Source organism: Trachypithecus francoisi, unplaced genomic scaffold (assembly GCF_009764315.1).
Source record: "Trachypithecus francoisi isolate TF-2019V2 unplaced genomic scaffold, Tfra_2.0 Contig00770, whole genome shotgun sequence".
NCBI lineage: Eukaryota > Metazoa > Chordata > Mammalia > Primates > Cercopithecidae > Trachypithecus > Trachypithecus francoisi.
In genome coordinates this window covers 1-61,733 of record NW_022680886.1, presented here as the reverse complement: position 1 = coordinate 61,733, position 61,733 = coordinate 1, and the positions used below count along the sequence as shown (strand labels likewise).

The 61,733-nt window shown below is 51.1% G+C and overlaps 2 pseudogenes; one reads left to right on the top strand and one right to left on the bottom strand.

Moving 5' to 3' along the window:
• Nucleotides 1–20,451: 20,451 nt before the first annotated feature.
• Nucleotides 20,452–35,780, top strand: LOC117088568 (annotated as a pseudogene).
• Nucleotides 35,781–37,012: 1,232 nt separating this feature from the next.
• Nucleotides 37,013–59,682, bottom strand: LOC117088558 (annotated as a pseudogene).
• Between the last annotated feature and the right edge of the window lie 2,051 nt (nucleotides 59,683–61,733).

The following is a 61,733-nucleotide window of genomic DNA, read 5'->3' as shown; positions in this document are numbered from 1 at the left end:
TTGCCCAGGCTGGAGCGCAGTGGCAGGATCTTGGCTTACTGCAAGCTCCACCTGCTGGGTTCACTCCATTCTCCTACCTCACCCTCCCAAGCAGCTGGGACTATAGGCGCCTGAAACCACGCCCAGCTAATTTTTTGTATTTTTTGTAGAAACAGGATTTCACTGTGCTAGCCAGGATGGTCTCCATCTCCTGACTTCGTGATCTGCCCGCCTCGGCCTTCCAGAGTGCTGGGGATTACAGGTGTGAGCCACTGCGCCTGGCCGACAGAGGATATATTTTTGAGCTCTACATTTCAGAGTTCTTTTCTCTAGCCCTGGCCTGGGTCCCAAACAGGGAACTTAATTCGCTGTATCACTGAAGTATACTCTTGCTTTGATACCATTGGTATGTTGTCCTAGAGATTTGCTGTGGCTGCCAGGAGTGTTTCATAGTTAAGAACTGATGCAACCTCTCTTTTGTCAGTGTATGAGTCTATAACCCATCTTGTTTCCTTTAGTATTATCTCCCTGGAACTGGAAGGTCAGAGATGAAGTTTTCTTAGATTCTAAGTCTCAGGCTTTGCTATCTACCTTCGTCTGTCTCCTATGTCACTTACTGTTTTTTTTTTTCCCCCCTGTTTTTCATTTTAACGTTTTTATTGGATAGGTGTCTATTATTGCCGACTACCTCAAAACATTTTTGGATATTGACAGGATATAAGTATGAATAATATGTAAAAGATAACTTATTCTAGTTCTTTTGAGCAGAGGATTTGGTTTTGATATGTGGCCCTATTAAAGCTTTTGTTAAGTCCAAGTACTTTGTGAACTTCAGTTCCCTTACCTGTAAAATGGAGTTAGTTGTTAGTGATACCTGTTCTGCCTAACTCAGGAGATTGTTTTGAGGATCAAATGAAATTGTGAATGTAATGGAAATTTGAAAATTTTAAATGAAATATTGTATTACCTAAGATTTTTTTTTAAGTGCCGTATTAAGAATGGAATGAATCTGGATTTTCCTTTGAAATCCCAAATGTTTAATGTACAGAGAAGTAGTAGTGTGTCTGTTGGGGAGCTTCATTAGGATTGTTTTCTATCTTTAAATGGCCAGTATTGTTTCATATTTTAGCATTTTTGGGGACCATCAAAATTTGTGTTTCAGTTATTAATATTTTAAAAAGTTATTGAATGTGCATGATTTAATCTTTAACAATCTCTTCAATTATTTACATTCCCATGTAAAAAATGAAGTAATGAACGTCCATGTAAATAACATTCCCATGCTTTAATGAAGCATAATTTCTTGACATTGCAGTTTCTAAGTGCCCTGTCTTGAGGTTGGAAAGCTAAAGGGCAGTCAGAGGTCAAGGTCAGCAAAGCATCACCTTTGACATTTGAAATCCAGCAGCAGGTATCACAGTGAACCCCATTCCAGCATCCAGGAAGTTTCTCTGCCCTGCCTGTCCTCCAGCCACCTCAGAATCTGTGTCTGCAGTGTTGGTCCTGCTTTCCTGTCTCTCCTCTGCCTTTTCTTTCTCTTCACCAACTTCTACCAAGGGCCTCTGATGTCCCAGACAGTGGCAGTGGGAGTACAAAGGCTAATAAACCTGGCCCTGGTCCTCAAAGAATTTATGTTTTCTGTGCAGATATTAAGTTACACTGTCATACATAGTGTTGACAAACATTGATACAGATTTCCTGTGAAGTGCAGAAGCACCATCCTAGAAGAGGAGATGCAGAGGCAGCACTGGTGACTCACACATGGAGAGCTGGAGTTCTTGGTCTAGTGGGATAAACCGACGTGGACATCATTTCAGTGCAGCGGAGTGAGTGCTGGGATGGGCTCCCTTGGGGCATCTGGGGCTGGGTTTGTCTGGTGTTTAGTCTCCTGCCTAGTACTTAGAGTTTATCAGTAAGATGAGCATTGGGAGGTTTCTAAGTGAAAGGAAAGGCAACCACTTACCTGAAACCTAAAATTTGTAGGTGTTCTAGGCCATTTATAATTCACTGAATCTGTTTTGTCAGAGCAAGTCTATCATCTCTTTTGGATGGAGTGTGACCAGCCCTGCCTTGCGATGTAAGGAAATCAGGAAACGCTTGTCACGTGTCAACACCGTGCCAGACACTCTTCTAGGGATTTCCACATAAATCACTGTATTCATTTCTGTTGCTGCTTTACCACATTTCCACAAATTTCATGGCTTAAAACAATTGAAATTGTATCATCTCACAGTTCTGTGGGGCAGAAGTCTGACATGGGTGTCACTGGGCAAAAATCACCATGTGGGCTGGGCTGCATTCCTCACTGGAGAACTGTTTCCAAGCGCTTTTGGCCAAATATAATTCCTTGTGGTTGCAGGACTGAGGTGTCTGTTCCCTTGCTGACCATCTGTTGGGGGCTGTCCTCAGCTCCTGGGGCCTCTATCTGGTCTTTGCACGTGGTCCCATCAGCTCAGGACTAGCTAAGCCAGGGACCTGGTCAGGCTCTCCAGTTCCCCTGTGTGCATTTCTCTTCTTCCACTTGGAGAAAGTTCTGTGCCCTATTTTAAAATATTTTTTTGAGATAGAGTCTTGCACTGTTGCCCAGGCTGGTGTGGAGTGGTGTGATCTCAGCTCACTGCAACCTCTACCTCCCAGGTTCAAGTGATTTTCCAGCTTCAACCTCCTGAGTAGCTGGGACTACAGGTGCCTGCCACAATGCCCGACTAATTTTTGTATTTTTAGTAGAGATGGGGTTTCACCATTTTAGCCAGGATGGTCTCCATCTCTTGATCTCATGATCTGCCTGCCTTAGCCTCCCAAAGTGCAGAGATTACAGGCGTGAGTCACCGCGCCTGGCCAGTTCTATGCTCTTAGAGGCTCATGGGATTAGATTGGACCTCCCTGGATAGCCCAGGATCCTTCTCCTAAGGCCTGTGACAAAGCCCTTTTGCTGCGTGACATAGTCACAGGTCTCGGGGGTTGGAATCTCCCACCACAGTTACTGATCCACTTACTACAGCAGGCTGGGAGGTGCTTTCCATTGCCTCTGGTTAACAGATACCAATTTTTTTTTTTTTTTTTTTCAGACAGAGTTTCATTCTCTTGCCCAGGCTGGAGTGCAGTGGTGCAATCTTGGCTCACCACAACTTCCACCTCCTGGGTTTAAGCAGTTCTCCTGCCTCAGCCTCCTGAGTAGCTGGGACTAGAGGTACGTTCCACCAAGCCCGGCTAATTTTTGTATTTTTAGTGGAGACAGGGTTTCACCATGTTGACCAGGCTGGTCACAAGCTCCTTACCTTGTGATCCACCCGCCTTGGCCTCCCAAAGTGCTGGGATTACAGGCGTGAGCCACCACACCCAGCCATGAAGATCCTTCTTAAATGAAAAAACCGTTCCTCTGACTTGATGTGAGGCTGTTGGTGAGACTGATAGCAGTGGAGACAGGTCCATCAGAAACGAAGCTAAACTTTGTGTTTTGGAGTATTTTGATGGCCTGCCCTGATTATGTAAGTTTTGCTAAGAAGTCATTAGAGTCATTCCTCTACTGGAAGAAACACCCATATGGGGAATTTGGGACCTTGCCTTTTCAAGTTTTACACAAAGGACTCTCCATGGGTGAAAAGTACATGATTCAGCCGGGCACGGTGGCTCAAGCCTGTAATCCCAGCACTTTGGGAGGCCGAGACGGGCGGATCACGAGGTCAGGAGATCAAGACCATCCTGCCTAACACGGTGAAACCCCGTCTCTACTAAAAATACAAAAACTAGCCGGGCGAGGTGGCGGGCGCCTGTAGTCCCAGCTACTCGGGAGGCTGAGGCAGGAGAATGGCGTAAACCCGGGAGACGGAGCTTGTAGTGAGCTGAGATCCGGCCACTGCACCCCAGCCCGGGCGACAGAGCGAGACTCTGCCTCAAAAAAAAAAAAAAAAAAAAAGAAAAGTACATGATTCCAGGTCCATTTCTAGAATGGAAACAGCTGCATCAACCCAACAGCGATTCACATTCCTGAGTTTGAGAGAATCTGATTAATTCAAGGCTGAAGCCAAAAGCCCAATAAACAATGTTTGTACCTTTATTCATAGTTAGGAATTAGGTGCATCCCGTGGTCAAGGAAACAACTGATGGTGGTCACCAAGTAGTTTAAAACCAAGCAGGACCTCGTTTTATCATGTGGGTGTTTTTGATTTTTTAAATGAAATTTTTATTTTCCTGTGCAATAAATGACAAGGTCTGACTTGAAATACATTTCCTTTAATAAACCAGAATCTCGGGCCAGGCGCAGTGTCTCACACCTGTAATCCCAGACTTTGGGAGGCCGAGGAGGACAGATCATGAGGTCAGGAGATTGAGACCAACCTGGCTATGGTGAAAACCTGCCTCTACTAAAAATACAAAAATTTAGCTGGGCATGGTGGCGGGCGCCTGTAGTCCCAGCTACTCAGGAGGCTGAGGCAGGAGAATGGTGTGAACCCGGGTGGTGGAGCTTGCAGTGAGCCGAGATCATGCCACTGTACTCCAGCCTGGATGACAAAGCAAGACTCTGTCCCCAAAAAAAAAAAAAAAAGAAAAGAAAAGAAACCAGAATCTATAATCCTAAGGTTTTTAACCTGGCTTTCAGAACTTTATGAAGTCCCCAAAATCCTGTGCAACAATTTTGTGTATATGCATCCATATGTGTTTATGGGAAGATGATTTATAGCTCTCCATACATTTTCAAAGTGGTTGGATTCCAAAAACTTTTAGAATACGCCACTTGGGCCTGGTGTGGTGGCTCACACCTATAATCCCAGCACTTAGGGAGACTGAGGCAGTAGGATCCACTGAGGTCAGGAGTTTAAGACCAGCAACATAGCGAGACATCCACCTCTACCAAAAAAAAAAAAAAAATGCTGGGCGTGGTGGTGCACACCTGTGGTTCTAGCTGTTCAGGAGATTGATCACCTGATTCCAATAATTTGAGGCTGTGTAGTAAGTTAGAATTGCACTGTGGCACTCCAGCCTGGGCAACAGAGCAAGACCCTCTCTCAAACAAAAACAAAACACCGTATCACTTAATATACTATTGTTGTTGGTCAAGTATCAGATTTTGTTTAAAAATTAAATACTCATTTTTTTTTTTTTTTTGAGACGGAGTCTTGCTCTGTCGCCCAGGATGGAGTGCAGTGGCATGGTCTCAGCTCACTGCAAACTCTGCCTCCTGGGTTGCCACCTTTCTCCTGCCTCAGCCTCCTGAGTAGCTGGGACTACAGGTGCCCGCCACCACGCCTGGCTAATATTTTGTATTTTTAGTAGAGATGGGGTTTCACCGTGTTAGCCAGGATGGTCTCAATCTCCTGACCTCGTGATCTGCTCACCTTGGCTTCCCAAAGTGCTGGGATTACAGGTAAATACTCATTTTTAGCGAAGTTGTATAGGCATACAGCTCTAAGAGTCAGAAATTAACAAGGCTTAGAACAAAACCCAGCAATCCCCTACCTTACCCTTCTCCATCCTGATCTCTGCTCCTTGGAGGTTACTGTGTTTATGTTTTAGCTTGTTCTTCTAGATTGTGTGAAGACAGGGAGATGTCCTACTGTGGAAAACAAGGATTCAGGTTGCTTACACTCCCCACTCCTCCTCTTGCCCACGTTTTTCTCCCCCATCTTCTCAGTATAATTATTGTGATAGTGAGGACAGGCATGGTGGCTCGTGACTTATCCCAGATTTTTGGGAGGCCGAGGCCGGCAGATCACTTGAGGCCAGGAGTTGAAGGCCAGCCTGGCCAACACAGTGAAACCACGTCTCTACTAAAAAATACAAAAATTAGTCAGTTGTAGTGTCGCACACCTGTAGTCCCAGCTACTCAGGAGGGTGAGGCACAAGAATTGCTTGAACCTGGGAGGTGGAGGTTGCAGTGAGCTGAGATCACACCATAAGCTGAGATCGCACCACTGCACTCCAACCTGGGCAACAGAGGTAGACTCTGTCTCAAAAAAAATTTATCGTGATAGTGGGATACATAGTACAATATTGTGTATATTTAGTATTCTTCCTGGTTTTTGGCCCAGAGCTTCTAAAACCCTTGTAATTTCCTGAGCGATAGGAACATCATTGGTTGTAATATTTGGTCTTAGGTTTCCATACCTGACACAAGAGCTTCTAAGACTTTTGGAATCTCTGGGGTGCTAGGAGTGTCTTTTGTATGATAATGAGATGACAGGTGGCTTCGGCCCCTGGACAGGTTCAGGATTAGGGCTGGTTGCCAGAAAGATGAGTCATGATTAAAGAGTTGGATGTATCAGCCTCACCCCTACCTCTGGGAGGGGAGACGAGACAGGCTGGAGATTGAGCTAGTCACAGGTGGCCAATGACTTAATCATGTCTATGTTGTGAAAACTCCATAAAACCCTCTAAATACTGGGTTTGGAGAACTTCCGGTTTGGTGAACTCATTTGGTGCTGGGGAGGTGGCACTTCCAGGGACCGCATGGGAGCCCCGACCTCTCTGTCCTGTGGTGTGCCCTGTGCGTCTCTTGCATTTGGCTGTTCCTGTGTCCTCTTCTTTGTAATAAACCAGTCGGAGTAAGTAAGTGCCAAGCACTTTGCATCTGTCACCTCTCTTACTTTTTCAGCAACACTGTGTGGCAGATAATGTCCTCATTTTGCTGGTGACAAAATGAGACTGATGCATTGAGTAACTTGCTCAAGGTCACATCATAAGTGGAATTCAAGCTCTGACTCCAAAGCCTGTGCTTTTACCCAGCATGCTGCATACGCAGGCTCTTTATTTGTTAGGATTTTTGGAGTCTCTAGGGCGTGACACCAAGTTGACCATTGTGGCCTAGAGCTGTTATAAAGGAGCTTTTAGCAGCCCTGCTGAGAACAGAGCCAGCACCTCTGAATTGGCAGGGCAGGGGCTGTTCCTGCTGGGAGCTGCAGGCCACTCCCTATATCCCTTGGCTGATCTTGCTCATCCACTCCCTCCCTCATTCATTAGTTCCTGAGTGCTGCCTCTGTGCGGAGGAGAAGGAGGCAGCCTTCCAGCCCAGGTGGGGCCTGCAGGTACACACAGGGAGAGGCAGCTGTGCACTGAACTGGCTGCAGGCTGGGACAGTGTGGCTCCAGAGGTAGCGATAGAATGCTCTGGGACTGCAGAGGGAACACATGCTTGTGAAAGGGAGGAAGGGGCAGGCACCGCAGAGGAGGTGTACTTGAGTTAGACTTTGAGGGAGGAGTTGGATTTCCACAGTGGAACCAAGCAGCAGAGGCGTTCTCAGCAGCTGAAGATGACAGCCAGCCAGCCTCAAATGTTCAGCTTTTCCTGAATTCTCTTTTTTAAGACAGTGCAGTAAGTTTTCAACAGAGATAAAGCAGTCACCTCCATGTCATTCATGTTCTGTAAATCCTGTGTGTAATCTTTGATGCTTAGCAGATGGGGGCAGCCTGGGCCATAAGAGAAGATCCTGTGTGTCCACCTGTTGGGACATCAGTCAGGTGTGGCAGAGGGCAGTGATCACTGCCTGCCCCTGAGGATCTCAGTTGTACTCTTATGTGGAGAGGACAAAGAAAGCTGTTGTACAGGGGGCAGGAGACATTTCACCTGCAAAACAAGGCACAAAATACATAGTCCATGCCGTGCATGAGAAACCTAGCAGAACTGTGTGCTGATTCCCACCCCTGCCTCCCCTCCTGAGAGCGAACCGTCCATTGTACCATGGTGGAAGGCATTTCTGAAGCCTCTGCAATCGGAGTGATCTGTTAGTTGCCCATTCAGCCTTAGGGGCAGCAACCAGGTGGTGTGGCTGAAACACAGGCCTTGGCCAGACCTGGTTGGGCATGTTGGTTCTGCCACTGATTGTGAATTACAAAACCTTGGAGAAGTCATTGTTTTTCTCTGTGCCTTTCATGTAAGATGAGGAACACTGCGGCCATTGCAGAAAAGCAGATAGGTGGAGCGAGTATGAAGTGCTTTGTGTGTGTGTCATATGGTGAATGAAATGGCACTGATTGACATTATTGACAGTAATAACAGGTTTAATTTAGGAACAAAACCGGTAAAGTAGGCCAGGTGTGGTGACTCATGCCTGTAATCCCAGCACTTTGAGAGGCTGAGGAGGGCGGATCATGAGGTCAGGAGTTTGAGACCAGCCTGGCCAATATGGTGAAACCCCATCTTTACTAAGAATACAACAATTAGCTGGGTGTGGTGGCACGCCTGTAGTCCCAGCTACTTGGGAGACTGAAGTAGGAAAATCATTTGAACCCGGGAGGCAGAGGTTACAGTGAGCTGAGATGGCATCACTGCACTCCAGCCCGGGTGACAGAGTGAAACTCTGTCTCAAAAAAAAAAAAAACCTGGTGAAGTGTTTTACCCAGCCTAGGTACGTGTGGTAGAGCCGAATGAAAGCTTAGAAAAAGATGACTTGAGAACTAGCCCAGCAGAGGAATCAGGCGGGATGTGTTGTTGTTACTGAGTAAGTGAAATTTGCACCTGCTTTCTCCCAGGCCTCGCTGAGTTGTGTACAACAGAGAGCTCAGGTGTTGCGGGCAGTTGACCGGTTGAAGAATGCATTGCTATTATGTGAGGAACATTGGCCTTTGAAAAAGCAGAACTGGATCCACGTTCTTGCCTGGTAACTCTAACTATCATCTAGTTTGTAAAGGGGAATGCAGTTCACTGAAAAATTCTTATGACAGTGGGGAAAGGATTGGGGTGTCTGCATTGGTTTGTGTAATATAGGTCATATGAAAGAGCATTTAGGCTGGAGGGAGACTTTTTAATCTCTCTAACTTTACTTTCACAGGACAATTCCATCATGATTTGAAGATTTTTGAGTCAAAACTACATTGCTCTGCTATGTGTTTCGGAGCAAATTTATACATACAATTTGTTTAAATATTTCAGATGATACAAGAATATATGTGTGGGGTAAAAAGCTGAAATTTGCATTCCCCCTTCTCTAGAAGTAACCATTGTGAATAGTTAAGTCTGTATTCCAGCTACTTTGTATATTATAAATACACTGTGAATATATGAGTGTATATATACATATATGTTTTATTTTTAGAGATGGAATATTGCTGTGTTGCCCATGCTAGTCTCAAACTCCTGGGCTCAAGTGACCCTCTCACCTTAGCCTCCCAAAGTTTTGGAATTACACGTGTGAGCCACTGTGCCTGGCCTGCATGAGTATATTTACTAATTGCTAAGTTACTCTGTTCAATACGTGTCTATTGAACTCCCCCATGTGCCAAGCATTGTTCTGAATACCTTATATGCACGAATTCACTTAATTTTTAGAGCAGCTCTATTATTGTGGCCCTTTTACAGTGAGGAAACTGAACCACAGAGAGGCTGGGGACGTTGTCTAACATCACACAGCCAGTGCTGTTGGAATTGAGGTTTGAACCCAGACAGGTGGCTTCAGATCTCTTAGCTGTTATCATAGATGGCACACCCAAACCTTAGGGCGGCCTCCCAAGCCTTGCCTGAGCTCTGCCTGAGCTCTGTGAGAGCCATGTATGTGAGGTTTCTTTCCTCTATAAGAACACAAGTCTTGGAATTGTCCCAGACCCTGGTGGGACCTCTTGAGGACCAAAAACAGGGATTCTTCAAGCCTGGCCCAAGGGCCAGGTCTCTGATTTAGCTACTTGGAAGGTAGACGTGGAAGAGAATAATTTTGCCAGAACAAAAAGTCAGGATGGCTGGGCTGACTCAGCCAGACGCAGTGGCTCATGCCTGTAATCCCAGCACTTTGGGAGGCTGAGGCAGGTGGATCACCTGAGGTCAGGAGTTCGGTAGCAGCCTGGTCAACAAGTTGAAACTCCGTCTCTATTAAAAATATAAAAATTAGCTGGGTGTGGTGGCAGGCGCCTGTAATCCCAGGTACTTGGGAGGCTGAGGCAGGAGAATTGCTTGAACCCGGGAGGCAGAGGTGGCAGTGAGCTAAGATTACAACACTGTACTCCAGTTTGGGTGACAGAGTGAGACTCCATCTCAAAAAAAAAAAAAAAAAAAGGAAGGGGAATGGCTGGGCTGACTCATAGGGAAGAGGCCCTACAGCAGCCATAGGACCTTGGCCACTTGGGTGGAAAAGAAGGAAGGAAGAGCTTCGCCCATGGCGGTGACCTGGGCTGCAGAAACCACACTAAACAGTCCACATCCTGGAGTCTGGCCACCCCATTTGCTTCTCTTCTCCTTGGGTAGAGGGTGTGGGGAGCTTTCTACCCTGGAGGCTGAGCAGCGCAGCTTCTAACCAGGGTAGGCATTTGTCTGTCCCTGGGAATACAGACAGCATTCTCATAATCAGCCCAAATACTCCTGAACAGCTTTTTGTATGGTGGGGCGGGGCAGGGAAGAGGGTCATTTTGACTCATAGGTACCTTTTCCACTTTCACTGCTGATAACTGTGTTACAGGTTAAAGTTTTGATTTTGATACTGAAGAGGGCTTAAGAGAGTGAGCTATTATGGCACATCTAAGTCTGCTAAAATAGAACCGTGGGGTAGTGTAGGAAAATCTCTTCTAAATTATGGATCATATATGGTGAACGTTAGAAGCCATGTGTACCTAAGTGGAAAAATCAAAACATGTTTTGTATTTGGGTGACCCCGGTAAGTCTGGATCCCACTGCACCTTGTGTGAACACAGGATGCTGAGGTGTAGGGATCAACAGGCTTTTTCTGGATGTCTTTGCTTCTCCCTTGGGGTAAAGTGGGGCGGCAGTAGGAGCGCAGAGCTGTTGGGCCCCTAATATTTGTCAGCTGGTTTACATGTGGGATTCCATTTAATGCAATTTTGTAGGTAAAATTATTTTATTGAAGATGAAGATAGAGGCTTAGAGAAGTTAAGAAAATTGTTCAAGATCACGTCATTTGTTTTTTTGTTTTTGTTTTGTTTGTTTTTGTTTTTGTTTTGAGACAGAGTTTTGCTCTTCTTGCCCAGGCTGGAGTGCAATGGCGCGATCTCGCCTCACCACAACTTCTACTTCGCAGGTTCAAGTGATTCGTGCCTCAGCCTCCGAGTAGCTGGGATGACAGGCATGTGCCACCATGCCAGGCTGATTTTGTATTTTTAGTAGGGACGGTGTTTTTCCATGTTGGTTAGGCTGGTCTTGAACTCCCAACCTCGGGTGATCCACCCGATTTGGCCTCCCAAAGTGCTGGGATTACAGGTGTGAGCCACCACACCTGGCCAAGGCCATGTAGTTTCTTAAGTGGAAAGATGAAGTACTTGATGAACTCAGAAGTTTGACTTCAAGGCCCTTGATCTTTCCATAACACGTGGTTCCTTCCCAGGTTGGTCGGAGTGACTGAAGAACTCAAGGAAGCTGTGTTTTGTGGAAAGAAGACCTGAGGGGTGTATGGTCTTTCCAGGCTTGGAATCTGCCATGCTGGGCTTCTGAATTGTATAGCTTGGCCATATAGAGAGAAGACCCTCATTTAAGACTTATTCTTTGGGGGAAACAAAGGAAGGCCTCCCACATGAGATAGGCAGAGACGACTTTCTCAGAGCTGCTGTGGCAAGGGAGTTGGCACCGTCACTTGCATGTGGCAGAGACTGACATGCAAGTGAGTGGCGGATGAGGAGTGGGGAAACTTCAGGATGGAAAAGAATGGCTCCCAGTGGAGGCTGTTGTGGGGGCTGGAGGCGGCTGTGCAGAAGCGGGGTGTCCTATGTGATTGGCTAGGGGCGTATTTGGCTTTCTGTGAATGATCCTAACTGGAAACGGGCCAAAATTAAGGTGGCTGTCAGTTTTGAGTCAAGTCCTGGCCACGTGGGACAGAGTTGTGGTTTAGTTTCTGTGTTGTTGAGAGAGAGCACTCTGGCTTCCTGTCTGATGCACTAGCCTGACTGGCCTCCTGGCTGTTTACTGTAGATAGGAGATTGGTTTCCTGGGTGGGCAGCTACAGGTTGTGGTCTGAGTTCTGTCTTTATACATATGATCAGGCATGGTTTGTGTGTATATTCAGTCCCTCATTTTTCTTGTCAGTAAAAATATCAAATGACAAATTGGATACATTGGGAACTTTTTAGACGTCTGTGTCCCCTGGAGGAAGTTTTCAGGTTCACATTTAATCAGAATGAATATAAATAATTGGGCCATTTATCTTGAAGATTTAAAATAGGAAATCTTCAACAATACTACCTCGGCGCCATTGCCTGTCTGTACATTGTTAGGGAATGTGTTTTTATCCACCACTGGCTCATCGTCCGCCAGTTTGTGGTTGATCTAGTTCTCTATACATCTTGTCTTGTGTGCATCTCATTGTTTGCTAGTGTTCGCTTTCCCCTTCGTCAGTGTAGTTTATTTGTGTAGCCTCTGTTGGTAGGAAGTTATTTGTGGAATTTGTGAATGGAAGGGACCTTGGAGGTCTGCTAGGTCAGCCCAGTGATTTTCAAGATAAACGGAAATACAGGCAAATGTTCCAGCTTTTTTGGTGGCAAAACCAGGAATAGAAAGTAGTGTTCTTTGTGCCACTATGTCATTGAAAGATAGCTCAATGTGGGCCTAAAATGCAGAGTAACTAACTTTCATTTATCTCTGCTTCTGACTCTTATTATCAGATATTTTAAATTGACCTTAATGTGTTAGCAGAAATATGAAAAGTCCTGACTTGTTTACATAGAAGGTACTTTCTCGCCTACTCAGTTGGTTGTTTTTTTCAACAGAATTGAAAAGACATTGTTATAAACTGAATGTTTATGTCTCCCCCAGATTCTTGTACTGGAGCCCTAACTGCCAGTGTGATGGTATTAGGGGGTAGGACCTTTGGGAGGTGATTAGGGTTAGATGAGGTCATGAGCGTGGGCCCTGGTCTGACAGGATTAGTGCCCTTAGAAGAAGAGAAACCAGGCCGGGTGTGGTCGCTCACACCTGTAATCCCAGCACTTTGTGAGGTCGAGTGGGCACATCATGAGGTCAGGAGATTGAGACCATCCTGAAACCCTGTTTCTACTAAAAATATGAAAATTAGTTGCGTGTGGTGGCACGTGCCTGTCATCCCAGCTACTCGGGAGGCTGAGGCAGGAGAGTTGCTTGAACCAGGGAGTCGGAGGTTGTAGTGAGCTGAGATTGTGCCACTGCACTCCAGCCTGGTGACAGAGTGAGACTCTGTCTCAAAAAAAAAGAGAAAGCAGAGAGCTCGCACTGCCCTGGTGTGAGGAAACAAGAAGAAAGGTGGCTGTCTGCAAGCCAGGAAGAGGTCCCTGTCCCGGAACTGAGTTGGCCGACACCTTGATCTTGGACTTCCAGCCTCCAGAGCTGTGAGAAATAAACTAATGTTTAAACGACACAGCCTATGGTTTTTCTTATGGTATTTGCCTATGGTATTATGGCCATCTGATTTGATTGATACAGAGATGGTTCCAGAATACTGTAGCCTGTATTTAAGTTGGTGATGCCATGAAAATAAATGTGGTAGTTCATTCCTTTATATAAAGATAGCGCTGTGAGCCCAGGGCCTTTGTTCATGTCTTAGTTGAGTCTTGTTTTCTTATAATAGCTTCCTAATTTCTCTTTTCCCCCTCTAATTTATATTATATATCTGGATTAAATAATATATGGTATGATTTTATACTTTATGTCTATACAAACTTTTAGTGATTTTATTTCATTTGATTTTATTTTTGAGACATGCCCTTGCTCTGTTGCTCAGGCTGGAATGCAGGTGTGCCATCACAGCTCACTGTAACCCTAAATTCCTGGACTCAAGTGATCCTCCTGCCTCAGCCTCCTGAGTAGCTGGGATTACAGGTGTGCTATCCTGCCTAGCTAATTTTTAAATTTTTTGCAAGGACGGAGTCTTGCTATGTTGTCCAGAGTGGTTTCAAACTCCTGGCCTCAAGCAGTGCTCTCGCCTCAGCCTCTCAAAGCACTGGATTACAGGCATGAGCCGCCACACCCGGCCCAGTGATTTTTCATTGTTAAGATCAAGGACGGGTTCCCTGGCTTGGCATTCAAGACTCATGATCAGGGCGTGATATGCAAGTTTGGGTTTCAGTGTTTCCATTCCCACCATCAGCCTTGCACTCCAGCTTGTTGCCTAAGCCTTGTTCTGAAGCCCAGCCTAAGAGCTGCACTTAGAATTTATAATTTTTCATCTCTTCATCGTCTTCGCCTATGTTCTTATCGCCATTTGGGACATCATCTTCACACTTCTGCCTCTTTAAATCTTCTCCATCCTTCAAGACTTGAAATACTCACTTCCTTTACATGATCCCCGCTCTGACATCCAAGCTAGAATTAATCTTTCTTCCTTTGAACTCTGATAGTGCTTAATGTTTTTCATCCTTTAATTACACAGCAGTCCTGCGTGTCAGATATTATTATTCTCCCAGTTTTTCATAGTTACTTTGAAAATATTTGCTGTAGTCATATATTTTGAATATGTAATATGAGCGACATTCAAAAGATCCTGGAGAGTGAAAGGCAGTCCTACTCCCATCACTGCCCTGTGACCACTGTTGCCAGTTTTTGTTTGTTTGTTTGTTTTTCCAAGGCAGAGTCTTGCTCTGTCACCAGGCTGGCATGATCTCAGCTCACTGCAACCTCCACCTCCTGGGTTCAAGCGATTCTCCTGCCTCAACCCCCTGAGTAGCTGGGACTACAGGCGTGCACCACCATGCCCAGATTATTTTTGTATTTTTAGTAGAGACGCGGTTTCACCATGTTGGCCAGAATGGTCTGGATATCTTGGCCTCGTGATCCACCTGCCTCAGCCTCTCAAAGTGCTGGGATTACACGCGTGAGCCACTGCCCCCAGCCTATGTGTCTTGTTTTTAGAAACACAGATGTTGGCATAAGATAAACACGGTTCTCCACCCATTCCACACTGGTAAGTATTTAGGTTGTTCCCAACCGTTTGGATTAATCAATGCTGAGTTGTACATAATTCTTGCATATTTGCATGAATATGTTCATAGGATGCATTGCTAGAAATGGAATTGTGGGATCCAGGGTTCTGCACATTTTAAATGTTGATGGGTGTTGCTTGATTCCCTTCCATTAGGGCCATACCCCTATCTCACTGTCAATGTGTAAGGGCGCCTATTTCTATTTCCTTGCCAACAGTTTCTTCTCAGCTGTTTTGTTTGACATCACACACATACAAATAGCCCTATTGTTCCAAAAACATGGACATTTTACGTTTCTACTTAAAGTGTGCACAATCATCTGTGTTGCAGTGATGTGTGCTGTTAGGATTGTGGCTCTGTTTCAAATTTGCTAGCCAGGCTGGCTTTCTAGTCAGGTATTTTTTGTTTTGTTCATGCTGTTGCTGCCTTTGGGCTGTGTGAATTTCCCTCCACTGCCCAGCCAGATTTCCTTTCCAGTAGACGGGCTTAGTGTCTCATCTGGCAGACCTGTTTCCTAGCGACCTGGGCCGAGTGTCTTATCCAGCAGCCCTGTTACCTGGTGATCTGGTCCGAGTGTCTCATCCAGCAGCCCTGTTTCCTGGTGATCTGGTCTGAGTGTCTCATCCAGCAGCCCTGTTTCCTGGTGATCTGGGCCGAGTGTCTCATCTGGCAGCCCTGTTTCCTGGTGATCTGGGCTGAGTATCTCATCTGGCAGCCCTATTTCCTGGTGATCTGGGCCGAGTGTCTCATTCGGCAGCCCTGTTTCCTGATGATCTGGGCTGAGTATCTTATCTTGCAGCCCTATTTCCTGGTGATCTGGGCCCCACGTCTCATCCAGCAGCCCTGTTTCCTGGTGATCTGGGTCGAGTGTCTCATTCGGAAGCCCTGTTTCCTGGTGATCTGGGTCGAGTGTCTCATTCGGAAGCCCTGTTTCCTGGTGATCTGGGTCGAGTGTCTCATTCGGAAGCCCTGTTTCCTGGTGATCTGGGTCGAGTGTCTCATTCGGAAGCCCTGTTTCCTGGTGATCTGGGTCGAGTGTCTCATTCGGAAGCCCTGTTTCCTGGTGATCTGGACCCTGTGTCTCATCCGGCAGCCCTGTTTCCTAATGACTTGAGCCAAGTGTCTCATCCGGCAGCCCTGTTTCCTGGTGATCTGGGCTGAGTGTCTCATCCGGCAGCCCTGTTTCCTGGTGATCTGGGCCGAGTGTCTCATCCAGCAGCCCTGTTTCCTGGTGATCTGGGCTGAGTGGCTCCATGAGAAGTTGCACCCATCTTCTCCAGTAGTGCATCTTTTCACAGCAAGCAAAACATCTTCACCACGTTTCTAGCGGGACAGGCACTAGCTCTTTTCTGGGCATCAGGACACCTGGCTTTGTTCTGTATCAAGCAACAGCTGGTGAGTTACCAAAGACAAGTCTCATCTGGCCCCTGGTCCTTTGCTTTATAAGTAGAATCACAGTCCGAGTTGGCATCACAGCCCTGGTCTCTATGCAGTGCTGAGTGTTGTGGGGATGATGGCTAAATGTCAGGGTGCATTTCCACCACTAGGGGATTACGGGCCAGCCAAAGACACAGGAGGAAAGCTAACAGCCCCGGGCAGGTACGCAGAACCAGAGGAGTTTGAAACGGTGGTTCTAAGCTCCTTGGTGTGATTGATGTGATCACAATAAACATTTTATCTCTAAGTCTTGGGCCATTGGACCAAGAGAAGAGAGAGCTGGTGTTGAGTTGTAGTGAGAGGTGCATGATTTGTGTGCCTGCTGAGCCTGGCTTGGACTCGATTCCATTGAGTCCCATTCCATTTTACCTTCTGTTTCCACCTTTTTCATGCTCCTGCTTGTTTCTCCAGAAAAAAATTGCAATAAATTCCTTTCAAAAACTTTACAAAAGCCATAGATGCTTATTGAAAATAGTTCAAATGATATGGAAGACAGAAAGATGGTGTTTTTCTGTTGTGTGTTTGGATGAATGTGTCTTTGGGGTAGTCACTATTAACACTGGGTGTATTTCCTTCCAGATCTTTTCCAGTGTACCTACAAATATATATGTACACTTTGTAAAAAACAAAATAGTACCTGATAAATATTGACTCCCCCTACTCCAACTGCGCAGTCTACATGGACATCCTTTCATGGTGATACGATGAGACCTGATCGACTTCTTTTGTTTGCTGGAGTGCTAGGTAATAATAGCTACAGATAACTCACCTTCAGTGGGCATTTACCGTCTGACAGGGTCTTTGCTCCAGGCAGGCTATAAGAAGTGGGTCTTAAGGCTTTTTACAACAATGCTATGGGTGAACACAGTAATTGTTAACATTTTGCAAATGATAGAATTGCGGTAGAGAGAAGCAAAGCTGCTTGTTCAAACTCATGGAACAATTCCTGAGAGAGAGAGAGAACACTTTTAAAACAATTGTTGTTATAGCCAAGTGATTTACGATCATTTCAAGAAACAGTGCATTTAGTTAATATATTTCAGCGTCTGGGAGCTGTTCTTGAAAATGCACTGGGCTAGAGGTAAGGGAGAGGTCCATTGGCCCCGGGCCCCTAGTGCAAGGAGGGAAGTCTTGCACTGGAGTGCAAGCACACCGGAGTACTTTTCCATATGTGGTGTTAGTCACTGATACACGTCTCAGTCAGACCTGATGGATTCTTGACCCCTTTCTTTTCTAATTTTTTAATTTTAATTTTTAATTTTTGTTTTTTAAGAGCACAACCCCTCAGGTGGCCACCATGAATCTCTGGTGTTTTCAGTTGGCTGCAGCCTATTTGCTGTCACTGGTTCAAACATTTTCGAAGCCTGATGATGCTTCCCTCTGTTGTTCTTCTGCTGTGTGACCTCCGCGCCCACAGGGTTCAAGACTGTCAGAGCTGGGAGCCACCTTCACAACTACCAGGGTTTCCGGAACCTCCTTTATCTAGCCCTGGGGATGGAAGAGATGTCATCAGAGGTGAAGGCTTATTAGGTTTACATGCCATTGATAACGAATGAGGAGGTTTTCTTTTATATAAGGGGAGCTTCTTATAATGTGCTTTAGTAGGTAAAGAAGCTTTTGAGGTTTGCTTTCTCTGGAAAGATAATTTGTGATCCTGCCCTTGCTTTCAACAAAAATATAATTTGCATACCAGTGCACGTTGTGTTACTGAGCACTGGCTGACAAATGGTTCTTAACTCGTCATTCACTCAGCCACTGTTTCTTGAATGGCATATGTGTGCCAGCTGTAGTAGGAACTTGCTAGGCTGTAGGACTAACCCTTATGAAACGGGGGTCCTGGGGGAAGCAAATGCGTATAACTATAAACGTTTAGGGGATATCAGAGGGGGTGCCTATAGGTGCAAAACTTCGTTCATTCATTGCCCCATCTAGGAGGTTTTGTGTCTTAGCAGCGTGTTCCATAGCAACACATCCCTCTATCAAAATATTCATCATATTATTTTGAAATTCTCTGCTTAGGTATGTGTTTTTCCAACTAAGTTTAGAACTGATTAAGGACAGGCTATGGGATATGTATTATATATATCTACACACACACATATATTTATATATATACATTACCATTGTAAATATACAATATATATTTATGTATATATACACACATATATATTTCTCCCTCTCTATATATACACACACACACACATATATACACACACACATATATATGAAATACACACACACACACACACATACACACACACTTTACTGCCAAGCACAGAAATTCAAAACTAGGCAAGGGTTCTTTTCGTGTTCATGAAAAAATAGATGTGCTTAGTTGAGAGTGTCCTTAAGTTGCCAAGGGAAAGACAGGATGGATTCACAAAGGGAGATAGTGTTGTTTTTTTTTTTTTTTTTTTCTTTGTTTAACTCTTGAATTCAAAATAATCCAGACTTATTGAAAAGTTGCAAAAATAGTACAGAGAATTCCCATATGCTCTTCCCTCAGATTGCCCAAACATTTCACCCCGTTTGTACTTTCTCTTTCTCTCTCTGTGGATATTTTTTTTTTTTTTCTGAAATGTTTGAGTATGGAAGGTAGAATGCAGGGCAGGGTGAAAGGCGGAAGAAGAGAGGTGGGTTGGGAGGCTGTTTTTTTTTGAACCTTCTGAGATGGAGTTTCGCTCTTGTCACCCAGGCTGGAGTGCAATGGCACGATCTCGGCTCACTGTAACCTCTGCCTTCTGAGTTCAAGTGATTCTTCTGCTTCAGCTTCCCGAATAGCTGGGATTACAGGCACCCACCACCATGCTCGGCTAATTTTTTGTCTTTTTAGTAGAGGTGTTTCACCACGTTGGCCAGGCTGGTGTTGAACTCCTGACCTCTGATGATCCACCTGCCTTGGCCTACCAAAGTGCTGGGATTACAGGTGTGAGCCACTGTGCCTGGCAATTGCAGTAACCCAGAGCGCTATGATGAGGACTGGACCTGGTTGGAAATGATGAGAAAGGTGAGAAGTGGTTAGGTCTGGCATATATTTTGAAAGGAGAGTTTAAATGGGTTGAATGACAAGAGAGAGAAAAAGAAGTTTTAAGGATGATGTCAAGGATTTTGGCCTGAGTAACTGGAAGATTACTCAGATGCTGTTATTGAGATCGGGAAGACTATGAGAGGAGTAGGTTATAGCAGGGGGAATCAAGTGTGTTTTGGGCATGCTAAATTTAAGGTCCAAAAAGAGATGTCAGGAAGTGTTGGCTGGGTGCGGTGGCTCACGCCTGTAATTCCAAAACTTTAGGAGGCTGAGGTGGGCAGATCACGTGAGGTCAAGAGTTCAAGACCAGCCTGATAATTATTAAAATCAATCATTGATGTTTACTAGTTAATCATATTATTGCTCCTAATACCCCAGGGGGTGTACACCTACCTGTGATGTTGTTCCTAATATCCAGGGACAGAGACCATGATTTTAGTGTTAATATCGCAGTAGGTGTGCACTCACCCTGTGACACTGATCCTAATATCCAGGGGGGTAGAGTATGACATGACTCCCAACATAGCAATGAACGGACAGCCACCCGGTGATATTGCTCCTAATATTCATGGAAGAAGCGTATGATATTATTCCCAATATCGCAGGGAGGGTACAGCTCTTCTGTGATATTGTTTGTAGTATCTGGAGGGGGAGAGGATGATGATAATTCCAGTATCGCAGACTGTGTTCCGCCCTGTGATACTGTTATTAATATCCTGGAAGGGAGAGGATGATATGACTCCCCATAGAGCAGGAGGCGTACACCCAGCCTGGGATATTGTTCCCAATATCCATGGAGAGGAGAGGCTGATATTACTCCCAATATGGCAGGGGGTGAACATCCACCCTGTGATATTCTTCTTAATATTCCAAGGCTGAGAGGCTGATATTACTCCCAGTATCGCAGACACTGTACACCCCCGTGTGATACTCTTCCTGATATCCGGAAGGGAAGAAGATGGTATTAATCCCCATATCACAGGAGGTGAACATCCACTCTGTGGTATCTTTCCTACTATGCAGGAGGAGAGAGGATAATATTATTCCCAATATTGCAGAAGATGTACACGCCCCCCCGTGATATTGTCCTTAATATTCCAAGGCACAGAGGACGATGTTACTCCCAATATCACACAAAGTGTACACCCCCCAGTGATGTTGTTCCCATGATCCAGGAGGGAAGAGGATGATATGACTTTCAACCCCTGCCCCCTGCAATGCTGTCACCCTGCAACACCGACACCCAGCTCAACCCGACATAAGACCAGAGGTGCTGGCTGGGGGTGTTCATTGCTTCTCTTTTCTCCCTTGCCAGACTCAGTAGAGGAAGCTGAGACTGAGCAGCCACAGGAATAAGGTAGGTTATGCCTGCAGCTCAGGCTTCCTCTGGTTATGAGCTAGGCCTTGGGGTAACGCCGGGGGAGGTGACAGAGCTGAGTACGGTGGGCATTGGACGCGGCTGTCACCCCTCTGTGGTGTGGGCTGGGGGCTTGGGGGACATCACCTGAGGTGGGCCTGAACCTCCCGTCTACTCTGGCACTGGAGGCCGTGGGGTCCCACACTTCTTCCAGTGAACATGCTGACCCCCGCCCGGTCCCCGACCAAGGTGGGGCATCCTTTCCACTGCTGGGGCCCACATGTAGCTGTGGGGTCCTTTCTCATGACCTGCAGAAGCTGCAGTTCGCCTCGTGCTCTGCCTCAGAGATGGGAGGCCACACTGCCCTCAGCGGGTAGCAGAATTCAGAGCCTTAGGTTGCAGGGGCCTCAACTGAGGTCCCTGAAGGGTCTGCTCCTTCCTGAGGGGAGCCAGTGGGGAAGGGAAGGTTGTTGTAGGTTTGCCTCAGGGAGGGGGTGGTTCCACCCTCTGCCAAAGTCACTGGAGCAAAGGCACCTGGCTCGCCAGCTGCCCTGGAGGCCAAGGTAGTGGCTGGGAGGGGCTGTGTGCCTCTGCCGGGTGGGGGAGATTTCTTAGCTAATCTAGTGTAGTCAAGTCAGACACTTGCCTCTAAATCATATTTATTTATTTATTTATTTATTTAATCCAAGGCTTTACAGATGAATAGGGAGGCAATTTGCATTGAAAATATTTTTTACATGTGAGCTTGAAACGGAGAGTCTGTTTAAATCTAGGTTTTTTCCTTCCCAGTAATGCCTCCTTTCATTCCAGGTTTTCCAACAGGAAATGCGCTCGTTTGCTCACCTCTGGGAGGGGGCTTTGGCTAGGAATCCACTGAAGCCAGCAGGCGCCAGTGGGCTGCTTGAGCAGCCTGGCCTTTGTTAACCCTTTAGGAACTGTGGGCTTCAGGTTTTCAGACCCTCCAAGGTGAAGGTGGCCTCAGAGGCCTGGAAGCTTTCCCATCCTTCCTGCAGGGATGATCCGTTTCCCTGCACGGAGCTGGGTACATGGGTACAACACCCCTGTCCTGTGCCATCGGTGGCTTTGCCAATTTTGCACAGCAGCTTTTGAGCTGATCAATAGCTCTGATTGGCTGTTGAGGATTTCATGGATTCCGGTACCCCACCGGGGGCCCATATGCTGACAGAAGTTACATTTGTAGTTGTGGTGCTGCATACACATGGGTCCAGTTAGAAGGCTTTGATTCTTTCTAAAGGGAAAGGCATCTCTGAGGGATCGCTGAGCTGACATAGTCTCCTCAAACCATGCTGTCAGGTGGGCGACAAAGCAGGACAGGAGGGTGATTTTGTAGGAGAGTCAGGCCGTGAGCCTGCGTGTTCTCTCTGTCCCCATACTGCCAGAGTTCCTATGTGCTCCAGGTCCCGGGTTTGCATTGCACATAATTCTCAAGGGCTCATGGCAAGCTGGGCCAGGGACACAGAGGGTGGGGATGTGGGGACCCTGCCCCCAGTGGACCAAGGACTCACTGCTGGACTCTAATCTGTCTAGGTGTTTTTGTGACTTGCAGAAATACCTCCACCTTGCCTGGGCCTGGAGCCAAAGGAGACCCTGCCGAAGGTGAAGAATGTTCTGGAACAATGCAAGACCTGCCCAGGCTGCCCCCAGGAGCCAGCGTCCTGGGGTCTCTGTGCAGCATCCAGCAACATGAGCTTGCAGGACCCCGAGGAGCCCTCCTTCTGCTTGGAAGCTGAGGATGAGTGGAAGGACCCAGAGGCCCTGAGCTCATGGCTGCTGTTCCTGAACGCCCTGGGTACAAGGCCAGCTTCCGTGGCCTCTATGATGTGGCGCTGCCATGGCTGAGTAGCGTGTTCTGCAGCTTTAGCAATGAGGAGGAACTGACTGGGCGCCTGGCACAGGCCCGAGGGGTGGCCAAGAAAGCTGGCCTCCTCATGTCCCCAGCCAGGCTCTGCTTCCTCCTGGGACGGCTGTGCAGCAGGAGGCTCAAGCTGTCCCAGGCCCAGGTGTACTTTGAGGAAGCACTGGGGGCCCTGGAGGGCAGCTTCGGGGACCTGTTCCTGGTGGTGGCTGTGTACGTCAACCTGGCCAGCATTTACTGGAAGCAGAACCGGGAGAAGTGCACACAGGTGCTCCTGGGGACGCCCGGCCACATCTGCAGCACCGAGGCGGAGGGGGAGCTCCTGCAGCTGGCGCTGCGGCAGGCGGTGGGTGGCCAGAGCCTGCAGGCCGAGGCCCGGGCCTGCTTCCTGCTGGCCAGGCACCACCCGCACCTCAAGCAGCCCGAGGAGGCCCTGCCCTTCCTAGAGCAGCTGCTGCTTTTGCACAGGGACTCGGGAGCCCCAGAGGCTGCGTGGCTCTCAGACTGCTACCTACTCCTGGCTGACATCTACAGCTGCAAGTGCCTGCCCCACCTGGTGCTGAGCTATGTCAAGGTGGCCTCATTGAGGACACGGGACTTCCTGGTCGGCTTGCTGAGGAGCGTGAACCTGGTGCTCCAGAACGCCCTCCAGCCCCACAGCCTCCCCACCCAGACTTCCTACTACCTCAGGTGAGCACTGGCCTCCCTAACCCTGGGCACAGGCCAGGTCCTGTGCGGATTTCTCCATGCCAGCCTGGTCCAGCTGTACAGCCACCATGGCTACCATGGCCCAGCCATCACCTTCATGACGCAGGTGGTAGAAGCCAGTGCTGTTGCCGGAGTCCGTGCCATCGTGGACCACCTGGAGGCCCTGGCCTGGCTGCACGTGCTTCATGGACAGAGCCTCGTGGCACTGAACATCCTGCAGTCTGTCCAGGATGCAGTGGTGGCCAGCGAGGACCAGGAGGGTGTGATTGCCAACGTGGTGGCCATGGCTCTGAAGAGGACGGGCCAGACGAGGCAGGCAGCCTAGGGCTACTACCGCACCCTGCGGGCGGCTCACGACCTGGGCCAGCAGAGGAACCAGGCAGTGGTGGTGGCCAACTTCGGGACCCTGTGCCTGCACGCGGCTGCTCAGCACTACCTCCTGGGGGCCGTGCAGCTGTTCTCGAGGCTGCCCTGCGGTGAGTGTGGCCAGGACTTCACCCACATGCTCCTGTAGCTGGGCCACCTCTGCACCCACCAGGGCCCGGCCCAGCAGAGCAAGGGCTACTACTAGTGGGCCCTTCTGGTCGCCGTGGAGATGGGTCATGTGGAGAGTGAGTGCCCCTCCTGTGCGCCTTCTGGGGCCACTCGGGTCAGGGCACACCTGGGGTTTGTGATTCGGAAACAAGTGGTGGTTTTTCCACCATTGAAAGTGCTGAGTTGTGGCCAGCAGCGGATGTTGGCAAGCGCCCTGGAGACAGGCGGTTCCCACGCAGGGCCAGGCCCTCTGTGCCCTACTGGGGCAGCCAGCTCTTCCTGGTTTGCCCAGGGACCACCCTGCCTTGAGCACTGAAAGTCCTGCATGCTGGGAATTCCTAGCCATAACCCTGGGATCAAGGCAGGCTCTGCTGAGCTGGGACTTGGGGCCCCTCCATGAGCCAGGCCCTGAACGCCGTTTCTTGTGGACGTGTTATCTGCTTGGTATGTTGGCAGTATGCGCACCTGTCATCCCACTTCACAGAGGACATGGGGCGGGTGATTGCCGAAAGCCGCAGAGCAGTTCATGCAAAAGTAGCTCATTGTGCAGAGTGTGCCAGGCCCCACCCACAAATGGGGCTTGTGGGGTCCTCGGGTGGCAGGGACTGAGCGTGGGAATGTGAGGTTCAGGCCAGAGAAGCCACAAAAGGGTGAGTGGCGTGATGGCAGGGCAGCACTTGGCCCCGGGTTAGGGAAGCCTCTTTAGTCTGGGACCAGAGGGTTGAGAGGATTCAGTCAAGTATAGGTGGTGGGGGAGGGGCTAGTGGTGTAGCCTGTGTGAAGGACCAGGGATGAGTGAGTGGGGGTGAGTGAGTGGGAGTGTGAGCGGGGATGAGTGGAGTGTGAGCGGGGGTGAGTGAGCAGGGCTCATGCAGGGAGGTGCGGAGTTGGGAGTGGGTGGGTTGGGTGCTGGATGGTGAGCAGCTCTTCTGGAGAGCTAAGCAGAGCCTGGGGCCTCAGGCTGTGGCTTGGCCTTTTCCCCAAGAGCACTGGGGAGCCATGGAGTGCTGTCGAGCAGTCACTGCACACTGAGCAGTAAACGGACAGTAGGTGGGCAGGGCTGTCCGAAATCTAGGCCGCAGAGGATAGTTGAGTCCAGGAAATGGCCGAGACAAGGGATACTGTTGTGGGTCCCCTCTGCCTTGCAGCACTTTGTCATGGCATAGTGAGACCACTCAGAGGTGCCTCCTGTGGCCTGGACCAGAGCCAAATCTGCCCATTTCCCAGCACAGGCCTGGCACCCACTCCTGGCCCTAGGAGGGATGAGATTTTGGAAAGGACCGTGTGAAGGGGCCCCGGTCCCACACATCTGCTCAAGGAGGGGTGGGGGGTTCATACCCAGGCTTCTTCCCCAGGGGCATTCTCTGACTGGAAGGAGACCCTCCAGGAACCCAGCGCCCCAGCCCCCACTGTAGCCTCTGGTGATAGCCTATGGCACCTCCTCCTACGAGGCCCTCCCCGGGGTGCTGGGGGATTCAGACTTGCAAATGCAGGCCAGGGAATGGGGATCCTGCTTCCCTGTCTCCCCACCCTGTACTGAACGGTTGAGGAGACCGAGGGCGGGGCTGATACCCCACATGCTTACTTGGGGTCATTTTTGAGTCACTTTCGGTAGTTTGTGTCCTTCTAGGAGTTTGGCTGTTGTGTCTAGATGGTCTGATTTGTTGGTGTACAATTGTTCGTAGTGTTTTCATGGAATCCTTTTATTTCTGTCAGGTCGGCAATAATGTTTCCTCTTTCATTTCTTATTTTAGAAACTTGGGTTTTTAATTGTTTATTTATTTTTATTAGAGATGCGGTCTCATCATGTTCCCCCAGGCTGGTCGTGAATGCTGGCCTCAGCGATCCTTCCACCTCGGCCTCACAAAGCGCTGGGATGACAGGCGTGAGCCGTGGTGCTCAGTCTCTGATTTTAGTCATTAGTGTCCTGTCTTTTCTTGGTCAGTCTGGTGAAAGATTTGTCAATTTTGTTATTATTTTCAAAAAACCCACTTTTGGTTCTGTTGATTATCTCTTTTGTTTTTCCATTCTCTGTATTTTTACTTCTCATTTCCACTCTCATGTTTATTATTTTCTTCCTTTTATTCGCTTTGGGTTTAGTTCATTCTTTTTCTAGTTTCTCAAGGTGGAAGGTTAGGTTTTTGATTTGAGATTTTTCTTCTTTCTTTGAATGTAGACATTTACAGTTATAAATTTTCCTTTCAGCACTGCCTTAGCTGCATCTTGGAATTTTTGATACGCTGTGCTATTTTTTTTTTTTTTAAAGACAGAGTTTTGCTCTATTGCCCAGGCTGGGGTGCAGTGTTGTGATCTTGGCTCACTGCAACTTCTGCCCAGGCTGGGGTGCAGTGTTGTGATCTTGGCTCACTGCAACTTCTACCCAGGTTCAAGCCATTCTCATGCCTCAGCCTCCCGAGTAGCTGGGATTACAGATGTGCACCAACCCACCCGGCTAATTTTTGTATTTTTTTTTTTTTTTATAGAAGTGGGATTTCACCATGTTTTCCAGGCTGATCTCAAACTCCTGGACTCAAGCGATCCTCCCACCTCGGCCTCCCACAGTGCTGGGATGACAGGTGTGAGCCACCGTGCTGGCCCGGGCTGTGCATTTGTTTGCATTCTTCTCAAATTAGTTTTTGGTTTCCCTGACGGTCTCTTTGACTCACTGGTTGTTTAGGAGTGTAATTTCCACATATTTTTGAATTTCCCACATTTCCTTCTCTGTTGATTTCCAGTTTCATGCCAGTACAGCTGAAGAGGACCTCTGCTTTGGTCTCAGTCCTTCTCCATTCACTGAGGCTCGTTTTGTGGCCTGGCACATGGTCTGTCATGGGGAATGTCCCATGGGCGCTCGAGAGGACTGTGTATTCAGCTGTTGTTGGGTGGTGTAACAGATGTCCATTCGGTGTACCTGGTTTCCAGTATTAATCTCCGGAATGTTTCTGACACTAGAAAACCAGAAGCTTTCCACCGTTCCCAGTGCCCTGGCTTGGGAGAGGCCAGTGAGCCTGTGGGTTTGGAGCCTGGTTGCATGAGAGAAGCATGTGTGGGAATGCCAGGGGCTGGCTTGGAACCCCATTCCCCCAACATGATGCCGTGTGTGGCAGACATGACGCTTGGCTTTGCTCTCTCAGGGTTCCATGTGTGACAGGGGCTACTTGTGCCCCTGGCCTCATCAGCTCAGGCTGAAGGCGGCCCTGGTCCTGGCCGGAGGGGATTTGTGAAGCAGAAACAGATGGCCTGGTGCAGCGGCTGAGCCTGGCCAGGACCTCGACCCTGGGAGTTGGAAAGAAGGCCGGCCTCTACCATGAGCATCTGCACTAAGGTGTGCCCATGTCACAGTGTGCTCGGCGTCTGCCTTGGCATGGGTGCATGGCCTGTCTGCGCTCAGGCTCCCCGCCTATGGGGCCCAGGCTCACAGAGGTGTGAAAGAGGCAAGCACAGCACAGGGGCCTTCGAGCCCAGCCAGCCTCGCTTCGATGCTGGGAGACTAATGTCTTCCATTTTGTCTTCTGCCCAGGCCAGCTGCGGGCCGTCCAGCGGCTGTGCTACTTCTACAGCGTCGTCATGCTCAGCTAGGCCCAGTGTGTCCTCTACCACGAGCTCCAGCTCTCCCTGGCCCACAAGGTGGCCGACAAGATGCTGGAGGGGGCAGCTCCTGGAGACCATCAGTCAGCTCTACCTGTCCCTGGGCACTGAGCGGTGAGGGCTGGCTTTGCAGTGGTGGAGGTGGGGGCAGGTAGGGCAGGGAGGGGGGCTCTGGGAATCTGGCCCAGGGCCCCAGCAGCCCCTCTCCTTTTGATCATTTGGTTCCTTGGCATCAGATGCTTTGAGCTGGTGGGCCTGGGGTTGTCCCAGGGCTGCTGCTGGCCGGTGAGTCCCAGCTTGAGCCTCCTTTGTTGGGTCAAAGGTTATCTCAACCCCAGCAGAGGCAGTATGTGCACTCTGGGCTGTTCTTCCTGCTATGGTGGCTTTTGTCATCTGACCTGCCTGCCCCGAGTCTTCACTCCTGACCTTCATCTGTCCCCTTAAATGTGACCACAGCAGCTACCTGTGGCTTCTCTCCCACAGAAGACAGAGCCAGTTGTGTCACATGCTTCCCTGGGGCAGGGTTTCAAGGTCTCACATCCCATATGTGGCCCACTCAGCTTCCCCTGAGCATCCTGACCTGGTGGGGTAACCATGACCCTGGCCACCCCACCCACAGGGCCCGGTGACGTTGCTGCAGTCGCACCCCCTTGAGTGTCAGACTTACTGAGAGAGCAGGGAAGGAGCCAGATTCCATGGGGACCCGGGAGACTGGCTCCAGTCTAGGCCTCAGGTTCACAGAAGGAAAATGGGCCAGTGTGCCAGAGCCATGCTTCTCAAAGTGTAGTCCGTGGACCAGCAGAGCAGCATCCATGTCACCTACGAGTTTGTGGCAAGTGGGAGTTCTGGGTCCTGCCCCAGGCCTGTGGAGCCGGAAGCTCTGGGGGCAGGGCCAGCAAGCTATAAGGACAGGCCTCCGGGTGACTGTGATGCCTGCACACCTTGAGAACCATTGGCCTAGATAGCCTCTGAACACTAACGGCTCCTGGTGTGTCTGAAGAAGACACAGGCCATGTCTGGGAGGCAGGGGAGCTGGACTAGCACACTCCTCCTGCCACAGGGCAGCATGATGCTCGATTCCCTCAGAAGGATGTCCTTCATCTTTTCCATGCCATGTGTGTTCACCCTGGCCCTCCCAGCAGCCTGGGAAGGGCGGAACACTGCACACACAAGAGGGCCGTTCCCAGTCCCCACATGCCAGATTCATCTGTCACCAGACCCACGGGAGGAGGCAGACTGGTTCCAGGAGGATGAGAGCCCTTGTTCTGACACCTGTGTCTGATTCCAGGGCCTACAGATCCACTCTGGACTACACCAAAGGAAGTCTGAGGATTTTCATTGACCTCCAGAAGAAAGAGAAGGAGGCGCATGCCTGGCTGCAAGCAGGGAAGATCTACTACATCCTGTGGCAGAGCGAGCTGGTGGACCTGTACATCCAGGTGAGTGGCAAGGGATGCAGGACGATGCCTGTGCTGTTCACTCTCTGTCCATCCACCCATCCATTCATCCTTCCATCCATCCCTCTCTCTCTCCATCCATCCATCATTCATCCATCCTTTTATCATCCATCTATTCACCCATTTATCCATCCATCCATCATCCATCCATTCTTCCATCATCCATCCATTCTTCCATCATCTTCCTATACACCTGTGGGTCCTTCCATTGATCCATCCATCATACATACATCCGTCCTTCCATCATCCATCCATTCACCTGTTCGTCTTTCCACGCATCCATCATCCATCCCTATGTCCATCCATCCATCCATCATTCCATCTATCTTTCCATCACCCATCCAACTGTTCATCCATCCATCCTTTCACCTCTTCGTCCATCCATCTTTCCATTATCCATCCAACCATCTTCCATCCATTCACCTGTCCATCCATCCGTTTATCATCCATCCATCCATTCACCTGTTCATCATTCCATCCATCCATCCGTCCATCCATCCTTTTATCATCCATTCATTCAGCCACCATCCATCCACCTGTTCGTCTATTCATCCATCCATCCATCCTTCCATCAACCATCCATTAACCTGTTCATCCTTCCATCCATCCACCATTCATCCATCATCCATCCTTCTATCAACCATCCAATCACCTCCTGTTCATCCTTCCATCCCATCATTCATCAATCCTTCCTTCCATCCATCATCCATCCATTCATCTGTTCATCCTTCCATCCATCATCCTTCCATCCATCCATTCACCGTTCGTCCATCATTCATCCATCCACCACCAATCTACCTATTAATCCATCCCTCCATTCATCTATCTGTCCATTTGTTTATCCATACATTCATCTATCCACCATCTATCCATCTATATGTACATACATCATCTACCCTCCACCCAGCCATACATTATCTACCCACCCATACAGACATACACACATCATTCCACTCAACCGTCCATCCATCCAAACATTAATCTATCCACACATCCATCCATCCATGTGTCTACATCTCATCGATTCATCCATCCCTCCACTCATTCCTAAGCCACTGCTGAGCACTTGTTGTGTGCCTTTCCCCTCCCTCTAACTGGTTCCCTCACATCCTCCCCCAGTGGCCAGCATCTTCTCCCTGAGGGCAGAGGCGCGGCCCCTCACAGTGCCCAGAACCTGCTGGTATACAGCACATGCTCAAATAATGTGACCACTCAGTTAACACACAGAAGAACTTGCTCCAAGCGACACGTGGCACATCTCCTTACAAAATGAATCTATCATAGTGGCTGTTTTCAGAGGCTTTCCCAAACACAGTGTGATCTGGAACAAACTGTGAAGCCCACGAGCCTGGTGAAGCTTTCATTATTGAGCACCTGCTGTATACCTCCTTGAGCTGAGAAGAGGGATCAAGAGCTCATGGCCAAGAGGGGACCAGGCCCACCCACAAACACTGTTGATGTGGCAGGGATGTGGCAATGCAGAAAGGAGCCAGGGGATGGGCTTCCAGCAATCTGGGGGCCACGGAGACTGGTTTGAGTGCAGGGGGAGTGGGCTAGGGCTATCCCTGGTGGTAGGATTCACAGGTGTCGGGCTCCTGGGCTGCAGCTGCTCAGTCACCTCCTGGGACTCAGGTGCATCAGTTCATTGTCCTCATGCCAGTGCTAGGGACAGCCTTAATGCACAGGGTCTGAAAAATGCTCAGGTGTACCTGTAGTGTGTGAGAGGAAGGAGGCTGGCAAAGGTGGGCTTGGCCACCTTGCCAGGTGTGGGTCTTGAGCGAACTTCTGCCTCCTTTCAGGTGGCACAGAATGTGGTCCTGTACACAGGTGACCCCAACCTGGGGCTAGAGCTGTTTGAGGTAACTGGAGACATCTTCTTCAATGGGGCCTGGGAGCAGGAGAAAGCTGTGTCCTTCTACCAGGTGAGCTGGCCTGTGGGCTGATGTGAGTGGGCCTCAGGGGGGCACCTGGAGGGCTGAGGCACAGGTGTGGCAGGGCAGAGGCCTCTCGCCTGGAGGCAGGGCCACCCATGCACATGCTTCGTTTCCCAGTGGTCTCACCGGAATGATATTGACCATGCCCCTGCCTGGGACAAACGCTCGGGGCCTGGACGTGACAATGGCTCTACCCTTGTACCTGATGATCTCAAGCAACCATGAGCGGGAAGTCCTGTCCCCATCTTCCAGATGAGGACACTGAGGCTCAGAGAGGCACAGGGACATGTCAAAAGACACACAGCATGTCAGTGGGAGGCCCAGGTCTGCATGCACCCTGAAGTGGGATGGCTTCTCCCTTCCTCTGAGCTCACGGTGTGGCTCAGCCCTGGGCACATGTGGTGCTTTTAGAGCAGAGAGGAGTGCTGGCTCCCCCCAGTCAGACCCCCAGTGCCCAGGTGGGAGAGGCTGGTCTGAGGCTGCCGGGTGTAGCTGGATGGGCTACTTGGGTGTCCAAGTTGTTGACTCTTCAGCCCCCAACTTGGGTGTCTGAACTGTGTCCCAGAGCACAGAGCTGTTTTGAGGCGCAGGGGTAGCTGGGGCGTGGGAAGCTCCAAGCACATGTTTGAGCTCTCAGGAAGGCGCTGGGCAAGGTGGGTGCTGCGGGAAACCTGACCCCACCTGCCTGTGTGGTAGGACTGGGTCCTGGCCCTGGCAGTGACTACGGGCAACCGCAAGGTGGAGCTGCAGCTACAGCTGTGCAATAAGCTGGTGACTCCTGGCCACACTGGAGAAGCCCCAGGAGGACTTGGAGTTTGCCTACATGGCCCTAGCATTCAGCATCACTCTGGGTAAGTCCCCTGAGCCCCCACCCTGCCAGGACCCACACTTTGCCAGAGCCCAGCCTCCAGGTCTGCAGGGCAGGAGCTGAAACAGCTGCTGGATTTTCCTGGTCTCCTGTCCAGGCAGGCAGATCTGCACAACCGGCTTCCCCGTCCGGCTGTGGGGCACAGCCAGAGGTCTCTCATGCAGTGCAGAGCTCCCTGCCTGACTGAGCTCTGCTTCCTCTGCCTGCTCCCGCTGCTGACCACAAGGGCCGCCCAGTGTGCCCTCTGCCTTCCAGACATGCCAGGCATCTCGTTGGTCCCTGTATGTGCCAGGCTTAGTGGCACATTCCCTTTCTCCCATGCCCTTCCCACCCTCATCAACCACATGGCTCCCTGGCTGATAAAATCCCAGTTCCCCTCCAGCAGTCTGCCCCTTAAGGCCGGGCATCCCCTGGTGTTGTGCCAGGGTCGTCTGTCCCTCTCCAGAGACAGGGAACCATAGGCAGGCCACGTGCCCCAGCGCCTTGTGCCCTGGGGCCCAGTACACAGTAGGTATACAGCTGATTCCCCAAGGTAAGGGGCTCTGATCGTGACACACCCAGGAGGAGTCGGATGTCACGTCTGTGGGTTGCATGGAGCTGGGGTGCCTGGGAGGACCTAGACTGCATGGCTTTTGGGCTCCCCTGGTTAAAACCAGTGAGCAAAGGCAGGTGGCTATGTGTAGGCACAGAGCTGGGCCATCCAAGTCCGACTTTGCCAAAGCCTCACAGTAGACAGGGGCAGGCCTTATTAGTTCTGCTTTGCAGATGGGAAAGTGAGTCTGGGAACCTGGAAGGGACTGGCCAGAGCTGCCCAGGTGACTGGAGGCAAGCCAGGTGTGCTGCCCGAGATCTGTATACCTGCTCCTGAGGGGCCTGTGCCTGACTGCCCCAGGGAGCCACGTCCTCACACCTGCCTCTTTGGCCTGCCCCCCAGGGGACCGGCTGAACGAGCGCGTGGCCTACTACCGGCTGGCCGCCCTGCACCAGCGGCTGGGCCATGGCAAGCTGGCGGAGCACTTCTACCTCAAGGCCCTGTAGCTCTGCAACTCGCTGCTGGAGTTCAATGAGGAGACCCTCTATTACATGAAGGTGTACCTGGTGCTTGGTGACATCATCGTCTATGACCTGAAGGTGAGTGGGGAGGGACAGGGCTCTGGGTGTTCCCGGCCCCCTTGGAGTGGGATCTCCACAGACCCCAGGGGTCTGGGTTCCAGCCTTCCTTAGGAATAGCCCAATGGCTTCCCTGGAGCTCTGCACCCAGCTGGAGGAGCCAGCAAGGTTAGCAGATACAACCCAGCTCCAAGCTGGCCAGGCGCCACCCTCAAGAACTCAGTCTCAACCAGGGAGGCCGACACATGAGTGGGCAATGGTGGCCTCTGGGTAAAGAAGGGGAATTGTCAGTCACCTCCTGGAGGAGGTGACACCAAAGCTGAGTCTTGACAGTCAAATGTCAAGTTGGACATTTCAGAGGATGGTATCATCCTCACATTGAATCCACGTTGCAAGATCCAACCCAAATCCTGGCGCCTCCTCTAGGAAGCCTGCCCAGGGTGCCAGCCTGCACTGAGCAACTCCTTCCTGGAGTCCCGAGACACCTTGAATCTTCACATTACCCAGGAAGGGTGGGGTGGGACCAGTGTCTTACCGTCGGGTTCACAGACAGGGAAACCCCAGCTCAGGGCAGGTGCAGTGGGGCGGGGCCCTAGCCAGGCAGGCTGCGACCTTGCTGGATGGGGTCAGTCTCGAGGGGAGGTGCTGTGCTCCCTCTGCCCCCAGCCCTGCAGGGGTGGAGAGCTGGGACTGTCAGACTCAGACCTGGGGTGTCTCCACCCCTCTGCCCAGCAGGCACCGCCCCTCCTCAGCTATCGCACCGGCACCGCGTTAGTGCTCCTTATGGACTGAGGGGCCAGGGCGCTCCAGTCCAGGGACTGAGATCTTGGGGGCCTTAGAACAACATGAGGAGCTGGGGCAGCCCTAAGACCCCACCCCTTATCCCCCACCACAGGCCTGGGGCTGCCCAGAAGGCCCCCGCCCAGTGCTGGTGACACCTGATGGTCAGAAGCGGTCCCTCTGGCCTCCCAAGTCCCAGCCAGACAGGGAGGTGCCAGGTGTCAGACCCAGAGGGATGCTGCTCACCGCTCAGGGGCTCGCCTGGGACCCAGGGGACGAGCCTCCCAGAAGAGGCCTTTATCTCTCTTGGTGAAGCCTGCCGCCCACTCCGCCTGCCCGGGAGGAAGGAAAGGGCCACGTAGTACCTGAGAGGCAAAGTCCACGGTTGGGGGCGAGGGGCAGAGGCCTCCTTCACCTCCTTCCCATGCACAGCCCTCTGGGTCTCATCGTGACTATGCTGTCAGCCCAGGCCAGCTTCCCACAGGGAGGCCCCCTCGGAATTCCCCAAGGGTGGCTGTCTTCCAAGGCCACACCCTCCTCCTTGTATAGGAGGCTCTGGACCCAGGGCCCAGAGGAGTGGGGGAAAAAGCCGGGCTGGATGGGGCCTGGAAGGCTGGCAGAGAGGCAGGGGTAAATGGGCATCTTTGCCGATTGCCTCTAAAATGGGGTCCCCTTTAGTCTACACGTGAGAGTAAGCCCTGGAATAGGGTGGATTAGGTGTATCCTGGCTCAGCCTGCCACTCACTAGCTGTTGCACACACTACAGGCACATGGAAATGCACACCCAAATGCACACAGGCACACGCACACACACAGGTACACAAACACGCACAGGCACACTCAGAGACATATGCTTTGGCTGGCTCCTTCCTGTTTAGTTGGGATGCCCCCACCCCTTCAGGAAGCCTTTGCCTTCCACCCCCGGCTGAGTCTGCGGCCTCCTGGGCCCCCCACAGGCTCCTGGGCTTCCCTCTGCCACAGCCCGGGCCACCTTTGTGGTCAGTGTTCACTCCCAGGTCCCTCAGACTGGGAGCAAGGACGTTAGGCTCAGCCATGCACCCAGCACAGAGTCCAGGGTTTGGCTGGGCCGGGGGCATTGGATGAGCAGTGGCGGTGACTCGGGGCCTTCTCATGCCCTTGCTCCGTGTGTGGGGTGGGGCAGTGAGGGAATGGACTGCTGCATCTTGGACTTTGTCCTTGGCCCTGGAGCCATCTTGAGGTGTAAAGAGGGACAGGCCAGGCATGGGTCTTAGAGAGGTCCCTTGAGTGACCCCCATGTGGAGGAGGCGCCTGGGGAGAGGCCGGGTGGGGGATGGGAGGGTCAAGGTGGAGGTCTGGGAGGCAGCATCCCAACCCAGGGATGGTGAGTTTGAGCCAAAGATTCATTGAAAATGGGAGTGGATGTCTGGGTAGTCACACTCCGTCAATATTTCAGGGAACATTGCCAGAGAGGACACCTGTGAGATGGTTTTGTACCCGGCCTGTCCCATGGAGGGCCTGGAAATGGTCAGCATGGACAGGGGCCAGAGGGGAGCCTGGGTCACTCAACGCTGTGCCCCTGCTGTGGCTTGGAGCCATGGGTCCTGCATGGAACTCTCAGAGCAGGCAGGATCTGCCCTGACCTCAGCCCATGGGGAAAGCAGCCACTGCCTGCAGAAAGGGTAGGACTGGGGCAGGAGGCTTGGGGTGAGTGGGGCATAGGGACAGTCAGGAAGGCTTCCAAAGATGTCAGGGTTGTCCTCACCTCCTGCAGCTGAGACCACAGCAGTGTCACAGGCTTCAGGGCTCATGGGGTGAGCCAGCATTGGCTGGACATGTGGAATGACCTGGAGACAGGAACGGCCTCTGGGAAGACGGGCTCCGAGTCCCCCTTTTGCTGAGCATGGCCTGTCCCCTTCAGGACCGGTTTGATGCAGCCGGGTACTACCAGCTGGCACTGGCAGCCGCCGTGGACCTGGGCAACAAGAAGGCACAGCTGAAGATCTACACGCGGCCGGCCACCATCTCCCACAACTTCCTCCCGGACCGCGAGAAGTCGCTCTTCTTCTAAGTCGCTCTTCTTCTACCGGAAGGCCAGGACCTTCGCCACAGAGCTCAACGTCCACAGGGTCAACCTGCCTCCTCTGCCACTCTGCAGGTGGGCCCTCTGCTTGGCCCCCAGCCACCCTCGCTGAGGACAGCATCCGAGGGAGTGGGTTTTGTGCGAGGATGGTCTCCTGCCTCTCCTGGTGTCTCCTGTGGCTCATTTTCTGGGAAATGGAGGCATGAAAGCAGGGTTCAAATAGCAATAAATGTTTTTTTGCAATAACATACTGAAGTCCCCAGGGCATCCTCCCCTGTGTGCTTCCTGGGCTGTGTCTAGGAGCCAGCTCCTTCCATGGTGGCAGCCCTCTGATCTTGGGGATGAGAAGGACCCTGAGTCCAACAGACCTGGGCCAGGTCACCATGAGCCTCGGTTTCCTCGGCGGCCAGCGGACAGAGGCGAGATGGTGGTGGAACTCCCTGGGCAGCTCCCTGCTCTCCCTGCTCAGAGCTTTTGCTGTAGGTCTCGTGCCGCCCTTGCCTTTAACCTTCAGGCCACTGTGCCCGGATGTGGGGGCTGCTAGTGTCCCTGTTCGCCATTGAAGAAATAGAGGCACAGAGAGGTTAGGTGTCTGGCCCACCATCACACAGCAGGTAAAGGCAGAGACGCAGAGCCCAGTACTGACCACCACACCACCCTGCCAGCCTGCAGCCAGGAAGGTGTCCCCCATTAGGACCCAAGGTCAGCTCCTGGACCTCTCTTGTGGTGTCAGGAGAGCCACAGGCCAGTGAGGGTGGCCCCGGGGATCCCTCACTCAGTGTCGTCTGCTCCCAGACTTGTTGGGCCGAGCCTGGCCAGTCCCACCTCTGGCCACCGGTCAGCCCTGCGGGAAGTGAGATGCAGGGATCTCCGCCTGTGTAGACGCTGCTACCCAGTATTGAAAGGCTTATCTGGGCTGCCCCCCAGCCGTCCCCACATACCCCCTCCCCCTCCAGCCCTCATCCCAGTCCCTGGAATCCCAGGTTTTCCTTCTTGGAATCTCTTGGCCACAGGGAACACGGCTCACACGGTCTCTTTGCCAGTTTCTGGCAAGGAAACCGAGGTTCAGAGACTGTGGGTGTCCCACGTGGTTCTCACATACACTGCACTCTCCCAGGCCCCTCTTTTAAACACTTAAATGAGGTGACATTCACATCGCATGCAATTAACTATTTCAATGCAAATAATGTGGTGGCATTTGTGCATTCACAGTCCTGTGCAACCACTCACGCCAAGTAGTTTCAAAACGTGTTCATCTCCCCAGAAGAAACCTGCCATCCTCACTAAGCTGTTACCCCTCCTTGGTATCCCCCAAGCCCCTCGCTAATGGAAGGGGAAACTGAGGCCCGGAGAGAGACTTGCCAGTGGGCGGAGCTCTGATAATAAGGAATCAGGCACCCATCTGCTGCTTCAGTCCTGGTTGGTTTTCCACCCAGCAGAGGTGACAGAGCCAGGAGGTTCTGGGAGCGCCACAGGTGTCACTGGTTCAGTCCTGGGTTGGTTTTCCACCCAGCAGAGGTGACAGAGTCAGGACCTTCTGGGACCCCATGCTTGTAGCCAGAGCCCTGCCCCGAGCTTCCCCACCAGGGGGCAGCAGAGAGCTTTCCAGAACCGGCCGCGGGGCTGGCGGGAAGCAGCAGGTCAGAGCTGCTGACAAACCTCACGTGGACGGACTCTGTGGGTTGAGTTTGGGAATTGGAGAGGAGGCCGCGTGATTGGAAACGTGAAGACAGCACGGCCTGGCTGGAGCAGCGGGAAGCACCGTCACGTTTACTGAGGACACAGACCTCCTGCCCGCTGGGCCGGGCCTGCAGCCACTCTTCTCGGGGTGGGTTCCGCAGGTCCGCGTTGCTCTCGGCCCCCGACCTGCCTCAGAGTCCAGGGCCTTGGAACTGTGCCTCCCCATCTCCACCCACCCTGGCTGGTGCCATGACAGGACTGGATCCTGGGATCCTGTTCCTCTTGGGCAGCAGAGACTGGGGGACCAGGGGAGATGATGGGTCTTCAAGCCCCACATTCAAACCCCAGCCCACCAAGCACAGTCTGGGGGTTTGGGGTGAGAGAGTTGATGTCTCTGAGCCCCAGTTTTGTCACCACTAAAATGAGGCCGACGTACTGGGGCAGAGTGCCAGCCTCAGGGCTCACAAAGGCCTGTTTCCTACTGACAATACCTCTTACTCCTAGGAACAGCTCCAACAACCACACACTAGGGAACACTCAACCCAGGTCAGCTTTTCAGAGGCACCTGAACCAGAGCGACTCCATCTTGAATGGGGGCTGGGTAAGGGAGGCTGAGACCTGCTGGGCCGCCTTCCCAGGAGGCTAGGCATTCTTCCTCACAGGATGAGATAGGAGGTTGGGACAAGATACAGCTCATAAAGACCTTGCTGATAAAGCAGGTTGCAGTCAAGTCGGCCAAAGCCCACCAAACCCAAGATGGCCATGAGTGTGACCTCTGATTGTCCTCACGGCTAATTATGTGCTAATTATAATGCATTAGCTGCTACAAGACACTCCCACCAGCGCCAAGACAGTTTACAGGTGCCATGGCAACATTTGGAGGTTGCCCTACATGGTCTCAGAAGGGAGAGCAGAAACTCTCTGTTCTGGGAATTGCCCACCCCTTTCCTGGAACACTCATGAATTGTCCAACCCTTGTTTAGTGTATGATCAAGAAATAACCATGAAAATGGGCAACCAGCAGTCTTTGGGGCCACTCTGCCTATGGAACAGCCATTCTTTTTTTCTTTTTTCTTTTTTTTTGAGATGGAGACTCGCTCTGTTGGCAGAACTGGAATGCAGTGGCGTGATCTTGGCTCACTACAACCTCCACCTCCTGGGTTCAAGCGATTCTCCTGCCTCAGCCTTCCTAGTAGCTGGGATTACAGGCACCTGCCACCACACCAGTTAATTTTTTGTATTTTAGTGGCGACAGGGTTTTGCCATGTTGGACCAGGCTGGTCTCGAACTTCTCACCTCAGGTGATCCACCTGCCTCGGCATCCCAAAGTTATAGGATTACAGGAGTGAGCCACTGAGCCTGGCCAGAGTTGCCATTCTTTTATTCCTTTTCTTTCCTAATAACTTGCTTACACTTTTTGGACTCGCCCCGAATTCTTTCTTCTGTGAGATCCAAAAAACCTCTCTTGGGGTCTGGATTGGAACCACTTTCCAGTAACAAACTTGCTTAACCTCTCAGACCCTTCATCTCTTCATCTGTAACCAAAGACAAAGCCTCCCCTGAGGTTCCAAAAGTGTGAAGAGAATGCATGGGAAACGAGGGGCACAGAGGTGGTATGCAGAACCAATATCACAGATGTCAAGCCACTGTCATATTGGAAATAATATCATGCTCTTCCCCACAAGGTATGAGGAACAATATCACAGGGGGATGTGTACCTTCTCCAGTAGTGGGAGTAGTATCATCATCTCTTCCTTTAGATGACAGGAACAATATTACAGGGTGGGTGTACACCCCATGTGTTTTTGGAAGCAATGTCATTCTCTCTTCTTCTAGGTTTTACGATTCATATCACAGGCAGGATGTACACCCCTTGTTATATTGGACGGAGTCTCATCCTCTTTCAACGTGTATCTTTAGAACAATATCCCATGCGGGTTGTATATCTCTTCAATATTGGTAGTAATACCATCTTCTCTTTTCCCGGATATAAGAAAAAATATCACAGGAGGGTGTACACGCCTTGCAATGTTGTTAGTAATATCATCTTTCCCCTGTGGTTATTAAGAACAAAATCCCAGGGTGGCTGTACGGTTCCTACTTTATTGGGAGTAATATCATTCAATCACCCCCTGGATATCAGAAACCATATCACAGAAGAGTTGTCCACCCCCTTCGAGATTGTCAGCCATGTCATCTTCTTCCCACCTGGATATTAGGAACGATACCCCGGGGTTGGGGGCGGTGTACACCCACTGCGATATCGAAAGTAAAATCAACCTCTTTCCCGCTGGATATTAGGAACAATATCACAGGTGTGTGTGCACCTTCTGGGATATTGGGAGTACTATCAGTCTCCACCCCACTGCATATTAGGAGCAACATACAGGGGGCAGGGTAGTTACACCCCCTGCGATATTGAGAGCAATATTCTTCTCTTTCCCCTGTACATTAGGAACTACATCACAGAGGTCTGTACACCTTCAGCGATATTGGGATTCATGTTATCCTCTCCCCCACTGAATGTCAAAAACAATATCACAGAAGGGTGTAAACCCCCTGCGATATGGCCAGTAACATCATCATCTCTACCTTTGGATACTAGGAACAACATCACAGAGGGTGTGACACTGCCCCGCGATATTGGGCATAGTGTTATCCTCTCTTCCCCTGGATATTAGAAACGATATCCCTGGTGGGGGGAGGCGGAGTACATTAAAAACAATATCACTGGGTGGGTGTACACCCCCTGCAATATTGGGTGTAGTAGCATCCTCTCTTCCCTAGGATATTAAGAACAGTATCACAGGAAGGGTGTACAGCCACAGTCCCTGCGTTATTGGGAACAATAGCATCTTCTCCCCCTCTCTATATAAGGAACAATAGCCCAGGGTGGGTGTACATCCCCTGCGATAATGGGCGTAATGTCATCATCTCCCAAAGTGAATATTGGGCATAGTGTCACAGGAGGGTGTACGCCTTCTTCGATATTGGGAGCAATATCATCCTCTCCCGACAGGATTGTAGGCAAAATATCAAAGGGGTTTTACAACTTGTGCGATATGGGCAGTAATATCATCCTCTCCCCACCTCGATGTTAGGAACCATATCACAGGCGGCTGTACACTTCTTGTGATATTGGGAGTCACATCATCCTCTTCCATCATGGATATTAAGAACAATATTATAAAGTAGGTGTACACCCCCTACGATATTGAGAGAAATATTATGCTCTCCCCTTCGGGATATTAGAACAATATTGCAGGAGGTGTGTACAACCCCTGCAATATTGGGAATCATATCATCCTCTCCTCTGAATATAAGAAACAAATTAAAAGGAGGATGTACACCCCCTCTGATACTGGGAGTCATATCATTTTCTCTCCCTCTGGATATTCGGAACAATATCACAGTGGGTGTGTACACCTCCTGTGATACTGCCACTAGTATCATCGTCTCCATCCCAGGATATAGGGAACAATATCACAAGGGGGTGTACACCCCTTGCAATATTGGGAGTAACGTCTTCCTCTACCCCGCTGGCTATTGGGAACAATGTCACAGAAGAAGTGTACACCCCCTGCTCTATTGGGGGTATTGGGGGTGATATCCACTCCATCCCTGGATATTAGGAACAATATCACTAGGCAGTGTACACCTCCTGCAATATTGAGACTAATTCTCTCGCTCCCTGGATATTAGGAATCATATCACAAGGGTGGTGTACACCCACTGCGAAATCGGAAGAAATAGCATCCTCTCCACCTTTGGATGTTAGGGACAATATCACGGGGGAGGTCTACACGCCCTGCGATATTGGGAGTCATATCATCCTCTCCCACCCAGGATATAAGAAACAAGATGACCGAGGGGATATACACCCACTGCGATAGTTTCAATATCGTCCTCTCCCCACCAGATATCAGGAACAAGTCTATTATTAATATTAATAAGTATAAAAATTAAAAATCATCGATATTAATAATCACAAAAAGATAGTAAAAATAATACTGGTTAAAAATGTTAATGATTAGTATTAATAATATTAATATCACTATTAATAATAAATTAATACTAATAACACTATTAATAATAAAATAATGATATCAGCAATTAATGCTGCTTAAGTCAATACTAAGAGATGTTGGTAATAAAATAATGATTCATATTAAGAACTAATATTGTTAAATGACATTAATATTAATTTTAAGTGTGCATAATCATATATGTAAAATAATTATCCAAAATTAATAATGGTATCCTATTAATAGTGTCATTGATAATTAAAATCGATCATTGATGTTTAATAATTAATCATATTATTACTCCTAATATTGCAAGGAGTGTACACCTACCTGTGATGTCATTCCTAATATCCAGGGATGGAGAGCATAGTATTAGTTTTAATATCGTAGTAGGTGTACACTCATGGTGTGACACTGATCGTAATATCTAGGGGGATAGAGTATGACATGACTCTCAACATAGCAACGAATGGATATTAGGGATATCCCCCTAATATCTAGGGGGATAGAGTATGACATGACTCTCAACATAGCAACGAATACCATCTGGTGATATTGCTCCTAATATTCACGGAAGAAGTATATGATATTACTCCCAATATCGCAAGGATGGTACAGCTCTTCTATGATATTGTTCCTAGTATCCAGAGGGGGAGAGGATGATAATAATTCCAGTATCGCAGGCTGTGTTCACCCCCCCCGTGATATTGTTATTAATATCCTGGAAGGGAGAGGATGATATGACTCCCCATAGAGCAGGAGGCGGATACCCAGCCTGGGATATTGTTCCTAATATCCATGGAAGGGAGAGACTGATATTACTCCCAATATGGCAGGGGGTCAACATCCACCCTGTGATATTCTTCTTAATATCTCAAGGTCGAGAGGTTGATATTATTCCCAGTATCGCAGACACTGTACACCCCCGTGTGATACTCTTCCCGATATCCGGAAGGGGAGAAGATGGTATTAATCCCCATATCTCAGCAGGTGAACACCCACTCTGTGATACCTTTCCTAATATGCAAGGGGAGAGAGGATAATTTCATTCCCAATATTGCAAAAGATGGGACAATATCATGCTCCCCCCGTGATATTGTCCTTAATATTCCAAGGCACAGAAAACGATGTTACTCCCAATATCACAGAAAGTGTACACCCCCCAGTGATGTTTCTCCCATGATCCAGGAGGGCAGAGGATGATATTACTTTCAATATCGCAGGGGGTGTACACGCCCCCGGTGACACTGTTCCTAATTTCCACCTGGGAGAGGATGATATTACTCAGAATATCGCAGGGGTTATAAACACTCCTTTGATATTGTTCCTAATATCCAGGTGGGGAGACGATGATATGCCTCCCTGTATTGCAGAGGGTGTACACCCGTCTTTGATACAGTTCGTAATGTCTAGAGGGGGAGATGATATTACTCACAAAATCGTAAACACGCTGTGTGTCCATGATAGATCCAAATATCCAGGCAGAGATATGACACCTCAAGTCGCCGGGAGTGTCTAACCTGGCTGTCACATTGTTTCCTATACACAGGGAGGAGAGGATGATTTCGCGATCAATATCCAGGAAGTCAACACGCCGCCTGTGACATGCACCGTAATATTCACGTTGGGAGAGGATGATACTACTGTCAATAAGAAAGGGGTTGTCCAACTCGCCTGAGATATTTTTCTTACTATCCAGAAGAAGAGAGAATAGTAAAACTCCCAATAGTTCTGGTGGTGTCCTCCACCATGTGATATTGCTCTCAAGAGCAAAAGGGAGAGAAGATAATATTATTCATTGTACTGCAGGGAGTGTACACCAAACAGTGAAATCTCGCCACCCCCCACGAGGTAGGGACCAATAGCCACCCCCTCTCCCCACCTTGGCTATTGGGAGCCACCTCGCAGGGGGTGAGCCACCCCCCGCGAGGTGGGGACCAAAAGTCACCCCCTCTCCCCACCTTGGCTATTGGGAGCCGGTGGACTCACAGCCAGTTTACGATATTGTGAATAGTATCATCTCCCCATCCGAAATTATGCACTCTTTCACACATGGGTGTGCACCCTCAGTGTATTGCTCAAGGAGCAATAATATAATCAATTATTAAGTATCAATGATCGATTTTAATAATTACCAATAATACTAGCAATTAATAATTTACATTAATTATGGATAATTTTAAATAGGTAATGTTGTACACCAAAAATTAATTTTAATATTAATATCATTTATTAATATTATTATATCATTTATTATTTTATTGCCAGCATCGCTTAGTATTGATTTAAGTAACAATGTTGATATCATTATTTCATTATTAATGTTATTATTAGTTATTAATACTAATTGGTAACATGTTATCCAGTATTAGTATTTCATATCTTTATTGTCATTAATATCAATGATTACTATTTTTATTATATTTATTAATATTAATAATTAATAGACTTGTTCCTGATATCTGGCGGGAAGAAGATATTACTCCCAATAGTGCAGAAAGTGTACACTCCTCTACGATGTTATTCCTAACAGGGGGTAGAGGATGACATTATTGAAACTACCACAGTGTGTGTACATCCCTTCAGTCAACTTGTTCCTTCTATCCAGGGTGCGAGAAGATATTACTCCCAATATCACAGGGGGCGTGCACCTCCACTGTGATATTTTCCCTAACATTCAAAGGTGGAGAGGATATTTCTTCCGATTTCGCAGTGGGTGTACTCCACCCCTGAGATATGGTTCCTAATATCCAGATGGCGAGAGGATGATATCAGTCTCCATATTGCAGGAGATGTACACTCCCTACTGATATTGTTCCTAATATCCAGGGACGAAGAGGACGATATCACTCCCAATAAAGCAGGGAGTGTACACCCCTTCTGTGACATTGTTCCTAATAGCCCACTGGGGAGAGGAAGATATTACCCCCAATATCGCAGGGGTGTACACCCCCTTGTGATATTGTTCCTTATATCCTGGGAGGGAGACGATGATACTAGTGGCAATATCGCAGGGGGTTTACACACCCACTGTGCTATTGTTCCGAATAACATGATATAACTCCCAATATCACAGCGGGGTACATACTCCTGTGATATTGTTTCTTATATTCAGGGGGAGAGGATGATAGTACTCCCAATATCGCAGGGGTTGTACACACCTCCTGCGATATGGTTCCTAATATCCCGAAGGGGAGAGCATAATATTACTCTCAATATCTCAGGGGGTGTACACCTCCTTTGTAATATTGTTCTTAATATCCATGATGGGAGAGGATAAGACTCCCAATATGGCAAGAAGTGTACAGCCACCTGTGATATAGTTCCTAACATCCAGGTGGGGAGAGGATGATATTACTGCCCATATCGCACCAGTTGTAAAACCCCTTCGATATTTTGCCTACGATCCTGAGGGGAGAGGATGATATTACTCCCAATATTGAAGAAGGTGTACACCCCCCTGGGACACTATGCCCAATATCCACGTTGGGAGTCGATGACATTACACCCAATATCGCAAGGGATGTACACAAACCCTGGGATATTGTTCCTTATATCTAGAGGGGGAGAAGACGCTATTACTCCCAATAACGCAGGGACTGTGGCTGTACACCCCTCCTGTGATATTGTTCTTAATATCCTAGGGAAGAGAGGATGATACTACACCCAATATCACAGGGGGCGTACGCCCACCCAGTGATGTTCTTCTTAACATACTCCACCTCCCACCACCAGGGATATCGCTCCTAATATCCAGGGGAAGAGAGGATAACCTTATGCCCAATATTGCTGGGGAGTATACACACCCTCTGTGATGTTGTTCCTAGTATCCAAAGGTAGAGATGATGATGTTACTGGCCATATCACAGGGGGTGTACACCCTTCTGTGATATTGTTTTTGACATTCAGTGGGGGAGAGGATAACATGAATCCCATATCGCTGAAGGTGCACAGACCCCTGTGATGTTGTTCCTAATGTACAGGGGAAAGAGAAGAATATTGCTCTCAATATCACAGGGGGTGTAACCACCTTGTCCACTGTATATTGTTTCTAATATGCAGCGGGGTGGAGGCTGATAGTACTCCCAATATCCCAGAAGGTGCACACACACCTGTGATCTAGTTCCTAATATCCAGCAGGAAAGAGGCTGATTTTACTTTCGATATCGCAGTGGGTGTACACCGCCCCCAACCCCGGGGTATCGTTCCTAATATCCAGGTGGGAAGAAGATGACATGGCTGACAATATCGAAGGGGCTGGACAGCTCTTCTGTGATATGGTTCCTGTTATCCAGGGGGTGAGTGGATGATATTACTCCCAATAAAGTAGGAATCATACAGCCACCCTGGGATGTTGTCCTTAATAACCACAGGGGAAAGATGATATTACTAACAACATTGCAAGGGGTGTACACCCCTCCTGTGATATTGTTTCTTATATCCGGGAAAGGAGAAGATGGTGTTACTACCAATATTGAAGAGATATACAACCCCCATGGGATATTGTTCTAAAGATACAGGTTGAAAGAGGATGAGACTCCATCCAATATAACAAGGGGTGTACACTTGTGTGTGTGCCTGTGTGCGTGTCTGCCTGTGTCTGTGTGTGCGCGCCTGTGTGTGCGTGTGCCTGTGTGTGCCTGTGCCTGTGTTGTGTATTTCCATGTGCCTGTAGTGTGTGCAGCAGCTAGTGAGTGGCAGGCTGAGCCAGGATACACCTAATCTACCCTATTCCAGGGTTCACTCTCATGTGTAGACTAAAGGGGACTGCATTTTAGAGGCAATCGGCAAGGATGCCCATTTACCCCTGCCTCTCTGCCAGCCTTCCAGACCCCATCCAGCCCAGCTTTCTCTCCCACTCCTCTGGGCACCGGGTCCAGAGCCTCCTATACAAGGAGGAGGGTGTGGCCTTGGAAAGACAGCCGCACTTGGGGAATTCTGAGGGGGCCTCCCGGTGGGAAGCTGGCCTGCACTGACAGTCATGATGAGTTCTACAGGGCTGTGCATGGGAAGGAGGTGAAGGAGGCCTCTACCCCTCGACCCCAACCATGGACTTTGGCCTCTCAGGTACTACTTGGCCCTTTCCTTCCTCCTGGGCAGGCAGAGTGGGCGGCAGGCTTGACCAAGAGAGACAAAGACCCACTTCTGGGAGGTCTGTCCCCTGGGTCCCAGGTAAGCCCCTGAGCCGTGAGCAGCGTCCCTCTGGGCCTGACACCTGGCACCTCCCTCTCTGGCTGGGACTTGGGAGGCCACAGGGAAGGCTTCTGATCACCAAGTACTGCCAGCACTGGGCGGAGGCCTCCCGGGCAGCCCCAGGTGAGGGATACGGGGCGGGGTCTTAGGGCTGCCCCAGCTCCTCATGTTGTTCTAAGGCCCCCAAGATCTCGGTCCCTGGACTGGAGCGCCCTGGCCCCTCAGCCCATAAGGAGCACTGACACGGTGCCGGTGCGATGCTGAGGAGGGGCGGGTGCCTGCTGGGCAGAGGGGTGGAGACACCCCAGGTCTGAGTCTGACAGTCCCAGCTCTCCACCCCTGCAGGGCTGGGGCCAGAGGGAGCACAGCACCTCCCCTCGAGACTGACCCGACCCAGCAAGGCCTCAGCCTGGCTGGCTGGGGCCCCGCCCCACTACTCCTGCCCTGAGCTGGGGTTTCCCTGTCTGTGAAGCAGATAGTAAGACACTGGTCCCACTCCACCCTTCCTGGGTGACGTGAAGATTCAAGGTGTCTCGGGACTCCAGGAAGGAGTTGCTCAGTGCAGGCTGGCACCCTGGGCAGGCTTCCTAGAGGAGGCACCGGGATTTGGGTTGGATCTTGCAATGTGGATTCAATGTGAGGATGATGCCATCCTCCAAAATGTCCTTCTCCCAACCCTGTTTTCTTTGTTAAATGCAACTTGACACTTGACTGTCAAGACTCAGTTTGGTGTCACCTCCTCCAGGAGGGCCCCCCTGACTACAATCCCCTTCTTTACCCAGAGGCCATCATTGCCCACTCATGTGTCAGCCTCCCTGGTTGAGACTGAGTTCTTGAGGGTGGGGCCTGGCCAGCTTGGGAGCTGGGTTGTATCTGCGAAACTTGCCGGCTCCTCTAGCTGGGTGTAGAGCTCCAGGGAGGCCACTGGGCCATTCCTAAGGAAGGCTGGAACCCAGGTCCCTGGGGTCTGGGTGGAGATCCCCACTCCAAGGAGGCCGGGAACACCCAGAGCCCTGCCCCTCCCCACCCACCTTCAGCCCTGCCCCTCCCCACTCACCTTCAGGTCATAGAAGATGATGTCACCGAGCACCAGGTACACCTTCACGTAGTAGAGGGTCTCCTCGTCGAACTCCAGCGGCGAGTTGCAGAGCTACAGGGCCTTGAGGTAGAAGTGCTCCGCCAGCGTGCCATGGCCCAGCCGGTGGTGCAGGGTGGCCAGCTGGTGGTAGGCCACGTGCTCATTCAGCCGGTCCCCTGGGGTGGAGGCCAAAGGGGCAGGTGTGAGGACGTGGCTCCCTGGGGCAGGGAGGGCACAGGCCCCTCAGGAGCAGGTATGCAGGCCCTGGGCAGCACCTGGCTTGCCTTCAGGCACCTGTGGTCACCTGGGCAGCTCTTGCCAGTCCCTTCCAGGTCCCCAGACTCACTTTCCCATCTGCAAAGCAGAACTAATAAGGCCTGCCCCTGTCTACTGCTGGGGCAGTAGATGGCCCAGCTCTGTGCCTACACATAGCCACCTGCCTTTGCTCACTGGTTTTAACCAGGGGAGCCAAAAAGCCATGCAGTCCAGGTGCTCCCGGGCACCCCGGCTCCATGCAACCCACAGATGTGACATCCGACTCCTCCTGGGTATGTCAAGATCAGAGCCCCTTACCTTGGGGAGTCACTGCGTGCCTGAGCTCCAGGTCCCCCCACAGATGCAGAAACCTACCTAGGCTGTCTCTGATGTCCTCCCCTTTTCAGGGCGAGTGCCGTGGAGCCTGCATTCAATGCATTCCCACACAGCTGCACACCTACTGTGTACTGGGCCCCAGGGCACAAGGCGCTGGGGCATGCGGACTGCCCAGGGTTCCCTGTCTCTGGAGGAGGACAGATGACCCTGGCACAGCACCAGGGGATGCCCGGCCTTAAGGGGCAGGCTGCTGGAAGGGGAACTGGGATTTCATCAGCCAGGGAGCCATGTGGTTGATGAGGGTGGAAAGGGCACAAGACAAAGGGAATGTGCCACTCAGCCTGGCACATACAGGGACCGAGATGCCTGGCATGTCTGGAAGGCAGAGGGCACACTGGGCAGCCCTTGTGTTCAGCAGCAGGAAGAGACAGAGGAAGCAGAGCTCAGTCAGGCAGGGAGCTCTGCACTGCGTGAGAGACCTCGGGCTGTGCCCCACGGCCGGATGGGGAAGCCAGCTGGCAGATCTGCCTGCCTGGACAGGAGACCAGAAATATTCAGTAGCTGTTTCAGCTCCTGCCCTGCAGACCTGGAGGCTCGGCTCTGACAAAGTGTGGGTCCTGGCATGGCGGGGGCTCAGGGGACTTACCCAGAGTGATGCTGAGTGCTAGGGCCATGTGGGCAAACTCCAAGCCCTCCTGGGGCTTCTCCAGCGTGGCCAGCAGTGCCACCGGCTTGTTGCACAGCTGCAGCTGCAGCTCTGAGTTGCGGTTGCCTGTAGTCACTGCCAGGGCCAGGACCCGGTCCTACCACACAGGCAGGTGGGGTCAGGCTTCCCGCAGCACCCACCTTGCCCAGCGCCTTCCTCAGAGCTCAAACATGTGCTTGGAGCTTCCCGCACCCCAGTTACCCCTGCACCTCCACAGAGCTCTGTGCTCTGTGATAACGCACGGTTCAGACATCCAAGTTGGGGGCTGAAGTCACCCGAGGCCCATCCAGCTACACCCGGCAGCCTCAGACCAGCCTCTCCCACCTGGGCACTGGGGGTCTCCCTAGGGGGAGCCAGCACTCCTCTCTGCTCTAAAAACACCACATTTATCTGTGCCCAGGGTTGAGCCACAGTGTGAGCTCAGAGGAAGGGAGAAGCCGTCCTTGTTTCGGGGTGCAGGCAGACTTGGGCCCTGGCCCTCGCACTGACATGCTGTGTGTCCTTTGACATGTCCCTGTGCCTCGCTGAGCCTCAGTGTCCTCATCTGGAAGATGGGGACAGAACTTCCTGCTCATGGTTGCTTGAGATCATCAGGTGCAAGGGTAGAGCCATTGTCATGGCCTTGTCCCAGGCAGGGGCACTGTCAATATCCTTCCCGGTGAGACCACTAGGAAAGGGTAGAGCCATTGTCATGTCCAGGCCCCAGGCGTTTGTCCCGGGCAGGGGCATGGTCAGTATCATTCCCGGTGAGACCACTGGGAAACGAAGCATGTGCATGGGTGGCCCTGCCTCCAGGTGGGAGGCCTCTGCCCTGCCACACCTGTGCCTCAGCCCTCCAGGTGCCCCCCTGAGGCCCACTCACATCAGCCCACAGGCCAGCTCACCTGGTAGAAGGACACGGCTTTCTCCCGCTCCCAGGCCCCATTGAAGAAGATGTCTCCAGCTGCCTCAAACGGCTCCAGCCCCAGGTTGGAGTCGCCTGTGTACAGGGCCACATTCTGTGCCACCTGAAAGGAGCAGAAGTTCCCTCAAGACCCACACCTGGCGAGGTGGCCACACCCACCTTTGCCAGCCTCCTTCCTCTCACACACTGCAGGTACACCTGAACATTTTTCAGACCTGTGCATTAGGGCTGTCCCCACCACTGGCATGAGGACAATGAACTGATGCACCTGAGTGCGAGGAGGTGACTGAGCAGCTGCAGCCCAGGAGCCCGACACCTGTGAATCCTACCACCAGGGATAGCCCTAGCCCCACCGCCCTGCATTCAAACAGTCTCCGTGGCCCCAGATTGCTGGGAGCCCATCCCCTGGCTCCTTTCTGCGTTGCCACATCCCTGCCGCAGCTCAGGGCCACACATCAACAGTGTTTGTGGGTTGGCCTGGTCCCCTCTTGGCCATGAGCTCTTGATCCCTTTCTCAGCTCAAGGAGGTATACAGCAGGTGCTCAATAATGAAGGCTTCACCAGGCTCGTGGGCTTCACAGTTTGTTACAGATCACACTGTGTTTGGGAAAGCCTCTGAAAACAGCAGCTATGATAGATTCATTTTGTAAGGAGATGTGCCACGTGTCGCTTGGAGCAAGTTCTTCTGTGTGTTAACTGAGTGGTCACATTATTTGAGCTTGTGCTGTATACCAGCAGGTTCTGGGCACTGTGAGGGGCCACGCCTCTGCCCTCAGGGAGAAGATGCTGGCCACTGGGGGAGGATGTGAGGGAACCAGTTGGACGGAGGGAAAAGGCACACAACAGGTGCTCAGCAGTGGCTTAGGAATGAGTGGATAGATGGATGAATGGATGAGCAGATGTATAGACACATGGATGGATGGATGGGTGTGTGGATAGATGAATGCTTGGATGGATGGATGGACAGATGAATGGATGGACGGGTGGGTGGGTAGATGGATGGATGGCTGGATGGATGGGTGGATGGAAGGGTGGGTGGATGGAAGGGTGGATGGATGGGTGGGTGGAATGATGTGTGTATGTCTGTATGGGTGGGTAGATAATGTATGGCTGGGTGGAGGGTAGATGATGTATGACATATGGATGGATAGATGGTGGATAGACTAATGTATGCATAAACAAATGGACAGATAGATGAATGGAGGGATGGATTAATAGGTAGATTGGTGGGTGGATGGATGAATGATGGATGGATAGATGAATGGATAAATGGATGGATGGATGGATGATGGATGGATGGAAGGATGAACAGGTGAATGGATGGATAATGGAAGGATGAATGAATGGATGGATGGAAGAACAGGTGAATGGATGGATAGACGGGTGAATGGATGGATGATAAAAGGATGTATGAATGATGGATGGATGAATGGACAGATGGATGGATGATGGATGGATGGGTGATGGAAGGATGAATGGATAAATGGATGGACAGATGATGGATGGATGGATGAACAGGTGAATGGATGGATGATGGAAGAATGGATGGATGGATGGAAGGACAGGTGAATGGATGGATAGATGGATGAATGGATGGACAGACGGGTGAATAGATAGACAATAAAAGGATGTATGAATGATGGATGGATGAATGGACAGATGGATGGATGATGGATGGATGGATGGAAGGATGAACAGGTAAATAGATGTTGGAAGGATGAATGGATGGGTGGATGGACAGAGAGTGAACAGCACAGGGGCCCTCCTGCATCCCTTGCCACTCACCTGGATGTACAGGTCCACCAGCTCGCTCTGCCACAGGATGTAGTAGATCTTCCCTGCTTGCAGCCAGGCATGCGCCTCCTTCTCTTTCTTCTGGTCAATGAAAATCCCCGGACTTTGTTTGGTGTAGTCCAGAGTGGATCTGCAGGTCCTGGAATCAGACACAGGTGTCAGAACAAGGGCTCTCATCCTCCTGGAACCAGTCTGCCTCCTCCCGTGGGTCTGGTGACAGATGAATCTGGCATGTGGGGACTGGGAACGGCCCTCTTGTGTGTGCAGTGTTCTGCCCTTCCCAGGCTGCTGGGAGGGCCAGGGTGAACACACATGGCATGGAAAAGATGAAGGACATCCTTCTGAGGGAATCGAGCATCATGCTGCCCTGTGGCAGGAGGAGTGTGCTAGTCCATCACCCCTGTCTCCCAGACATGGCCTGTGTCTTCTTCAGACACACCAGGAGCCGTTAGTGTTCAGAGGCTATCTAGGCCAATGGTTCTCAAGGTGTGCAGGCATCACAGTCACCCGGAGGCCTGTCCTTATAGCTTGCTGGCCCTGCCCCCAGAGCTTCTGGCTCCACAGACCTGGGGCAGGACCCAGAACTCCCACTTGCCACAAACTCGTAGGTGACATGGATGCTGCTCTGCTGGTCCAGGGACTACTTGAGAAGCATGGCTCTAGCACACTGGCCCATTTTCCTTCTGTGAACCTGAGGCCAAGACTGGAGCCAGTCTCCCGGGTCCCCATGGAATCTGGCTCCTTCCCTGCTCTCTCAGTAAGTCTGACACTCAAGGGGGTGCGACTGCAGCAACGTCACCGGGCTCTGTGGGTGGGGTGGCCAGGGCCATGGTTACCCCACAAGGTCAGGATGCTCAGGGGAAGCTGAGTGGGCCACATATGGGATGTGAGACCTTGAAACCCTACCCCAGGGAAGCATGTGACACAACTGGCTCTGTCTTCTGTGGGAGAGAAGCCACAGGTAGCTGCTGTGGTCACATTTAAGGGGACAGATGAAGGCCAGGAGTGAAGACTCGGGGCAGGCAGGTCAGATGACAAAAGCCACCATAGCAGGAAGAACAGCCCAGAGTGCACATACTGCCTCTGCTGGGGTTGAGATAACCTTTGACCCAACAAAGGAGGCTCAAGCTGGGACTCACCGGCCAGCAGCAGCCCTGGGACAACCCCAGGCCCACCAGCTCAAAGCATCTGATGCCAAGGAACCAAATGATCAAAAGGAGAGGGGCTGCTGGGGCCCTGGGCCAGATTCCCAGAGCCCCCCTCCCTGCCCTACCTGCCCCCACCTCCACCACTGCAAAGCCAGCCCTCACCGCTCAGTGCCCAGGGACAGGTAGAGCTGACTGATGGTCTCCAGGAGCTGCCCCCTCCAGCATCTTGTCGGCCACCTTGTGGGCCAGGGAGAGCTGGAGCTCGTGGTAGAGGACACACTGGGCCTAGCTGAGCATGACGACGCTGTAGAAGTAGCACAGCCGCTGGACGGCCCGCAGCTGGCCTGGGCAGAAGACAAAATGGAAGACATTAGTCTCCCAGCATCGAAGCGAGGCTGGCTGGGCTCGAAGGCCCCTGTGCTGTGCTTGCCTCTTTCACACCTCTGTGAGCCTGGGCCCCATAGGCGGGGAGCCTGAGCGCAGACAGGCCATGCACCCATGCCAAGGCAGACGCCGAGCACACTGTGACATGGGCACACCTTAGTGCAGATGCTCATGGTAGAGGCCGGCCTTCTTTCCAACTCCCAGGGTCGAGGTCCTGGCCAGGCTCAGCCGCTGCACCAGGCCATCTGTTTCTGCTTCACAAATCCCCTCCGGCCAGGACCAGGGCCGCCTTCAGCCTGAGCTGATGAGGCCAGGGGCACAAGTAGCCCCTGTCACACATGGAACCCTGAGAGAGCAAAGCCAAGCGTCATGTCTGCCACACACGGCATCATGTTGGGGGAATGGGGTTCCAAGCCAGCCCCTGGCATTCCCACACATGCTTCTCTCATGCAACCAGGCTCCAAACCCACAGGCTCACTGGCCTCTCCCAAGCCAGGGCACTGGGAACGGTGGAAAGCTTCTGGTTTTCTAGTGTCAGAAACATTCCGGAGATTAATACTGGAAACCAGGTACACCGAATGGACATCTGTTACACCACCCAACAACAGCTGAATACACAGTCCTCTCGAGCGCCCATGGGACATTCCCCATGACAGACCATGTGCCAGGCCACAAAACGAGCCTCAGTGAATGGAGAAGGACTGAGACCAAAGCAGAGGTCCTCTTCAGCTGTACTGGCATGAAACTGGAAATCAACAGAGAAGGAAATGTGGGAAATTCAAAAATATGTGGAAATTACACTCCTAAACAACCAGTGAGTCAAAGAGACCGTCAGGGAAACCAAAAACTAATTTGAGAAGAATGCAAACAAATGCACAGCCCGGGCCAGCACGGTGGCTCACACCTGTCATCCCAGCACTGTGGGAGGCCGAGGTGGGAGGATCGCTTGAGTCCAGGAGTTTGAGATCAGCCTGGAAAACATGGTGAAATCCCACTTCTATAAAAAAAAAAAAAAATACAAAAATTAGCCGGGTGGGTTGGTGCACATCTGTAATCCCAGCTACTCGGGAGGCTGAGGCATGAGAATGGCTTGAACCTGGGTAGAAGTTGCAGTGAGCCAAGATCACAACACTGCACCCCAGCCTGGGCAGAAGTTGCAGTGAGCCAAGATCACAACACTGCACCCCAGCCTGGGCAATAGAGCAAAACTCTGTCTTTAAAAAAAAAAAAAATAGCACAGCGTATCAAAAATTCCAAGATGCAGCTAAGGCAGTGCTGAAAGGAAAATTTATAACTGTAAATGTCTACATTCAAAGAAAGAAGAAAAATCTCAAATCAAAAACCTAACCTTCCACCTTGAGAAACTAGAAAAAGAATGAACTAAACCCAAAGCGAATAAAAGGAAGAAAATAATAAACATGAGAGTGGAAATGAGAAGTAAAAATACAGAGAATGGAAAAACAAAAGAGATAATCAACAGAACCAAAAGTGGGTTTTTTGAAAATAATAACAAAATTGACAAATCTTCACCAGACTGACCAAGAAAAGACAGGACACTAATGACTAAAATCAGAGACTGAGCACCACGGCTCACGCCTGTCATCCCAGCGCTTTGTGAGGCCGAGGTGGAAGGATCGCTGAGGCCAGCATTCACGACCAGCCTGGGGGAACATGATGAGACCGCATCTCTAATAAAAATAAATAAACAATTAAAAACCCAAGTTTCTAAAATAAGAAATGAAAGAGGAAACATTATTGCCGACCTGACAGAAATAAAAGGATTCCATGAAAACACTACGAACAATTGTACACCAACAAATCAGACCATCTAGACACAACAGCCAAACTCCTAGAAGGACACAAACTACCGAAAGTGACTCAAAAATGACCCCAAGTAAGCATGTGGGGTATCAGCCCCGCCCTCGGTCTCCTCAACCGTTCAGTACAGGGTGGGGAGACAGGGAAGCAGGATCCCCATTCCCTGGCCTGCATTTGCAAGTCTGAATCCCCCAGCACCCCGGGGAGGGCCTCGTAGGAGGAGGTGCCATAGGCTATCACCAGAGGCTACAGTGGGGGCTGGGGCGCTGGGTTCCTGGAGGGTCTCCTTCCAGTCAGAGAATGCCCCTGGGGAAGAAGCCTGGGTATGAACCCCCCACCCCTCCTTGAGCAGATGTGTGGGACCGGGGCCCCTTCACACGGTCCTTTCCAAAATCTCATCCCTCCTAGGGCCAGGAGTGGGTGCCAGGCCTGTGCTGGGAAATGGGCAGATTTGGCTCTGGTCCAGGCCACAGGAGGCACCTCTGAGTGGTCTCACTATGCCATGACAAAGTGCTGCAAGGCAGAGGGGACCCACAACAGTATCCCTTGTCTCGGCCATTTCCTGGACTCAACTATCCTCTGCGGCCTAGATTTCGGACAGCCCTGCCCACCTACTGTCCGTTTACTGCTCAGTGTGCAGTGACTGCTCGACAGCACTCCATGGCTCCCCAGTGCTCTTGGGGAAAAGGCCAAGCCACAGCCTGAGGCCCCAGGCTCTGCTTAGCTCTCCAGAAGAGCTGCTCACCATCCAGCACCCAACCCACCCACTCCCAACTCCGCACCTCCCTGCATGAGCCCTGCTCACTCACCCCCGCTCACACTCCACTCATCCCCGCTCACACTCCCACTCACTCACCCCCACTCACTCATCCCTGGTCCTTCACACAGGCTACACCACTAGCCCCTCCCCCACCACCTATACTTGACTGAATCCTCTCAACCCTCTGGTCCCAGACTAAAGAGGCTTCCCTAACCCGGGGCCAAGTGCTGCCCTGCCATCACGCCACTCACCCTTTTGTGGCTTCTCTGGCCTGAACCTCACATTCCCACGCTCAGTCCCTGCCACCCGAGGACCCCACAAGCCCCATTTGTGGGTGGGGCCTGGCACACTCTGCACAATGAGCTACTTTTGCATGAACTGCTCTGCGGCTTTCGGCAATCACCCGCCCCATGTCCTCTGTGAAGTGGGATGACAGGTGCGCATACTGCCAACATACCAAGCAGATAACACGTCCACAAGAAACGGCGTTCAGGGCCTGGCTCATGGAGGGGCCCCAAGTCCCAGCTCAGCAGAGCCTGCCTTGATCCCAGGGTTATGGCTAGGAATTCCCAGCATGCAGGACTTTCAGTGCTCAAGGCAGGGTGGTCCCTGGGCAAACCAGGAAGAGCTGGCTGCCCCAGTAGGGCACAGAGGGCCTGGCCCTGCGTGGGAACCGCCTGTCTCCAGGGCGCTTGCCAACATCCGCTGCTGGCCACAACTCAGCACTTTCAATGGTGGAAAAACCACCACTTGTTTCCGAATCACAAACCCCAGGTGTGCCCTGACCCGAGTGGCCCCAGAAGGCGCACAGGAGGGGCACTCACTCTCCACATGACCCATCTCCACGGCGACCAGAAGGGCCCACTAGTAGTAGCCCTTGCTCTGCTGGGCCGGGCCCTGGTGGGTGCAGAGGTGGCCCAGCTACAGGAGCATGTGGGTGAAGTCCTGGCCACACTCACCGCAGGGCAGCCTCGAGAACAGCTGCACGGCCCCCAGGAGGTAGTGCTGAGCAGCCGCGTGCAGGCACAGGGTCCCGAAGTTGGCCACCACCACTGCCTGGTTCCTCTGCTGGCCCAGGTCGTGAGCCGCCCGCAGGGTGCGGTAGTAGCCCTAGGCTGCCTGCCTCGTCTGGCCCGTCCTCTTCAGAGCCATGGCCACCACGTTGGCAATCACACCCTCCTGGTCCTCGCTGGCCACCACTGCATCCTGGACAGACTGCAGGATGTTCAGTGCCACGAGGCTCTGTCCATGAAGCACGTGCAGCCAGGCCAGGGCCTCCAGGTGGTCCACGATGGCACGGACTCCGGCAACAGCACTGGCTTCTACCACCTGCGTCATGAAGGTGATGGCTGGGCCATGGTAGCCATGGTGGCTGTACAGCTGGACCAGGCTGGCATGGAGAAATCCGCACAGGACCTGGCCTGTGCCCAGGGTTAGGGAGGCCAGTGCTCACCTGAGGTAGTAGGAAGTCTGGGTGGGGAGGCTGTGGGGCTGGAGGGCGTTCTGGAGCACCAGGTTCACGCTCCTCAGCAAGCCGACCAGGAAGTCCCGTGTCCTCAATGAGGCCACCTTGACATAGCTCAGCACCAGGTGGGGCAGGCACTTGCAGCTGTAGATGTCAGCCAGGAGTAGGTAGCAGTCTGAGAGCCACGCAGCCTCTGGGGCTCCCGAGTCCCTGTGCAAAAGCAGCAGCTGCTCTAGGAAGGGCAGGGCCTCCTCGGGCTGCTTGAGGTGCGGGTGGTGCCTGGCCAGCAGGAAGCAGGCCCGGGCCTCGGCCTGCAGGCTCTGGCCACCCACCGCCTGCCGCAGCGCCAGCTGCAGGAGCTCCCCCTCCGCCTCGGTGCTGCAGATGTGGCCGGGCGTCCCCAGGAGCACCTGTGTGCACTTCTCCCGGTTCTGCTTCCAGTAAATGCTGGCCAGGTTGACGTACACAGCCACCACCAGGAACAGGTCCCCGAAGCTGCCCTCCAGGGCCCCCAGTGCTTCCTCAAAGTACACCTGGGCCTGGGACAGCTTGAGCCTCCTGCTGCACAGCCGTCCCAGGAGGAAGCAGAGCCTGGCTGGGGACATGAGGAGGCCAGCTTTCTTGGCCACCCCTCGGGCCTGTGCCAGGCGCCCAGTCAGTTCCTCCTCATTGCTAAAGCTGCAGAACACGCTACTCAGCCATGGCAGCGCCACATCATAGAGGCCACGGAAGCTGGCCTTGTACCCAGGGCGTTCAGGAACAGCAGCCATGAGCTCAGGGCCTCTGGGTCCTTCCACTCATCCTCAGCTTCCAAGCAGAAGGAGGGCTCCTCGGGGTCCTGCAAGCTCATGTTGCTGGATGCTGCACAGAGACCCCAGGACGCTGGCTCCTGGGGGCAGCCTGGGCAGGTCTTGCATTGTTCCAGAACATTCTTCACCTTCGGCAGGGTCTCCTTTGGCTCCAGGCCCAGGCAAGGTGGAGGTATTTCTGCAAGTCACAAAAACACCTAGACAGATTAGAGTCCAGCAGTGAGTCCTTGGTCCACTGGGGGCAGGGTCCCCACATCCCCACCCTCTGTGTCCCTGGCCCAGCTTGCCATGAGCCCTTGAGAATTATGTGCAATGCAAACCCGGGACCTGGAGCACATAGGAACTCTGGCAGTATGGGGACAGAGAGAACACGCAGGCTCACGGCCTGACTCTCCTACAAAATCACCCTCCTGTCCTGCTTTGTCGCCCACCTGACAGCATGGTTTGAGGAGACTATGTCAGCTCAGCGATCCCTCAGAGATGCCTTTCCCTTTAGAAAGAATCAAAGCCTTCTAACTGGACCCATGTGTATGCAGCACCACAACTACAAATGTAACTTCTGTCAGCATATGGGCCCCCGGTGGGGTACCGGAATCCATGAAATCCTCAACAGCCAATCAGAGCTATTGATCAGTTCAAAAGCTGCTATGCAAAATTGGTAAAGCCACCGACAGCACAGGACGGGGTGTTGTACCCAAGTACCCAGCTCCGTGCAGGGAAATGGATCATCCCTGCAGGAAGGATGGGAAAGCTTCCAGGCCCCTGTGGCCACCTTCACCTTGGAGGGTCTGAAAACCTGAAGCCCACAGTTCCTAAAGAGTTAACAAAGGCCAGGCTGCTCAAACAGCCCACTGGGCCTGCTGGCTTTGGTGGATTCCTAGCCAAAGCCCCCTCCCAGAGGTGAGCAAAGGAGCGCATTTCCTGTTGGAAAACCTGGAATGGAAGGAGGCATTACTGGGAAGGAAAAAACCTAGATTTAAACAGACTCTCTGTTTCAAGCTCACATGTAAAAAATATTTTCAATGCAAATTGCCTCCCTATTCATCTGTAAAGCCTTGGATTAAATAAATAAATAAATAAATAAATAAATAAATATGATTTAGAGGCAAGTGTCTGACTTGACTACACTAGATTAGCTAAGAAATCTCCCCCACCCGGCAGAGGCACACAGCCCCTCCCAGCCACTACCTTGGCCTCCAGGGCAGCTGGCGAGCCAGGTGCCTTTGCTCCAGTGACTTTGGCAGAGGGTGGAACCACCCCCTCCCTGAGGCAAACCTACAACAACCTTCCCTTCCCCACTGGCTCCCCTCAGGAAGGAGCAGACCCTTCAGGGACCTCAGTTGAGGCCCCTGCAACCTAAGGCTCTGAATTCTGCTACCCGCTGAGGGCAGTGTGGCCTCCCATCTCTGAGGCAGAGCACGAGGCGAACTGCAGCTTCTGCAGGTCATGAGAAAGGACCCCACAGCTACATGTGGGCCCCAGCAGTGGAAAGGATGCCCCACCTTGGTCGGGGACCGGGCGGGGGTCAGCATGTTCACTGGAAGAAGTGTGGGACCCCACGGCTTCCAGTGCCAGAGTAGACGGGAGGTTCAGGCCCACCTCAGGTAATGTCCCCCAAGCCCCCAGCCCACACCACAGAGGGGTGACAGCCGCGTCCAATGCCCACCGTACTCAGCTCTGTCACCTCCCCCGGCGTTACCCCAAGGCCTAGCTCATAACCAGAGGAAGCCTGAGCTGCAGGCATAACCTACCTTATTCCTGTGGCTGCTCAGTCTCAGCTTCCTCTACTGAGTCTGGCAAGGGAGAAAAGAGAAGCAATGAACACCCCCAGCCAGCACCTCTGGTCTTATGTCGGGTTGAGCTGGGTGTCGGTGTTGCAGGGTGACAGCATTGCAGGGGGCAGGGGTTGAAAGTCATATCATCCTCTTCCCTCCTGGATCATGGGAACAACATCACTGGGGGGTGTACACTTTGTGTGATATTGGGAGTAACATCGTCCTCTGTGCCTTGGAATATTAAGGACAATATCACGGGGGGGCGTGTACATCTTCTGCAATATTGGGAATAATATTATCCTCTCTCCTCCTGCATAGTAGGAAAGATACCACAGAGTGGATGTTCACCTCCTGTGATATGGGGATTAATACCATCTTCTTCCCTTCCGGATATCAGGAAGAGTATCACACGGGGGTGTACAGTGTCTGCGATACTGGGAGTAATATCAGCCTCTCAGCCTTGGAATATTAAGAAGAATATCACAGGGTGGATGTTCACCCCCTGCCATATTGGGAGTAATATCAGCCTCTCCTCTCCATGGATATTGGGAACAATATCCCAGGCTGGGTGTACGCCTCCTGCTCTATGGGGAGTCATATCATCCTCTCCCTTCCAGGATATTAATAACAGTATCACAGGGCGGAACACAGTCTGCGATACTGGAATTATCATCATCCTCTCCCCCTCCAGATACTACAAACAATATCACAGAAGAGCTGTACCCTCCCTGCGATATTGGGAATAATATCATACGCTTCTTCCATGAATATTAGGAGCAATATCACCGGGTGGCTGTCCGTTCATTGCTATGTTGGGAGTCATGTCATACTCTACCCCCCTGGATATTAGGATCAGTGTCACAGGGTGAGTGCACACCTACTGCGATATTAACACTAAAATCATGGTCTCTGTCCCTGGATATTAGGAACAACATCACAGGTAGGTGTACACCCCCTGGGGTATTAGGAGCAATAATATGATTAACTAGTAAACATCAATGATTGATTTTAATAATTATCAGGCTGGTCTTGAACTCTTGACCTCACGTGATCTGCCCACCTCAGCCTCCTAAAGTTTTGGAATTACAGGCGTGAGCCACCGCACCCAGCCAACACTTCCTGACATCTCTTTTTGGACCTTAAATTTAGCATGCCCAAAACACACTTGATTCCCCCTGCTATAACCTACTCCTCTCATAGTCTTCCCGATCTCAATAACAGCATCTGAGTAATCTTCCAGTTACTCAGGCCAAAATCCTTGACATCATCCTTAAAACTTCTTTTTCTCTCTCTTGTCATTCAACCCATTTAAACTCTCCTTTCAAAATATATGCCAGACCTAACCACTTCTCACCTTTCTCATCATTTCCAACCAGGTCCAGTCCTCATCATAGCGCTCTGGGTTACTGCAATTGCCAGGCACAGTGGCTCACACCTGTAATCCCAGCACTTTGGTAGGCCAAGGCAGGTGGATCATCAGAGGTCAGGAGTTCAACACCAGCCTGGCCAACGTGGTGAAACACCTCTACTAAAAAGACAAAAAATTAGCCGAGCATGGTGGTGGGTGCCTGTAATCCCAGCTATTCGGGAAGCTGAAGCAGAAGAATCACTTGAACTCAGAAGGCAGAGGTTACAGTGAGCCGAGATCGTGCCATTGCACTCCAGCCTGGGTGACAAGAGCGAAACTCCATCTCAGAAGGTTCAAAAAAAAAACAGCCTCCCAACCCACCTCTCTTCTTCCGCCTTTCACCCTGCCCTGCATTCTACCTTCCATACTCAAACATTTCAGAAAAAAAAAAAAATATCCACAGAGAGAGAAAGAGAAAGTACAAACGGGGTGAAATGTTTGGGCAATCTGAGGGAAGAGCATATGGGAATTCTCTGTACTATTTTTGCAACTTTTCAATAAGTCTGGATTATTTTGAATTCAAGAGTTAAACAAAGAAAAAAAAAAAAAAGAAAACAACACTATCTCCCTTTGTGAATCCATCCTGTCTTTCCCTTGGCAACTTAAGGACACTCTCAACTAAGCACATCTATTTTTTCATGAACACGAAAAGAACCCTTGC